The 72,089-nt window shown below is 42.0% G+C and overlaps 1 protein-coding gene across 4 annotated transcripts; it reads right to left on the minus strand.

The window, feature by feature from the left end:
- Positions 1–3,099: 3,099 nt before the first annotated feature.
- PCMTD1 (protein-L-isoaspartate (D-aspartate) O-methyltransferase domain containing 1) lies at positions 3,100–50,691 on the minus strand. Of its 4 annotated transcripts, none has more exons than XM_043880501.1 (6): positions 50,456–50,591; positions 31,811–32,242; positions 19,369–19,471; positions 8,595–8,766; positions 7,013–7,136; positions 3,100–6,076 (listed from the first exon to the last, which is right to left on the minus strand). In XM_043880501.1, exons 2-6 carry the CDS (start codon positions 32,115–32,117, stop codon positions 5,712–5,714), a joined length of 1,071 nt encoding a protein of 356 aa, XP_043736436.1. In that variant the 5' UTR covers positions 32,118–32,242; positions 50,456–50,591; the 3' UTR covers positions 3,100–5,711. The 4 variants fall into 4 exon arrangements, with proteins under 4 accessions (XP_043736436.1, XP_043736435.1, XP_043736437.1 ...); XM_043880500.1 differs by lacking the exon at positions 50,456–50,591 and adding an exon at positions 36,616–36,698; XM_043880502.1 differs by lacking the exon at positions 31,811–32,242 and having other exon boundaries at positions 50,456–50,691.
- Positions 50,692–72,089: the final 21,398 nt, after the last annotated feature.

The following is a 72,089-nucleotide window of genomic DNA, read 5'->3' on the forward strand; positions in this document are numbered from 1 at the left end:
GGTATGTATAAGTTCTTGGTTCTATCTTTAGAGACTGAAATCTTCAAACAACTCTCATCCAAAGTAGAACTTAAAAAAAATAAAAAACAGAAAAACAAAGTAAAACTTGGTCAATTTAGGCGACAGTTCCAGATGACCAGCGTGGGAGACAAAGATGGTGAGTGGAGAACGTTTTGTCAAATTTTGTCTACCTTATGAGTATGAGGGGAAACAAATTCATTCGTCTTCTCTCAGTAATTGTTTGCTGCTGCTAAGTCGCTTCAGTCGTGTCCGACTCTGCGCGACCCCACGGACGGCAGCCCACCAGGCTCCGCCGTCCCTGGGATTCTCCAGGCAAGAACACTGGAGTGGGTTGCCATTATTGTTTAGTCACTATCTATTCTACTGTAGGTGAATACTGCCCTCTTTTGGCAGAATGTTTGTGTTTTTTTTTTTTTTAATATAAAAAAAGAAAAAAAAAAAAAGAAGAAACTCGTCTCCGTGAACAAGAACGATTTATTTTAAAATAACCTTGAACTATGCTTGACATTGTTCATGTGTCTTTTATTATCTGTTATCAATAAGCCACAAAGCCGGCTTCTTCCTTTCAGGCCGATTGCTACCATTCCAACGCTCTTGCTGATGTCTGCAATTTATTAGATAACTTGGACTGGAGGAGCAGGTTTGTTACCGTTTTCAGCTCAAAATACCATAAATATTACATTGTATTCGTAGGGCATTTTTTTCTGGAAGGAAAGACTAAAAACTTTCTAGTTTAAAAGCTTAAGCTGATGTTTAATGAGAAAAAGAGAAAAAAAACCTACTGTTGCATTCCATGAATATAAGGCTAAGAACTGCAGGACCCAGGGAGCTTTCCACAGCTGCGTCGTGGAAAAATGCAGTCAGCAAGGTGGAGGAGTCTTGTTTAGCTGGAGAATTTACTTAACTAAGTGAAAATTCGGGTTTGATCCCTGGGTCAGGAAGATCCCCTGGAGGAGGAAATGGCAACCTACTCTGGTATTCTTGCCTGGAGAATTGCATGGACAGAGCAGCCTGGTGGGCTACAGTCCATAGGGTCACAAGAGTTGGACACAACTGAGCAACTAAGCAAGTCATATTAACTACAGATTTAGGGCAGTAGGGCCACGGGAAGAGGAGAAAAGCCCTTTCCTAAATTAAATGGGGAGTCTTGGCTAGAATCTCCATCCCTATCAAGTTCAGTAATGGCGAACTAAAAATAATCCACCTACCCACCCCCAGCTCCCAGAGAAGGCAAAGAAAACTGCCTATTTCAAAATTTGCTATTGGAAAGGAGGAAGGGAGTTAAGTTTCCCTGAAGATGCAACATGCCCCAGATTCGCTTTGCCATGGATGTTCATGCCACTCTCCCTGAATGGTGTGAAAACCTTAAATCCAGGACTTAAAAGAGGTCAGTGAACCAGCAGCACTCAGAAAGTACAAGAGAAACAGGGCTCATGAAAGCTAGCTGACAGCAGTTTCACTTTCATGAGAAAAAGCCCACTGTAGAGGTCAGATACTGGAATTAGACACAGAATCAACCCTGAATATTTACTGGAAGGACTGATGCTGAAGCTCCAGTCCTGATACTTTGGCCAACTGATGCAAAAAGCCAACTCATTGGAAAAGATCCTGATGCTGGAAAAGATTGAGGGCAGAGCCTGTGAAGTCAGTGAGAAACACATGTAAAGATATAAGGATACAACGAAGGTTGAAAATAAAAAATCTTTAAAAAGAAACTATCAGTAAAAAAATTTACAAAAGACCTGAACAGGAATTTTCAGTTAAGTCCTGTCACTCGGTCATGTCCAGCTCTTTGTGACCCCATGGACTGCAGCACACCAGGCTTCCCTGTCCATCACCAACTCCCGGAGCTTACTCAAACTCATGTCCATCAAGTCAGTGATGCCATCCAACCATCTCACCCTCTGTCATCCCCTTTTCCTCCTGCCTTCAATCTTTTCTAATCAGTCAGTTCTTCACATCAGGTGGCCCAAGTATGGGAACTTCAGCTTCAGCATCAGTCCTTCCAATGAATATTCAGGACTGATTTCCTTTAGGATGGACTGGTTGGATCTCCTTGCAGTCCAAGGGACTCTCCAGAGTCTTCTCCAATACCACAGCTCAAAAGCATCAATTCTTTGGTGCTCAGGTTTCTTTATGGTCCAACTCTCACATCTATACATGACTACTGGAAAAACCATAGCTTTGACTAGATGGACATTTGTTGGCAAAGTAATGAATGTCTCTTTAAATACACTGTCTAGCTTTTGTCATAAGCTTTGTCATGGCTTTTCGTCCAAGGAGCAAGCATCTTTTAATTTCATTTTTTTATGGGAATTTTACCAAAAGGATTTTGGTGAATTCAGATTCTACCAAATTTTAATGGGAATTTTACCAAAAGGAAACCTGAAACCAAGAAGCACTTGAAAAGATGCAAAACCTCTCTAATAAGTGACAAAGCCCAACAGCACTTCAGTGTCAGATGTAGGTGAGGATACGGAATAGCTAGAACATTTAAACACTGCTGGAAGAGACACAAGTCTGCACGATTCTGCACCATCTGGGAAAGGTGGACATCGTCACGGCCTCTGGGCAGTGGTTCCTGCTTCTGGCCAGGTGCTTGAGGACTCTGGCATATACAGGTACAGGCATGCTGAGTGGTCTGGGGGCAGTCCATCAGCAGTACAATGAACAGGTAACCAAGCTGTGACCTAGCATCGCTACAGACAACAGGGACCAGGCTCAGAAAGACAATGTGCAGTGAAAAGTGAGTGCACAGGAATGCATAGGGTGCACTCACATCACTTAGAGATACAAGTGTGTGTAAAACCACAGCAGAAAGCCAGATGCCTGCCCTTACATGTACATTCAATCAGTCCTTAGACTTCACATGCACCTTATAAATATCCCTCATATCTACTCAAATAGTTTATAAAAAATTAACTTCTAAGAACCCCACAGCCTTCAGACATGCCAGCAGTCAAAAGGCAATGAGATGTCCAGACACAGACACCTCTGTGCTGTAATTCAGCATATATCCACAGGTACTGAGCTTCTCTAAACTTGAAAAGGGAAAAAGAAAACACAGGCCACTGACAGTGATGCTTAATTATATGCAAGTGTTTATTTAAAATAGTTTTCCAAGTTTTCCTGTAATTTAACAGCTTTTGCTTCACTTTTATCCTCTCAAACAGCTAGAAACCGATGCTTACATTTTCTGTATTTTAACTATGAATGCTATTTTAATGACATCTTTATTAATACTAGAACCAAGATATATCAACCAACAAGCAGCACAGATTTAAATGACCTTCCTGGTAGTTACAGTGTGGCTGGCAGTTTTTGGACTTTATCAGATGCTGGACAGTATTTCACGCCATCTCCAACCAGCTTAGGGAAGTCTCACTTAGGGAAGTGTTGCTCCCCCCTTCAGGCCTACTTCCTCTCTTCAAAATAAATAAAGCTTATCCTGCTGTAAAACCCCATGAATGCACTGCTTATCACCTTCCAATTACTTCATCATTATTTGCAACCTCTCCACCTATAAAGCATAATTATTCACACTCAAATATAACATGATTCATTAAAAAATAAACACCCAAAATATCCTCAATCACTCTAATATATTCCCATTAATAGATAAAGGGCTTTCACTTAAAATTTCATTTTTTATTTCTACTTCTTCAATAGTAAAGTCACAACTGTAAAACAAATGCATTTAAAAACACAAAAGATACATTTCAACAACCAAAATAGGCAATGATTATGAAAATCTATTGTACATTTTGCCAAGGCCAACAGAATGAAAGCTGATATGAAAAAGTCAATCTTCAAATATATCCTTAACAAAAACTTCCCTCATGAATAGTAAAATCATTTAAGAAAAGGTTATCTTTACATACGTGGACACTTGCTTCAAAATCAACAAAGCTAGGGTGGGGGTACAAGTAATCTCCTAAAACACATTTGTTTCAAAATAAAATGACCATTTCTAATATGATAACTGTATGAAACAATTGTTTTTCCTTGACAGAAATGAGATGGGCACGTAACAGTAACTACAGCTTAGTAGTCATCTAAGAAACCCTGTGGAGACACTATACCCCCAACCCCCAGCTCAGTCACTGGTATAAAACCAACAGCTTTCATGAAATCATCTTTGACGTTACTAAAGGGATCCTGGGATAATTCATGCTCAGAATATTTCCAACACTTGTTTTTACATGTGTAGAGTTTTCAGAACTGAGGTGTTTTTGGAACCATCCATGTGTGAACCTCTGCAGAACATCATAGTCCTTCAACTGCACTGTGACTGCATTTCCTCAAGCATGTCTGATCAACAGTTGTAACAGTGATGCTGGTGGCAGTGACACTCTCAAAATTCTTCCTTCTATAAATACATATAATCCATCAGAACACTAAATAGTAAATAGGCTACACTGTTTACTTTCATAAGCAAGGAATGACTCTTCAGGCCCTAGTAAGCTAAGAATGGCATTTACTACCTGTTTTACCACTGACATTCAAATAATGAATAAAGTATGTGATATTAAGCGAAAAACGAAAATCACTGTTATTTTACCACAAGAAACAACCACAAAATAAAAACACGGGAAGAAGTTAAATGAGCCCAATGCAGGTCCCAAGATTAAACTATGATTCCGGATTTTCAAAGCAAAAGGCATCTACACGTCATTTCTGTGAACGCTCCCGACACCACAGAGGTGAGTTTCAGACCAGGGCAGGCTGTTCTGCCCTACCTTCCCAGGGCAAACCTGCAACCAACCAGAAGCTCCCTCTGCTAAAGTGCACCTGTGGCCAGCCCGCTCCAGCCTAACTCACCCACGAGCCACCGACAGTCACACAGAACTATGCCTCTCCTGAACCAAATACTCTATACAGTGGACGACAGGGAAAACAGTCCTAAATATACCACTACCTTCTAAAACTTCGGAGTAACACAGCCTCATCATGTTTAAATACTGAAAATGTCAAGGGTCCATACAAACTAAGAGCTGCATTAAGCATGTATGTTTTACTCTGATATTCACTTGATGTGCTCTTAAAATCTTGATGAGAGAAGCAAACGTTTTCCCCATGTCTTTTGGCAACAGATTCAAAAGCGAGAGTAGCGGTGCTGTTGAATTCCATGAAACGTGGGTTTTTAAAGCTAAATTATTCAGTATCTGCATTGTTATTGCACTCATACATTGCCCGGAGTAGGTCTACAGCAACTTGGCAGTGGGGACTGCAACGCAAGTAGGGGGTCTGCAAAGCGTCTGCCTTCCTTGCTAGACAGTTCCCATGCAGGAACTGCGCACGACTGCAGTTCAAATCCGATCACGTGCGCTTCATGATTGTGTCTCCCTGAGGGAAGTTAAGTCCAGCCCTCACCACTACTAACTAGTTCTGTCAGGAACCAAACGGGGATCTGCAGACCCAGTCCTGACTACGGCTGAGTTCCACTCCTGAAGCTGCTCTGAGTTAAAACAGCAATTTTTCCAAGATTTAAAGAAAAATATATTTTATAAAAGGGATTCTTTTTAATCACTGAATACATCATTTTTATTACTAAGACAGAAACAAGTTATACTTTTTTCCACTATAAATTCACTCTGATAAAAGAGAATTCTTTCTTTCAACTCCTAACAAATGCTACATTTTCAAGACGCAAGGAATTATCAGTAGGCATCCTTTCTTCTTGCTCTAAGCTACTTCTCCCTGAAGTATGTCAAGTAGGCTTTTAGAGACTCTGGCAGGGGCAGCTTCATGATCTTCTCCCGCAGCAGGTTTTGGGGTGGCTCCTCTGGCTTCAAGGCTTCGCCCGGCTCCTTCTCCTCCTCCTCTTTGTCTTCCTCCATCTTCTCGTCCTCCTCACTGTCGAGAGGCTGGGGGATGAGTTGGTTGCCCACAAAGACGTAAGTGTTAATCCTCTGCTTGACCCGCTTCCTCTTCCTTTTGGGCGGAGCCCTCTGAGGAATCCCCTTGGCCTGCATCTCATCATTTATGAAATTCCTAAGTGTGCGTCGGATGTAAATGCGAGCCAAGTCCTGCAGGTTCCTGACAGCACAGGGGGCTAAAAACACACGGGAAACATAAAAAGTGAAACATTACATACTGTTCACTTTTCAGTGAGCATCAGAAGACAGAGACACGTAAAAACTTTGACTTTCATCAAACACAGACTCAGCGAAGAGCATTGACTTCGTGCAGATCACTCCAGCACCGAGGCCAGCGGACAGGGTGGCAAAGGGGTCGTAGGCACAGACAGCCCAAGGCATGTGCATAAACCCTCTTGGGAAGGACAGGTAACTCACAGCAGGTGGAGCACAGGAGAACTGAGTAGTCAGGGGACTGAGGGACAGGGGCAGGGCTGGTGATAGAAATGGGGGTGACATCACCTCACCATGACCTACTGTCAGCCCACCATGACCTGCTAAGACCAGGGGGGCAGACAGGGGAGGCAAACATGGAGGGGTTGCTGCAGTAGGTGGGCTGGAGAATCACCCAGCAAAGAGCTTCAGAAGTTACAAAGATGCCAAGAAACACCTCCGTCTTCTCAATGGCTCTGCTCCCGACTCCCCCGCACTCCGGGTACTCTTCCAACACCTGCACTGTCTGCCTCTCCTGCCAACACTGCCAATGACCTGTCACAGCAGCCCAAGTTCAGAAGAACCCAATGGTCCCAGAGTGGAAAAGGACTCAGACCTGCTTCAGCCACTTCTAACACTCCCGAGTCCTAAAAGAGCTTCCATACGAGCTACATTTAAATGTTCTTCTGATAATACAGAAACTTTCAGACAATTCTCAGCCCTAATTATTCAAAAATAGTGTTTTCTATACTTTCATCCTCCTGGTTCCTAGTCATAAGAAGATCCAGTGGACCAGACAATACGAGTCCTAACTGCTATAGAATTGTACTGTGAACTGAAGCTCTGAGGCCACAACTACAAGGAAGGTTCTCTCTAGCACACATACACGTCAGCTCTGTTTATCCCACAAGGTTACTTACGGAGGCCCACAGAGTCTGGCTTGCCGTTGTCATTCTTACTTGGCTGCACAAGTGGAGCAAATGACACAGCAAGAATGTTTTTACTTTCCCAAGTGTTCTGTCCAGTTCGCATAATTTGTGTTAACTATTTAGAGGGTTAAAAAAAAAAAAAACAGAATGGCTCAATCAGGGAAGTGTGACCACCTTACACTCACAAGTTTAACAGAAAATAGCAGAGATTGCTCTATAATCACCTGTATTTGAATGCACCCAATTACCTTCATTTAAATATTTACCATAAACTAATACAGGAAGAATCCCAAGTACTGGTTTCACAACATATTCCATGCACCCAAATGGCTCTGCAGGTTATATTCATATGGGGGTCTGATGTCATCAAGGGGTATTATTCTAACACATGCCTGCCACTGACTCCCAAAACACACATCTCACACAGTTGTGTAGTTAAAGTGTTATATTAGTAAAAACACATTTTGATTACTGAACCAATGAGTCAACTTCACAGTCTTCCAGGGTGGAAATAAAATACAGATTCTAATCCCAACTTCATGAACAAATGTAATTAGTCACAAAGGGATTAGAGCTTTCCCACTCAGCAAACACCCATCAGCAGTACATGGCTTGATCAGGACAAATCAGTATCGTCAATTTATATTATAAAAGTCAACCCATTATTATATTTTACATTAGCATAATGTATATAAGAAATATTCAATAAAATACCAATGGGAAACCATATTTTAGATCTTTAAAAATATATCTTTAAAGGAAAACAGGAAAAAGATGATTAATCTGGGAGTCTCAACTCTGGAAGCATTCAAGTTAATGTTTTTCCAAGAACGTATGTTAATGAATGCTTTATATTCTCTTTTTAATAACTGACACACACAGTGTGATGAAGTCCTCCAACCTGCAGTTCACACGCTGTGGAAGTGGAGGACTCTCAGACGCCAAGACAACCACTCTAGGTCCAGTCATCTGGGACAGTCCAGCTCCCACTTACAGACCACAGGGTGTTGTAACATCTCAGACTCAGGTTAGCATGAACATAAAAGCTAGTTTTTGAAATGTATATTCATAAATTTTCAAAGTAAAAGATCCACCCATTTTCTGAATAGATTATTTCACACGTTTATTATACTTAATAATTCCAAATCAAAGGCAGGCAAAGTGAAAAATAGTTTCAAATGAGTCATTGTAGTACTAAAAGATCTAAAAATTTACTGGTTTCTGAAATGGAGTTAAGTAGTTCCAACCACATCCCTTCAGCTAGAAGAGGCCACCACATTCAACAGCAAGGACACTGGTGGGTCGGGGCGGGGGGGGTGGTGTGCGTGGAGGGCAACGCGGCCAACCCCACACACGGGAGAGCTCAGCTTGGCTCGTCTTTCCCTAGGTAGGGGCCTTTTCCACACCTGCTCTGGTTGCGAGCTGTGTGTCCGTTTCAGTGCTTTTCTACACAGATTCCTGTGTGGAGAGCACTTCCTCCTTAACAGTCACAGTGCACCTTTCACTGACGTAACAGCCCCCTTCCTACACTGAGTGTGTCTCCCGCACCATCAAGCACGACAGTGGCCGCTACCTGGTCCTCTATGGGCATGACCAGAATGCCCCCGACTTTCAGCAGAATCTTCATGTAGTTCTCATGGTCTTTCTGGACCCCAGCTCCACAGTAGATTCGATCATACTGATGACTGTCCGATGCTATCTGCAGGCAATTACCAACCACAAATGCAGGCTCACAGAACTCAAACCTGTATGGAGAAATAAAAAGTATTTTAATTCATTTAAACAAAAGATGAGACCTAAAAAATTAACATAATCCAACTCTTTGAAAGTGAAGTTACCAAAATTAATTATAAGGATAAAATATCATAAAATTTGAATTTGAATTATGTATATTTATGAAATCTAACAGTGATCAAATATATTGTTTTATTATCAATGACACAGTATACATTTTTCCAAAACATCAACCTATTTTTCCCCCCCACTGAAACCTTACTTAAGGCTCAGAAGGTGAGTATAGTGAAAAGGCATCACAACACTCTTGTGACTGACAACCTGAAACAGTCTCTAACATACATAGTTAAAACCCCAAAGCACTAATAAAACATGTACGGTAACTTTAAGAAATTAATTCATGAAAATACCCTCTCAATTTTAAGTTGATTGAAATTAATATGACCACACAGCAAAGTCAGGTTATCATCTGAGGATGAAATAATTTGCATTAAAAGGCTCAGCATGCAGTGAAAAATATCTCTGAAATAATTTTTATTTTGTAAAATGTATCCTGCCCTTTGGTAATTAACAGACTTATTACCAGGGATTCCCTGGTGGCTCAGATGGTAAAGAATCCACCTGCAATGCAGGAGACCTGGCTTCCATCCCTGGGTTGGGAAGATCCCCTGGAGGAGGGCATGGCAACCCACTCCAATATCCCTGCCTGGAGAATCCCATGGACAGAGGAGCCTGGCAGGCTGCAGTCCATGGGGTCACAAACAGTTGGACATGACTGAGCAACCAAGCACAGCACAGACTTTTTACACAATGTGTTTCCATTAAATTCACTAAATATACAGACACCCCATGGTCACTGATATTTAAAGAAGAGTTTCCCAGAATGATGCCCAGTCCTCAGCTTCCTGTTCCGGGGTGGGGAGTGGGGTGGGAAACAGCGCAGGCCCTGCCCTCTCCTCTCGACACCCACAGGGGCGGGTGGTCCTAACCCCAGCTCCTTCTACTATGACTGCCCAGTGCCCACACTTTCTGGGGGTCCGCCACCCCCACCGCCACCCTGTGCCCAGCTGCTCAGGACAGGTTCCCACCTCTGAGAGGCCTCATGGGGCCCTTCCTGGCTCTGCCCCATCCCAGAGACACTGCTATAGCCATGGGTGGAATTACAGGCCCCCAGTCATTTAGAGGAAATACTACAAGGTGTCCCCTGCATCTGTGTCATTCCTGTGACTGCACGGCCCCTCCCTCTCTGCTTCTTAAATGCCCAGCATCCCTTCAAGACACAGTTCAAATACGAGCCACACTACACAAAGCACTCTTACCCAACTCTTCAGGAACATCTCAGTCTTTCTACCTGCATAACACTCACGAAAGTATAAACTTATGTATGTAATGGGCAGCGTTTAATTTCTCTCTTATACTCAAGACTACTGGACAACCTAGGACTGTCTAAAATACAGCCAAAACAATCTCTTGGTCTTTAAATAACTAGATATTGTGGATCACACTGTTTAATCATCTCAAAGTTACAGTAAGCATTCTTTGAAAAAAGACTAGTATTTCCAATCTAAAAACCCTATTATAAAAATTTATTCTAATAACTTAATTTTACAATAATTTAAGCCACTCTTAAAATTTTCTAGATGAACATGAGCAAGGAATTTAAGTAAAATTATTTTGAATTATTAAACCTTTTATCATTCAGTCTGTTAAATCAACTTAAAAATATGCTTATAGTTTAAAAGCTTCCTACTAGTTAAAAATATGATAGCTTACAGAACTATTATCTACAAAAACACCATTACAAGTAAACAATTTAGAGTTAAAACTGCTTCTCAAATTAGTGATATTTTTATACACTCTCATCCCAGCAAAATGGACTAAAAAGAACTGAGTGCCTGATTCTAAAATCAAATGTGACTCTGGTCAAGTAGCCTGACACTAGCAATTAGCACAATTCACTCCAAACACTATCTGGGAGCCCCAGTTGCATGTAAAGACTGGATATACAGTGGGAGGCACTAATGCCTAATGCAGTGAAAGAGACAACAATCTCACCAATTAAAGATGAACTTACAAGGATGATAAATGCTCTAGAGGAACACCACTCCCTAAGTATGGCTGAGGATGCAAGGGAACTGACAGGGCTGGAGAGCCTGAGGAAGGCTCCCCAAGAAACGGCGAGCTGGGATCTGAAAGGTGAGACAGGACAATCAGCCCCGCTAGCCACCAGCCTTGTGCAGACAGGAGCCCTGAAATGCAGCTGGTGGCAAATGAGGTGCACAGAAAGGGTAAAGATCACACGAGATCTCAGTATCTCAAATATTTAGCATGTAAAGTATCTCAGGATCTCGTTTAGATACGTGTGTGTGTGAGTGTGTGTGTATCTCAACAGCCACAGAAACTGAAAGCTTTATCAGCTGTGAACAGGAGCTTCAAATACTTTCCTGAGCACAACCTCTCCTCTGGGACATTCTCCTGCTCTCCCTGATAATCTCTTAGAACACTTCTTCTGAACTTTAGTTATATCTCCATCACCTTTTACAGTCTCAAGAAACATTTAGTAAGTGAAAAACCTAAGAAGTGTAATTGTTTTGTCATCTTTTCCACCTACCAACTTTGAACATGAACTCAAACTTGACAAATATGCTAATCACAAGAACCTCAGGACTAGAGATTTGCCCAGAAACAGTTACAGAAAAAAATACGTGCCTGTGGCACCCTCTAAATCAACATGATGGTTCTTGCTTTACTAAATTGGAAACTATAAATAGCTGTAGTTTAATGTTACAAAACACATGATTTTCCCCCCAAAGTGCCAAAAAAAAGCAAAACTTAAAACAGTAAAAAGCCAAAACAAAACCTTGCCTTTAATAAACCAACTGTCCCCCAACTTAAAGGTGCTTTTTAGTGGCCTTTCTGAAGATCTTAAATAAGCCACCCTTATTTATTGTAGGAAACAAAGGCTTTTCCCCTACAAGGCAGATCTGAGCCAAGTATACTATCTTCTTCCATTTAGGAAGTGTTACAAAGAATCATTACAGAGAAAAGTTAGACCTTTACATTTACAAATTATTTCTACTAATGCAAATGGAACATACACTTCTAACATGTATATGGGGTCTTCAAAAGTGTGAAGACCCTTTCATTTAATATACCAAATTCATTTCCTTTACCAGCACACTCAAATTTGAAAGTTTAACTGAACTGAGGCAACATTCCAAAAGGAGTAGTAGGACTAGACTATTTCTAGATACAAAATAGTAAAGTTTCAAGGACATAATCAGGGAGAAAGGTGTGGCATTTTAAAATATAAACACTAAAACACAATGACTTAATAGTTACAAGAAACAGCCTAGCAGAGACAGTGTTTCATCTGGGGACTGTTGATTACATCCACAGCTGTGGCTTCACCTTCTCCACCAATACTAAGCGAGTCCTTCATGATAGTAAAGGAAACAAAACAACTCTCCAACTGCCTATACTTACAACATTATTTTTTAATACATACATGGGTTAAAGATGATCCTTCCTATAAGGACTTGGAGATGACTGTTAGCATTTCTGACTAGGTAGAGACGAAGATCTTACTTAGACACTTTATATTCTGATATTGAAATTATGGCTTGTTTTTATAACAGCATTTCATGTAAATAAATTCATACAAATTCTACTGCTAACAATACTTTTCCAAAAGTCGATGATTAAAATTCTTCAGGCAAATGTTTACGGATATGCTCATATATGTATAAAGAATAACTGACTGATGTGAGGCAAGAATGACAGCTACCAGGTGGTCAGGGTAAATTACAACTGCTATTAATTTTTCCAGCATAAAGAGGAAAATAAAAGTTTCCTCCTTTTAGCTTTAACTAGATTCTGAAAGCTGCACCTTCTCTAAGTCTCCACAAACCTCTGTAGGCAAAGGACACATTTTATACCATAAACACAATTCTGTATAATCCAGAAGTCTGCATTAATGAACTAACCAGAGGTTTTCACTATTTGTAGATTTGCACATAAAATCTAGGTTTGAAAACAGTGAAAGAGAAAATCTAAATTCCACTTTTCACATCAACTACACATAAATGGAACCCAAGAAAGGAAAATAAAACAACAAAAATTTTTTTAAAATGGCAAGAGGCCTACCAAAAGGATATTTTCTATGGTTCTAATTTTAATCCTAAAAGTATTGATCTTGTGTTCTCTCCTAGTTTTCATACTTTATTTAGGGCAGCTCATTAAAATTTTTTGCCTGTTAGTAACATGAAACTTAGCAATCATTTTTATTCTTTGAAGAAATTTTCCAAAACATAATTTCCAGGTACAGATGTCTTACACTCCTGAATTCCACCACGTTATACTTCCTAACCATGTAAATTATCTGTATACAAAAAAGTAGTTCTGAACTGTAATAACTACAAATTCAATCACTTTAGACTTATAATCATTTATTGATTTAAACCTGAAAACCTAATGGCTTTTTAGACTTACGTAGAAAGGGGAGAGTATCTGACATACGCTTACTAAAACAAAACATACAAACAATATTTGTGGGAAAACCGAGAGCACAAGTATCTTGGTTTACGACATGAGCGCTTGGCCAAAAGGGCACCGACTCCATCACTTACCTCGGCAGGGGTCTCCTTTACAGGTGCACGCTGGGTTATCTTCATCTCCAGATGCACAGACGCTCCATTCACAGCAGGGACCTTGCCAACGTGCCCACATAATTCTCTGATAAGCTGCTAGGAGATCAGGGTGACCTAGCCTTGCCCTGCAGCTTCCCTCTTAGACGGGTATTCTAGGTCTAGGAGCTGACTGAGAGTAGAAAAAACAACATTCCCCTTCAATACACTGTTGAAATCGGGGCTGAAAATTTGCACACCTAGATTATCACGTGCCACAGGATGCTGTCATCAACATTTTAGACTATCGTTCCAGCGCAATAAAGGATTTCAGGGACACAGGAAAGACTCCTACAGTGTTCTCATACCTCACCCAAAACAACCTGCCAAATGAATCACATATACTTCTTTTTCTTAAAACACTTTGTCAAAATGTTCACTTTGAACTGTGACAGCCATGACAACTTCATTGAAACAAGACAAACTTCACAACCTTCCACTGGGAAGAATACTCAGGGAAATAATCATCTCTTCTTTGCCAAATACAGTTAAATCATTCAAAAACTCTTGTAACCAAGAATTAAGCTACTGAATTTTACAAAATTTAAAAAACAAAGACTTTACCTTTATAAGAGGTTTCCCTTCCAACTTCACCAAACTCACCTCAGAATAATTTAAACATTATTTAAAGCAAAGTGTTAAGAGTAAATACACAGATTTTTTCACTGAACAGAGCTTTAGGAAACTCCATAGGACCAAAAACAATCTCTAAACATTTTATAAGAAGTGTGACTGGTACCTGATATGAAAGCGAGCCCTCATATTTCAACAGTAATTTCTTATAAAATAACTTGGGCTACAAACTTTTATTTCTGTCAGTGTTTTATTCTTGGAATAATTTCTTCTTTGCCCAATAATGTGTCAGAAGCTACCAAACCTCCCCCCACACCATTTCTAACTGATGTTAAAATACATAACTGAGAGCTTAGAGGACTAATTTTAAGCATTTCTCTGTCCCACCAACTGAATGTCTGTCATGATTAAAACCTATATTTAAAACCTATATCTATCATAAAACTACCATCTGAACATGACTGATATACCCAAATGTTCAACTGTCTTAGAAAGAGTTCAAAATAATGTTGACTATGTATCTACAGATAACAAAACTTCTTCAAGTATGCCACAATTCTCTTCAAGATGAAGTGGGACTGCTCCAGTGATAAAGGTGACAGAACACAGTATCATTTCATTTTCTCCAATCCAACATGAATTATGTGAAAAAGGAGCCTATAATCAAAAATAAAATTAGGACACTACACCCAGCCACACAGCCATTAAATCTTCTAAAATGCAAATGACTACGCTAATCCTGAATTTAATTTAGAATTTATACCTTGACTACACCTGAAGAAGGCACGGCCTCTCCAGCTCATCTCTGACCCCGAGTCATCCACCCCAGAGGCAAGTCTCAATGAACAGGGCAGGTGTGCTCTGTGATAAAAAGGTTATCATGCATTTAACCAGACTAAGAGCACTTCCTAAATTCTAACCTAGGAAAAAATAAATGATGGAAAAAAATAAATAAACAAATGATGGAAATAAAGGTGCCGCTTCAACTGAACTCTGTTATCTGGGGCTAAGCTGTAATTCATTGGCAATCTTACTGCTGGGAAGAACATTAGAATAAATCAGTTTTTACATCATTATAGCTAAATCAGAACTAAACAACAAGGACAGGCCTGGCTGAAGTTTCAGCCTGTCTGATCCTGTCCTCCCATCTGGGAAACATGGACACCAACACTGCCTCTAGAACTGTGGGTACAGCTCAGAATGGTGCAGACGACACACATTAGCTGCTATCATTTTCATCATCATTTCATTACTGTCTTCAGTACCCACATTGTGACTCATTTACACAACAAACTACAGGAAACAATGGTCCTCCATGCAAACAGAATGAAAATCTTCAATAAAGCAGACAACGCTGCACTCATGTGGCTTCTGGCAGGAGAGCATTTCCAAAACAAGGTACAGTGTCCTTGGAGGGGAGAGGACACAGGACCTACTGTCTCACAGGCAACAGCTCACCCCAAAGCATGCCCTCCAAGCAGTCAGGTCAGCTGCATGCACATGTACACATATTACACAAACACATACATGTAGTTGTGAATAAATGCTATGCCAATTATCAACTCACAAAGCACTTACAGGGTATAATCCAGGCTCCTTTTATCTGACCTCCTCTTCCAAGTAAACACAGCTGGAGAGACTGTTTTGCTTATGGTACATGCACAAAACTGATTCAGATGATCTGGGCTTCCCCCATGAAAGCCAGATACCCAAGGGCCTTTAAACCTGGGGCTGGAAGACTTGTTTACAACAGAATGGGCTAAAGTAAAGACGTCCTGGAGAACATGTGTGAAGAGCAGAACAGGTTAGCACACTGCAAACAACAGGCCATACACAACCTGCTTGCTCTGGTAATGAAGTGACTAGAACCCCCTGCCTACCCCTGCTCGGAGTGTCTGAGGAAGGCTGTGCACTGCCACAAAGACCACTTAGCCCACGAAGCCAGAAATATTTACTATCTGCTCCTTCACTGAAAACGCTTGCCAGTGTTTTAGAGAACCTGTGAAATCAAGTGTCAGTTCATAAGGGAAGGTCAGTGAGTCTGGGAATACCAGAGGCAGAGCATAAGCAGAAACCACACAGGAGAATCTGCCTTCTCTCCTGCCTCCAAGCACAGTAAACTCAGAGTAGCCTCACCAAATCTTCGCATTTGCTGATACAGAACTAAGACACAGAAACAAAGTTTACAAGTATTAACATTGTATTAAGGATATTTTTTTCTGAAAGAAGAAGTAGTACTTTCAAGACTCAGGAGCCAAGGCTCCTTTATAAAGCATACACAAAAACATACACCTGCATTTTTTTCATCTGTATCTCACATGATACAGTCTAACGTTGAGTATTGACTCTATCCTCACCTACTATATTTGGGAGTTTATTATGATCTCCAATAGATACATACAAGAAAACTTCAAAGATACAGTTTAAATCATAAGTGATATGATAATACTTTTGAAAAAGGAACTGGTAAGATCCAAACCAAGAGGATAAATAAGACTGGATAAATATTAGGTTTTAGCTTTCTACTGTCTTCCTGTTACACACAATCAAGGTAGCCTGGTCCTAAGTACTAAGGGATACATAAATAGCAATTTTGTTTCCTGAGTTACTTTATATTTTATTAATTAAAACAAGTATTTTGATGACCTGTATACAACTAAATATAGTAAAATTGCTTAGGAATAGAATTTTAAAAATCACTTTGCATGGCAAGTTTTTCAAATTTAAAAATTGAAAGTAAATAGAAATATTCTCCACAAACACCAAGAAAAACTGCAAAGAAATCATCAAAACATAAAGACAGGAAGAAAACTGCTACATCTTTATCATTTCTATCACCAAAATTAAAATGATAAATGATCCCAAAAGGAGTCCATTAAATGACCTTAAGTAGCTTTGACTACTTAACTTCCAACCAAGTCAAGACTTTATGCAAAACGAAGCATTTGCCAGTACCTGCTACCTTGGTAAGCAAGATACCTTTATAATCTGAAGTACACAACTACTATTTCAGAAGCTACCTGAAAACCAAAACAGGTAACATTTCCAGAACCGTTTTTTTTTTTTTTTAAGAATAGTCTGTTAACAGAAGAATCTGTTTTAAAAATAAGTTGCAACATTTCAGAAACAACCATATAATAAAGTTTGATTATTTTAACTAAAATAAGACCATTAAAAGTTATGAAGAAACATTTAGATCAGTCGTATCACCATATTTGAGATGATTCACCATTTTAAGAATAACAAACCTGTATAACACAGTCTAACAACACTCAAGAAATACAAGCCAAGGACATTTGATATCTCATAATTACATGAAAACAATTTTAGAAAAATTTTTTTAACTTGAGACACTTAAATACAATAGCCCTCAAACTTAACTGTGTTCTAGATTATTCAACATTTAAATTACATCGACACAGAGCCAGTGCTCTGGGACAACCCAGAGGGACAGGTGGGGAGGAAAGCGAGAGGGGGGTTCAGGGCTGGGGGGACACATGTATACCTGTGACCAATTCATAATGATGTATGGCAAAAAACATCAGGATCTTATAAAGCAATTATTCTCCAACTGAAATAAATTAATTTAAAACAAAAGCAAGACTTTAAAGAATGACATATTTTACTGTTTGCCAGGACCATGCCCTTGTCAGCAAGACTTGTCTCCATAGATACTGTAGAGGTGCTTCCATGATTCAAAGTTCTTCCTTGAGCTTGTTCTGCCTGATTAATGACCCAAAAGTGAATTATCTGTGCCTTTATGTGTTAATACCTGAAATCTATTATTATCTAATATATTAAGATAAACCTTAAACATTTGCTTTTACTAATATTACTTTCATATTTTCTAAGTTTAATTGTATTCAAATGGTCTTATGTGTAATTAAGTTTCAACATCAAAACACTTAGAATAGAAATTCAATAAATTCCACAGAATTCCACAGTTCTAATAAACAATATGAAAATATCCATGCCCACATTTTAAGCACTTACCATATCACTAATTATAAGATAGAAATGATGAAGACACAAAGGGTACCACAATTGAATCTCAATTTCTTACAAAATAACTTGGACTAAAATCTATTTTATTTCTGCCAAACAGTATGTTATTCTTGGAAATGGAAACAGAACATGGTAAGCACTTGAAAAATGATTCAAAAATGTGAATTAAAGGTTAACTATTTATTAAGACAGAATAAGATAAAAGGACAGTGTTCAGAAAACAGGTGCCGAAAATTCCAGTGACTTGCTCAAACTCATTGGACTGATTACAGAACAAACCCAAACCCCAGCATGTGCACTCTCCCGGCTCGCTGGTCTCAGGTCTGGACACACCTCCCGCACACTCCAGCCCTCCCTCTGTACTGAGCACAGGCTTCTGTTCCTCAGCCCACCAAGTGCCACTGCCAGGGTGTGGGAGGCAGAGGAGGGAGGAGAATGGGGGAGACATGCCAGGAGATGCCTGAACTCAGAAAACAACCTCCAGCTCAGATCCGGGCCCACTCGTAGATCTCTCACCTCTGTGGCCATGGCCATGGCCAGATCAGAGCCGAGTGAGGAAGGCTCACACCCAATAAGCTGGGTTGGAACTCTGGACCAAAGCTCTTGTCATGTCAAGGGACTAAGTTCTAAGCTCAATTCTCATCCTTTGTTAGCCTTTCTCTCTTTGAAAATATGACTAGGTGAGAGAGAAATGCCATCTAAATTTTTCAGTTTCACAATACTATCCACATTACTATCACTGCTGGCTGAATGTTAGGGACATGACATACCAGACTTCCCTACAAGGACCAATGCCTGTGCAGTATTTTTCCTAAGGGAAAGTAGCTCAGAACAATGGTTGTATAAACAGATTTCTCAAAACACAGCCCTCACAGGATATAGTGATATATTTCTATGATAATTTTATTTAGCTATATTATTAAGTAATTTTATGTTTTTAAGAAAAAGTCCTCCATATGCTATGAAGTATCACTCTTATTAAATTACTATCCCCAAAGGTATAAACACAGTTGCCAAAGATTCTATGGCCAGGAACATCTTTACCTTCTATCTTGAGAAAAAGTACCTGTGTGACATTTAATGAATGGAACAATACCCTACTAATAAAGTGACAACAGCATATAATTAAAACATAAAAGTTATTTACTTGTAGTCTACTATATGTTTACAGAGAATAAGAATTAGAACACAGTTTTCTAACTTACTTTCCTCTTGCATTTTATACATGCTGATTTTTGCTGCACTCAGTCAAGCCAGGATCAATAAACTAACAGTAGTGAGGAACACAGATGTCACTCATATCTACTTATCAAGTGCTTTCAGAGCAAAACCACAGATACGAATACTTACTTATCAAAGCTATCACTATTTTTGATGAAGCTCTCCAGCTTTTCCTTGGCATATTCCACCACATCTGAATGAAGTTCAATCCCATGATTTATTCCAAAAGGACCTGCAATTGTAGCAGCAGCATTTATAAACAATATTAAGAATGCCTTTACAGAGCTCTTTTAATTTCTGTTCATTTATCTCTCACAGGAGCATTTAAAGAGAACTCAAAATGTATCTACTAGCCACAGATTTATAAAGCTATATGGAAATCTATTTACATTGCTTTAAAAAAAGGAAGTCATAAAGAGTTCTCTCAGGAGTGTAGTTTATCTGTCAGGACAATACTGCCAAAGAAATAATCACATTTCCATATGAAGTTTAAGTCATTTGCCATTATGTTTTCCATTTCACCATCATAATTTACCATTATTTACCACTTGCTAAAAAACTTGGTTAACTCTCAAATGTCTGAATCCATGGGCTGACACAGGTGAGCACCCCATTGCCCAGTGAGTACTAAATTCTTCCAGGGCTGAGATCACACCCTCTGTCCCTGGAGCTCCCAGTGTCCAGGGGAGTGTGGTCACTGGGCAAAGCTGGTTGATGCTCCTGTTCCAGTGCACTTCTCACTTGGTATTTCTTCCTGCACACAGCCAAGGATGGGTGACCATCCAGGAATGAGGAGCAGAAGACAGTCCCAGGATGGCTCCTTCCCCAACCCTGGTCCTGGCCGAGAACATGACCACCTGGATTCCTGTTTCCTAAGGCGGCTGTGCCTCCTGCCCGCCCTGCAACCCCCAACAGTGACATACCATCTCACCTAGTCACCTGGCTCCTCCTAGACTTCTGACACTGAGCCAACCAGGTTTTCCACTCTACTTTTTCCAAATTTTAGTTATATTTTTATCTTACTTCACAATTGGTCTCCCAGTGGGGCGGGTCGGGGGGAGAGGGGAACGGTTGCGCATGGGTGTGTTATTTTTTGCTTATCTGGTTCATATCTTTGGAATTACCTGAATGTGCCCCTACTGAATGCCATTAAAAACACAACATATATGGGAGTGCTATAGACCTCAAAGGACTTTAAAATAACCAAGAAACCACATTTACATTTAAATAAACATTTTTGAATGTACAAAGGGGGTATGAAAATATCAGCTTGTAATCTAGGAATTACCTAATTACAAAAATTAAACCAAAATTTAATGGTTTAATTTAATTAAGATGGTTTGGATACCATCTTCAAGTTGAAAGCAGATAAACCTACTATATTTCTATTGATTTGCTTAAAAAAAAAAACTGATGCTACTTGAAAAATGTATTTAGATAAAAAGATTAAATAAAAAGGTACTTGATCCATCATACCACAAAAGAGAGCATTAAATTCCTTTGCAATGCTTTTATACCTTTTTAAAGTTATTCTGATCAATGTAATCTTAAATGTTTCACTTCTCGGTTTTTGTTTCATCAAACCATAAGCCTTTATCTGCAAATCAGAGCATCCATTCAATATTATTTAAGATCTCTTATAATTCCTTATTATTAACAAATAAGACAAAAATTAGACTTTTTTAAAAAGAAATGAAAATGGCAAAAAAAAAAATTAAACAGAGAAGTACATACAGTGACATCACTTTTTAATTTAGTATTGAATCTTGAATAGTGTGAAAACTTGGACTTCCTTAAGGAAACAAAAGAGGCTAAGAAACCCTGAATAGTTTTGATTTGTTGTTCGGTTGCTCAGTTGTGTCCAACTCTTTGCGACCCATGGACTATATAGAACACCAGGCTTCCCTGTCCTTCACCATCTCCCAGAGTTTGCTCAAATCCATGTCCATTGAGTCAATGATGAATAATGATTATGAATAGTTTTCCTCATTTAAAAACCTCAAATTACACTATAATTATTTAACATTATATATATATATTATATATATAGTATTTAACATTATATATATATATAGTAAGGAAAATATTGCTCTAGGAAATCTTAATTTTTCTTTTACCCTTTTAAAGTAATCCACTGAATGTAAAACATTAAGAGACACTTATATTTTCATTAAGAATCTAGTTGTATGGATGAGAGATCACGGTCAGTTATTTCTGGGGTTGAAGTTTCCAATAGAACTGAATGAATAAGCACTATAAGAAAGGTGTCAAGAATGTAGAAATCTAGGCTGCTATTCAGTATTTCAAACTGCTTTACTAGCAGAGGGAGTCAACTTGAGTGCTCTGGATCAAAAGGGACCACATATGCTGTCACTTAAGACAGCTCTGGTCTCATTTTCCTTTTCTTGTTTTCTGCTCATATAATATCTAAAAGCAAAGTGGCAAGTTTTAGAAATAAGGCTTAAAGTTTGCTAAGAAAATTTAAGACTTTTTCACATCAGCTTGACACAAAATAAAGACAACTTCATTAACATACAATGGATTTGACAGATAAATGTACATACTATCATTAATTCTGATACAAACACCACTGATGATTTAATGGATGGACTTGTTTAATTTTAAAATAACATGGAGGTATATCTTTATTATCACTAAGGAATTAAACAGTAATTGATATACTGAAAAGAATGCACTAATAGAAGGCAGAACTTATATGGCAATGTCACCAACGTCTCATTTATTTAGAATGTGATATACAAGTAGAACACATCGAGGATATGATAGAAGTGTATGTGATGCTTTTTATTACAGTTCATTTGACACCTGTATTGAACAGAACAGAAAAATAGAACACAGGAAACTGAAAAATATGCAGCTGCTTCCAAGGAAGGGGACAAAGAGGTCTGGGTGGGAAGAGACATTTCCATCATTACACCCTGTTGTCTAAAGTGTGTCAACACAGGCATGCACAACTTTTTCAACCAAAAAATGATGTGCTAGTCAGAGATTTTTTTTTTTTAAGTACACGATTTTCAAAGAAATGGATAAATAATACAAAATAATTCTAACACAAAGGTATAAGCTGTCACTGGAGAAAATGAAAAAGGCATGCAAAAGCAAAGCCTAAGACTTCCTAACATCATCTAACAGACACAGCATGAATCTGACTGCACTGAACAGATTCCAACATTATTCTGTGCCAATGGGAAGAGATCTTTCTAGAAATAATAAAAGTTTAATTTGTCATACAATTTTTTTTAACTTTAAAAACCTTGTCATACAATTTTTTTAAAAAAAAATCAAAGTACTAACAGTTGACCACTATCTTTAATAGCTAAATACTGAAAGAGAAACTTACACAGAAGTCAATGTTTATTAAGACAAATACAGTTATTAGAAGAACCTAGATACCCTATATTAGAAATTATTTTTAAGGCTGGCGAAAGTTCAGTAACAAATACAATAAAATGTCAATATAATAATCTCTAGAGAATGTTTTTCTTTTGTGGTACTTGAATTAGCTTATTTATCACCTTCCAGTTAGTCAATAATCAGAACTGATACATAAAGGTCGCCGATTATTATGTCTAGGTATCAGGTGTCTCAGGTGTCTCAGGTGTCTATCAACATCTCCATTTCTCAGCTATATATCCCTTACTCCACTCCTCTCTGAAGTACCAGAAAGGTGACCGAGTGTGGCGTGCAGGTGGAAGGCTGTCCATGGTAGGTGCGGGAACCTGAGAGCTGCATGAGCCAAGGACGCCTGTGCCCTCCATCCTGTGTGGAGAGCTAATCTGGGGAACAGCCATAGCAAGACCACTTCACAGCACTTGGTACAGTGGAGCCCTAAAGATGCACTCAGTCACTGGGCGGGGGGTGGGGCAGCAGTGGGTGCAGGGGAGACAGAGGGCTCAAGGCCAGTGCCTGTTTCCAACTCTGGCCCCTACAGCTGCACAGTCAGACCAGTCACGTTCCCCATGAGGTCCTTCCTACCGTGTGAAATGGGTCTGTGGGAAATCATCTAAATGATGTCAGAGCCTTTCATACCATAAAATACAAGACAGCTACAAATCACCAGAAATTCAAGTGTGCTCTTTCTGCAAATACACAACTGGTTAATCATAGCACCAACACCACAGCCTGTTTATAAGTGGTTCTCTACCCTGACTGCACGTTAGAATAACCTGGAGATTTTTAAATTAAATTTAAAAGTAGATTAAATTTATTCTGATTTAAGCTGTGAACTGAGGGAGGGAGTCCCTCAAGGAGAGGCCCAGGCACCGCAGGTGACCCTAACGGGCAGCTCTACTGACCACACTATCCACACTCCCCTCATTGCTGCAGTGCCCAACCTAAATGTGTGTTTAAATCTCTTTGGACTATCAGATCTGTGCTTTCTTGGGTAAAATGACATAGAGAGATAACCACCACAAAAAAAAAAAAAAGAGAGAGAGAGATAACAACCACAAATAGAAGCATCAGGATAAAACTAAGTATTTACCACAAGAGGGAGTAGCTGAACCAGTTATTTGGTTTCTAGGAAACTAGTGCAAAGTTTCTCAGCAAGAATTAAAACATACAGTCATCCTTTGGTATATGGGGGTCGGGGGAGAATGGGCGGGGCTGACTCTAGGACCAGACCCTACAAATACCAAAATCTATGGACTGTGGACACACAAGTCCCTTGTATAAATGGGAGAAGTATTTGCATATATGACCTGCACATCTGTATATCCTCCCCTAACTGTCTCAACTACTCAATACCCAATACAATGTAAATACAGTTGTAAATACAATGTAAATGCTATGTATACAGTTGCCAGCATGTAATAAATTCAAGTTTTGCTTGGCAGATGAATCCTCAAACCCTGGATACAGAAGGTCAACTATATACAGGAAAACACCCTTAAATAAACTGCAGTGATACTTCATTTACTAATTCCAGGCATCTTTGGGAAGATTCAGGAGTAACTTTATAAGGATTCAGAGACAGCAGTAACAGGCAGAGAGCAGATATGAGGTCTCTTTCTGAGAACACCCTGCCAGTGTGGTGCAAAGAGACAAAGCAATACAAAGGGGGATAAAGGAATGGGGAAGAAGATGAATCAGCCAAAGATTAAGGAACCAATAACCAAATTAAGAGAAACTTACTAAGATACACCTATTTTCCTATGGTTTCTCCATTTGATTACATGACGCTAAAAAAGCACATTAACAAAAGCACTGTCAAACGTTTACTCAATCTTGCCACACTAAAGCTTCAAATTCTTTGGCTAGCAGGGCACACCTAAGACTAGAAACCTGCTCTCTAGGTTTGGGAAAGGCCTTGTGAGGCCAAGTTTTGCAATTAATGAGGAAGTTGCAGTCCCGTGGGCTTCCCTCAGCTTATGGATAGAAGTGCTGGTTTCCCAGGTGGCTCAGCAGTAAAGAACCCACCTGCCACTGCAGGGTCAGGATCCTGGGTCAATCCCTGGGTCAGGAAGATCCCCTGGGGGAGAAAATGGCAACCCACTCCAATATTCTTTCCTGGGAAATACCATGGACAGAGGAGCCTGGTGGGCTATAGTCCGTGGGATCACAAAAGAGCTGGACAAGACTTAGTGACTAAACACCACTCAAATCTTAGAAATATGTTTAACAAAATCTGAAAAGGTTGGTTTAAACAGTTATGGACCACGGGCCCAAGGCCCAAAGTAAAATGCATTCCTAAAATGTCAAACTATCAAGAAAAGACATCACAACCAGCTGCTTTAGATACCTCCACCCAGTGGGCTGATAATACCCAAGTCTAATGTGGCTGAGTAATTTACAACTGCAACTCACATGTCTACACTGGAACATTACATCAAAGCAAAGTCAGTAAACTGAGAAGGTATGCTCAACTATAACACAACAGAACATGGTTTAAAAGGTAATGTAAACAGCGTTCGATATCAGTCCACTTTCCCTGGAAGCCATTTTATCAGCTCTTTCACTGCACTGTGAAAGATACTCCAGGGCCAATGCATGTGATCAAGTCACAAGTAACCAAAACACATCAATACTCAGCAACTATTTCCTGACCTAAATGAAGAACAGCCAAAAAAACTGACCCAATGCTCCTGCTGCTGGTTCAGAAATAACACACATGGTATGTGGGATGCCTTCTGCACAGCTGTATGTTCAACAGCTCACACAAAGGCACACATAGCAAATACTCTTTGAAGAAAAATAAAAGTACATAAAGGGAGCTATGGTCCCAAATTTAGAAAGGTTTACAAGTAAGACTGAGGTCAGTGATATATACAAAGCATAAAAATGTGTATTTTTCATGTCTTTCTAAGTATATTGGCAAAAAACCATGTGTCACATCTACTTCATCACAGAATGAGGCATTGTACAGAAGTGCATCTTACACAGAAAAGTATATTCCATTCAAAATAAATTTCTTATTAATTTTAGCAGTTTGCTAGAAATCTTCTAAGATGCAATACATATTTTCCTTCATGTACCTAGGAAAATTCTTCTGATTTCAAGTCAACTATTATCCCTATAAACATTAAATTGAGTCTGTGCAGGAGTGGAGGTATTCCCAGGGCTCCATACGTTGCTCTTCAAATGGGGAGGGCAACCAGACAAAGTGGAGGAGAGGCAGGTAAGGCAAGTCTTTAAAAGTATGCCTTCTGATTCTTTTTGATTATTTAACTCTGTGAATGTATTGCCTATTCCACCAAATATAATTAAAGAGAAGAAAGAGTGGTGTTCAGGTTTCTGCCTTGAGTCACCAAAATGGATACACAGGTGGCAGAAGCCAACCTCAACTGCTCTGGTGTGGCTAGGGTGAGGAAGGGTCACTCGAGGTGGAAACAGGTTGAACTTTCAGAATCTCGTGCACACTGAAGAAGAGATATGCAGTAAGCACAGCAAATTAAGTATCCAGTTTGTTCGTCAGCTTGGAAGATGCAGTGTCCAGAGCTCCGCAGACAGACCTGGTGCTGGAAACCTGTGAATCCTCTGCACGTGGAAGGAACCTGAAGACAGAAGAGGCGCCACCCTTCACCACAGGCTGAAGGCAAAGAAGCTTCCACAACAGGCTAAAGTAAGTGTCTATAAAGGAAACGCAAACAGGAGTGAAATCCATCAGATGAATCTTTGCAGGCAGAAGGCATGGGACGGTGGACAGGCTGATGCTGCAGGAGCCGCCCACACAGGGTGTGAAGGCCGGTGCAGGCGCAGCCCTGCGACACAGGTGAGCTGCTCACATGGGCGCTAGTCCAGCACATCTCAGCCCGGGAAAGACTGAGGAGAGAGCCGAGGCCACGGATGCCCGCTCCAGAGTAGTGACTCAGTAGAAGCTGGAGATTCACAAATTATTTCACACAGACACACAAACTCAGAAAGGTTTAGTCATTTTCTGAAGCATCCAGTCAGTACTCATTATTTGTGGTACCTTATGTTCTATAAAGTCCAAAAACACAATAAGCAGATGCCGCACCACCCAGTGGCTTCAGGGGAGTAGTGTGCATATACTACACATATATACCTACCTCAGACAGACAGCAATGTTCAGTCCTAAGAACTCACCCTAGAAGAGTCTGTTTTCTTTTATGAAAGAAATGAGCTCCAAAAGAAACTGGCCCAGCACCAGAGCTGTCTGCACCACGCTGTGACTGCATCCTCTGGCCACTGCCCTGAGGCACGGGCAGGACTGCCCCCCTGACCCGGCCCAGGGGGACCATGTCCACAGAACTACTCACTCTGTCCCCCTCCCCAAACACATGCACCAATAACGAATACTGATGTGAGGGTTACAGACACATTTCAGCAAGGAAGCAAATTCACAAATACAGCTCAACTGTTCTCAGTTGACAGATAATGCAAATTGGGGAGTTAAGCCTGAAGGTAAAAACTCAAGACGCCTCACGATGCCATGAGATCCACCTGACACTCTTCACAGCACTGAAGGAACTGCCTTTCAACCTCTAAGGAAATATACTCAAATTACTGTAAAAATTTACAAAATTTCTAAAACTTGTATCGTGCGTGTGTCTGCATGCTCAGTCATGCCCATCTCTCTGCAATCTCATGGACTATAGCACACCAGGCTCCTCCGTCCATGGGATTTCCCACAGGCAGAATACTAGAATGGGTTGCTATTTCCTCCTCCAGGGTATGTTCCCAAACCAGGGATTAAACCCGAGTCTCCTGCAGCTCCTGCACTGGCAGATGGATTCTTTATCACTGAGCCACCTGGGAAGTCCCTGATACAGGGTATATGGACAGAAAAAAGATGCATAGAAGCCTAACTAGGACTAAGAAGAAACGGTTTAAATAGTAAGGAGCTTTACTGATTTCAGAAAATCTTAGCAGCCTAAAGGAAAGGGTTCTTTTCAAAACAGATTTACTCAAGAGCCCAAAATAAAGCACATACCAAGAATAGTCTTTGTAATTCCTTTAACAAAAAAAGTAGGATAAAAAGATAGAGGGAAAACTGAAGTTTGGCTTAATGCAGAGAAGAGAATCTGCCTTAGAGAGAACCATGGAAACCTGCAGAACTGTGTTCTGTCCAGAAAAAAAGGGATAGGGGAAAGGAGGCCCCTCTGGATCTCCCTCACTCTCAGGCCTCAAGGGAGGCATGAGTTTTCTAAAGGGGTGCTTAAAAGGAAATGAAGAGAGATTTGAAAATCATACTTCTGAAAAAGGGCTTGTACTTAAAAGAACACTTACAACTCATTAATAATAAGGATGCCAACAATGTAATTTAAAAATGGAGAAAAGAGGTGAACAGACATTTCACCAAAGAAGATAGAGGAATGACCAAAAGTCACAGGAACATATGCTCTACATCATTAGTCATCAGACAGGTATAAGTTAAAACCACAAGATACCATGTTATGCCCACTAAGATGCTATTTAAAATAAAACAAAACACCACCAGTGAAGATATGGAGAAACTGGAACCTCATACATTGTTGGTGGGAATAGAAAATGGTGCAGCCACTCCAGAGAAGTTTGGCAAGTTCTTAAAGAGTTAAACACAAACTTACCATAAACAGTCCAGCAATCTCACTCCTAGGAATCCACCTGAGAGAAATGAAAATGGACATCTCCACCAAGACTTATACATGAATGTTCACATCAGCATCATTCAAAACAGGCATCAAGTGGTCAAAGGACAAACAAATGCAGTCTACCCACACAACGGAATGTTACTCAGCCACCAAGAGGAAGGGAGCAATGATACATGTTACAGCACAGGTGAATCCTGAAAATCTAATGCTCAGGTAAAGAAATCATACAGAGAGATCACATGCCACATGATTCCACTGACATGAAATGCACAGAAAAGGAAAATCCAGAGACAGAAAAGAGGCAAGCAGCTGCGAGGGGCTGGGGGAGGGAATCCACGGGGTGATGGAAGGGCTCTCAAAATGGATTACCTTCATCAATGAAGGACTACATTCTCTGTGACAGTTCTTCATAGGAAGACTCTTAGAATATGAATGTATCTTCAACTGGAAACTAAACAAGTTAATCTGAAATGAGGTATAATTTAGAACTTGGAATCATCCATCTTCTCTGTGTGGGGCAAAAATAAATTCCATTTATGAATAACTACTTCAAGTGTACTTTAATCATGAGAAATCTCCTGAAGTGAGAATAAACCTAACTCCTCTCACCGAACAAGAGCTCTCCAGACTGCAAGGTGGAGATTCCTCAAGAGGCCTCCTCCGCAGACTCCCCCTCTCCCCGCTTCAGCCTGGACCCCCAGATGACACCAGCACATCCCTGGATGAGAGCCTCTGTTGCCGGGGAGCACCTGTCACCCTCGTCTTGTGACTGAAGTGCAGGGCTGAGCGCCAGGGTGCTAGCAGAACTTAGTAAGACAAGGTCATGGGAAACACTGGGGCCCAGCCTGAGGCACCACACTCAAATAATTACAAGGCACATGTAAGCACCCTCCTCTAGAGTGAGTGCTAAGTGATTTCTGTAGATGTGTCCCCTCCTTGATTTAATTAAATGCTCAGGAAACACAAACCAAACAAGGGGAGCAGGGGAAAAATGATTAGCTTCTCAGAAGCTGGCGAAATCCAAGATTTATTAACTGTAATCACAGTTTTACAGGCTCTGTTCTTTCTTTCCTTTTTAAAAGTTTTTATCTTTCTCATCAAACACTTTCCCCATCAAAAGGAGAGAAATTATATCTTGATCTTGACTGCAGGAACACACACAGACAAATCCCCCAACAATATAAAGTAAGGGTAGTCATGCCTGTGACTGAATACGTGTGACTCCCTGGAGCCTGGGAGCAGATGTCCTCCCTGTGGATTGCCACACAAGGGTCTGTGTTTCCACACTGGCTTCAGGTTGGAGGAGGAAACACTCCAGACACAATAAATTTAACGCACATACATGGAATCTAGAAAAACGGTACTGATGAACCTATCTGCAGGACAGGAATGATATGCAAACATAGAGAATGGACTTGTGGACATAGCAGGAGAAGGTGGGACAAACTAAGAAAAGCAGCACTGACATACACACACTACCATGTGTAAAACAGACAGCTAGTGGGAAGCTGCTGAGTAACACTGGGCCCAGCCTGGCGCTCTGACAACCTAGAGGGGTGGGATGAGGTGTGGAAAGCTCAAGAGGGAGGGGATATACGTGCAATTATGGCTGATTCATGCTGTTGTACTGCAAAAACCAAAAGAACGTTGTAAAGCAATTTCCCTCCAATTAAAAAAAAAGACAATAAAGTTGGCAGCTGGCCCACAAAGGCAGTTAGCCCCAGGAAGCCCATTTCTTAGGGACCAGGACTAAGGAATGGATTGAGTGAGCAAGACTGCCGATTCCTTCTCTCCCCGCCAGGCCTTTGGCTAAAACTCCGGCCTGCAGCAGGAGCCAGCTAACCAGCTGGAGGAGCAGAACACTCATCTGAAGCTGGACTCCAGCCCTAGTGGCCAGAGCTGGTAAAGCAGCACACTGGCTCAAGGACAGCAAGCCCACTTTGGGAAGAAGCTCTCTACCACTCCCCTCTGCTCCTTGGATTTGGAGACCCTCTCAAACCCTGGATCCCCTTTCTAGAGGCTCTCATGATACAACAGTTGGATTTCTGGGATTCCCAACCTGATGAAAATGCTATCTCAGAATCAGAGAGATCACCAAACATAAATGCAAGTTGCTTAACTTCTCTCTGGGCAAAACTGAATAATGTCACCTTTCTGACCAGTTACTACGTATCAGGAACTGACTCATTAGTGGGATAAACAGGCTTCAGGTGAAACAACTGCAGGCTCCACAACTGGGAGAGAAAGCATGGAGACAGCCAGCACACAGCAATGGGATTTCAGGCTTGAAAACGACTGAAGCCATACGATGTGGCACATAATTTACTGTCCAAACTGGGACACTTTGGCAAAGAAAAGGACATTACTAATACTGACGCTAGGATAATCGAAAAAAATCAGGACTGCTTAGTCACAGGGGGATCACAGTCATTTTCTCTGAAGTCCTCCAATGATTCCCCAGCGCTCCAGAGTGAACTGTAAGCCACAGCCTCGTCCTTGTAACCTGGGAAGACACCCCAGCCACAGGACACATTACATGGGATAAGAACCGCTCACTTCCTGTCTCTCCACCCCCGCCCGTCTAGTCTGCAAAGCCCAGGGCAAGTCTGTGTCACAGGGGCCTTGGTGTTGCACCTTGATGCCTGTCACGTGGTGGTGCCCAGCAAACACCAAGGGGCGCGGTGACAGCCGAGGTCCATCCTCCGCCTGACGTCACCGTGTCTTTCAGCAGTCTCTCCCCTGGCATGCTTTGTCCACCCACAGGCTCAACCTCACAGCTCTCAGCTCCTAGCTGTGGGACCACAGGCAAGTCAGTGGACGGGACTCAGTTTAAACACACAGGAACCATGACAATACACACCTCTCAGGGTTACTGGGAACACTAAACAAGTTACCAGACCATGTCAAGTGCTTTCAGCAATGCCAAGCCCTCATCGTGAGCACGAGAAAGCTTCGTGAAGGCAGCGCTATCTGTCCCTTTTGATTACTGCCGTACCCTTGCTTTAGAAATAACGCTTGGCAGACACGTAATGACCCACACTCTTCCCCCTCTTCCCCGCCCTGCGTCCTGCGCTTTGCCCCAGCAGTGCCCCATCTCCCACCCCCCACAGGCTTCTGGACCCCTAACCAGCACAGCACCACCCCCTTCAGCAAAGGACACCAGGGCCCACCAAACTCTCCCAGCCGCTGTCAGGATGCTTGACCCCAAGTAGGCTACGAGATGCTCCTGAGCCTCCCAGCTGCCAACTGCTCAGTTGTACAGTACAGATGGTGGTTGGGGGATCAAAAACAGTTCCAAGAACTTTTCACGTCTAGCACTGAAGGCAAAGTTAACTATGGGGGGTCAGGGCTGAAAATAAGAAAAGATGACTACTCTGACCTTAAGGAAGGAAGGTAACTACTTTGAGAATATACATTCAAACATATGCTGTATACAAAGTTATAAACCCTGTAAATCAGAAACAGCAGTACAAACCCAGCTTACTTTTTAAAAAAGAATTTTACAAAAATAAAATTACCTAAAATTAAGCCCACCATTGTACTTAAATATCCGGTTCCACTTCCCAGGTTAAGAAAAGACAATCCTGGTTGAAGTTTCAAGGCTTCCATAACTTCAGAATAAATGCAAGGTGCTGACAAGTGTATGTTGCCATGCTTCCAGGCTAAGTCTTTGTACGCATTGTCTCGGTAGCCTTCCAAATAGTAATCTCCGCGATCAATCGCTCTGAAGGCTTGCTCCACTCTTTCAGTGCGGATATACTGGGCTTCTTTTAAGTTATCAATTAAGTCATCATTATCTTCCCCAGCACTCACAGCTCCTCCCATGATAGTATTCAAATCAAACCATAAATTTTAAACTGTAATAAAATTAGCAGAAATGGCTTCCAATAATGTAGTGTGGTTTTGTTTTCCTTTTAATATTGCACTTGATTTCCAAAAATAAATTAATCCTGAAAGGGAAGAATAAAAATAAACAGGTTTAAATGAATGCTCAAAAGTAAAGTAACTCTAGTTTATTAAATATATAATAGTCATTATAACTAACGACCACTTCTCAAGGACATAGTCTCTTCCAGGCACAGAGTTAAGCTCCTTAAAGATAGTATTTATTCTTAAAACCACCACAAAGGGCAGCTTAAGTGTGATCTCATCTCTCCAGAGAGGAAACCTGGGACACAGAAGAGTTAAGTCACCTCATCTTGTGAAGCAAAGTATAGCAGCCATGGGTCACACAGGGCTGCCTAGACATAGGCTGATTTAAACTCAATACACCTAAAACTCCAGCCAGTCACACCAGCCACACTCCAAGTGCTGAACAGACCCATGTGACCAGTGGCTGCCACAGTGGACAACGCTGCTCTGGAAGGTGATGCTGCTGGGGTGAGGTCCCTGGTGGTCTAGACTTCAGAGACCATGCTCGTCATCACTGAGTCATGTGGACTTCTACAGTGTGGAAAGCCTAGATAAATATGCATGTGTTACTTCATTTAAAATTCCTAAACAATCCACTAACAATTCCTAAATACACCACATAAATTCAAAATGTTAACATAAAGAATAATATATTACCTAATCACTGAATACAAAATGGAACTTAAAAACAGACTCACATATTTAAAATGTGTGTGTATATAAATCAATATATATACATACATACATTTACACCTATTGTTTGGTAAATTCTGTCATGATGAGACCACAAATTTTGTTAACAACTTTTAATAGTTTAAGCACTAGAACATAAGTTATACGCACACACATACAACAAACTTCTTTAACAAACTCAGCATATTTGAAAGGAAACATAAGTACAAACTGTTAAAATAAGAATTTCGATGCTGAATACACAATTTAAGCTTTATTCAATAAGTTAGTAAGCAAACTCGTGTGTCAATTAAATTCTGAATTAATAAATCAGCCAAGGGGGAAAGTGAGAAATGAAATAGCCATGGCCAAAAACAAGTGTCCTGATGCCCACTCCGGCCAGGAACTGGAGGAAAAGCAGCGGGAGGAGCAGGGCCCTTCGCCGCCAGGCTGCCCCACTGCCTGAGCCCCTCTTGTCTTCTCCTGCTTCCCCCGCTCTGAGACTGATGACAAACTCCCCTCTCTCTACTGAAAAATGAACAAACTGGAAGTTCTGCATACAATTTCAGAAGGCTCCTGAGTTCCCAGAGGCCCCTGAGTCCACTGCAGCTTAGGAACATCTACTACAGGTGACAGTAAGTAAGTTAAGTCGCTCAGTCATGTCCGACTCGTTGCAACCCCATGGATGGTAGCCTACCAGGCTCCTCTATCCATGAGATTTTCCAGGCAAGAGTACTGGAGTGGGTTGCCATTTCCTTCTCCAGGGCATCTTACCGAGCCAGGGATCGAACCCGGGTCTCCAGCATTGCAGGCAGAAGCTTTACCATCTGAGCCACCAGAAAAGCCCTTACAGGTGACAGTTAGTCAAGTATTAACACGGGAAATTACATCTCCATTTAGAAAGTGCAGGGCATCTGTGTTTCAAATCCACCGCTACAGGCCTGAGACACAGGCCTCAGAAGGCTGGCGAAAACACCACTCTGTCAGCCAGACACACCATACACTGTGGAAGCCGACTTCCCTGACTCCTTTCCATCTAGTCTGGTAGGAAAGACAAACAGATCTGAACAGAAAGCTCAAAGGGTAATGCAGGAGGAAGTCGGGAAAGGCTTCCCAGAATATAAGGTACAACCTGCTATGATGAATGTTTCTTTAACACAAATCAAAGTTACTTAGTTGCTCAGTCATGTCCAACTCTTTGCAACTCTGTGGACTGTCTCATGGACTGCAGCCCGCCAGGCTCCTCCTTTCATGGAATTCTCCGGGCAAGAATACTGAAGTAGGTTGCCATTTCCTTCTCCCGGGGATCTTCCTGACCCAAGGATTGAACCCAGGTCTCCTGCATTGCGGGCAGATTCTTTACCGTTTGAGCCACCAGAGAATCCCAACACAAAATGAGCTCACATTCAACATACAGAGTAATGACGTGGAGATAAAGATGAAGGTGTGGTGGTCACAATATATGTGCATGTTCTGAAGTGACAGGAAGGGACAAGCTTCCACACTTTAGAGGCACACCTCAGCAGCTTATGAAAACTTTAAACAAAAAGCTGAGAACAGAGTACCTTCCTGTAAGACAATGAGACAGGGTCTTCAAGTGATCTGGGGGACTGTGCACACAGATGAAAACACACTAAGACATTTTCCATGAATTAAAACAGACTAATGAAGGCTATAACCAGGTTATTTTTTTTTTATTTTAATAAATAAAAATGACGTCTGTCTCCAAGTAAAATGATATCCAGGGCCTGAATGTCAAAGCAGGTCAAATGTCAAAATGTCAAAGCAGGGTTAAAGCAGGACCATGAACACTGGGGGTTACGACTGTGGAGGACTGATTGACTAAAGCCAGGTCCAGACCCCAGCAGAGACAGCTGCCCTAGAAATTTTATTGAGATTGTTGTTTCTGCTGGTACAGCTGATTGCACAGGCTTTCAATGTTACACCCAAAGCTAAGCTTCCCACAAGCCCAGCTGCTTTGCAGAACAGAAGGTGTTTTCAGAGGTTACAGTAGAAAACCCAGGAAAGACTTCTCAGGCCCTTGAAAGCTCTCAGAAGACCTCAAAGACCCCAGACCACATGTGGAAAACAACTGGCATAAACAATTCCAAAATCAGATGAGCACAGAAGTTACACGAGGGTGCTACTGGGCACCCAGCCCAAACACAGGTGGGATGGAAGAATCAGAAGAGTTGCCTGGAGAAGCACAGACAGCAGAAGGAAAGAAAGGTGTCTGGGGATGTAGAAGAGATGGGGGCCACATGCCCACTCAAGGCACAGCACCGCAGAGCTAAGCCTGGGTAAGAAAGCAGTGCTGCTGAAGCCAGAAGAACCCAGGGTCTAGGCAAGCCGGCAGGCCCTGGGACACAGAGCCTGGGCCTCAGACTGCCAGGGAAGGCTCAGAGACAGACAGGGCACACTAAGGGACTAAAACAGGATATTAAGGGAAAACCAACACCCACCAGAAAACAAAGGGACTTTTAGAATGCGAACTCATTATTTGGTCTGTGGAAGACAATATTTACTATTTACATAGTAGTACCAGTGCAAACGTAATTGCTGATATTCATCTGAATAGTCCTTTAACCACCCTGGGCGAATAAGAGGAAAGACTTCGAGGGGCATGGGAGCTAAGCCTCCACCTGTAATGGAGAGTAAAAGCTGTCCACGCTGCACAATGTCTCTGTGCACCGTGGAGGCAGTGTTCCCTGTGGCGGCTTCATGCCGTCCCCTTCCCTCTGGCGTCAGTCTCCTGGCTGAGGACAGGTGGAGCCGGGAGCCGCTGAGCTGTCGTCAAGGCCTGCAGCGTCACTCAACCTTCTCAACTGTGTGCATGCGTTATGTGAACAAAACTGACCAGGTAAAGATAAAGAGAGCGGTATTGATTTATTTAGACCAGATGACGTACAACAGAGACACATGGACAGTAACTTCCTAAGGAATAAAAATACGCTAAATAAAAGTATACAGCAGAAAAATCAAGGAACCGGAAAAGGTCATAATATAAATAATTTACACCACAGAGCTTCAAAGATGCCATTTTATCATATAACATTTTTCTGAAAAAAAAGTGAAATATGAATCCATTACATATAAATAATATGCATAATTATTATAAATTCCATTTTATAATATTCACTGATTTGATTATAATAGTAGTATACAAATTCACAGAACACTTGAAAACCAAGTAAAATAAATATTACTGATAATCCTAACCTTCAAAGAGCCACTATTATTTACTTTGTAAGCATCAATATTCTTGTTTCTTAACACAATGTTGATACTATACTGTATATATATTTCAGACTTTCACTTGATATGTCTTCATTATTTATTCATGCCATCAAAAATACTTGCAAAATCCAAGGCCATGATATCCCACCAGACAGATGCATCAAGTAACCAATCCCCTGACTACGGAACAAGAGATTGTAAATTGATTATTATCAATGTACGTATGAGGAGTTTGCAAGTTAAATCTGTAGTGAATATTTTGATAATTCAACCATAATCCCCTAACTTGAAATACAGTTCATTTTTATAAGTAAAGCAAACAGTAGTTTAAAAACCAATTACAGCACTAAGTCATGGGATGTGTTTGCCATTTGTCTGAAGTAATTCCATCTCAAACATGCAAAGTGCCAAACACAAGTCAAGAGACCAAGGTCCAGCCTTGACCCCAGTGACAACTTTGCTGTATGGCTCTGGGCATCCCTCCAGGACGTCATTTCCTCACCTGTGAAGTGAAGAGGCTAAATTCTCTGATTCCTAAGGTTCCCCAGGGCTCTGACTTCTCTGCTAGTTGGGCATCGGTTAAACCTGCATTTGAACACAACTGAGTTTTAGTTATCTAGGAATGAGTATGCTTGTCTCAGCATTTCTGTTACTTCAATCACAATTTTTTCTGCTCCCCTCCTGCCATTTTCTGTAACACAGAAAAAAAGTTTTAAGGGTATTCAAGTCTACATTAAACATAAAAGCAAGATAAGGGCTCTGAGAACAAGAAGAAAGGATGAAGGCAGAAAAGGACAAAATGCAGACTAAAGGACTGAACAGGTTAAGGAAGAGGCAGCCTTTACTCCTCGAGCACAGTCTCACCCCGCAGCCTTTTCTCTCCGGGACGTGTCTGGTGTGGAAGAACAGCGGGCATCTTCACAGCAACTCACCTGACGTGACTGCTAAGTGCTCCAAAAGGTGCTTGCTATTCTTTCAAAATCAGATCTGTGACTGGAATGCATTTGGTTGAGGGGAAGAACCACTGGCGGCACAGTTTAATATTATGTTGTCTTTCAGGCAGCTCAGGGATGTTTTACAGAAGGTTAAAGACAAGTCAAAGGAGGTGGGAAGCAAGCAGATGGCAGACAGATGTCGTGAAGGGGGAAGAGAACAGACTGAACACTGACTCCTCCCTCCCCTCCTGGCCCAGTGGCAAGCAGCCAATGGCAGCTCCTGTGTGCGCCTCTCTCTGCAGAGGTGGGGACAGAGCGCACCCAGCTTTGGGGGAAGAAGATGAGTGACCCACACAAAGCAGAACACACTATCTGAGGGCATGAACAAAGGACCTTTCTTTTTTGGGCCCTCAAGGACCTTGTCATTGGAGCCATGGACCAAGGCTGCTTCGAGTACAGAGGCAACCGCACAGGGGAAAACCTTCCTCAATGACGACAAATACGTATCAGGGAATATAAAAAAAAGAATTATGAAAGAAAGAAAAAGAATAGGATAAGCTAAGGTTCAGTACTCCATGCCAAACACTGCTGAGAATATCCACTTAACTCTACATCAATGGTAATATAAACCTTACCCTTGTTTCAGCAATGGTAACATACACATGGGCAATTTCCTATGCACCTACCGAGCGCTGGAGTCTGTATCTTCAGCATACCTATGAAGAGGCACCAACTTTATTTTACTGAGGAGGACAGAGCTCAGACCACAAGACAAGCTCACAGCTGGCAGGGGCTGAGCCACAACTCAAATCCGGTCTGTCAAGCCGTGAACCTTTCTGAAACACAACAGCTGGCCCACAGGCTCTCGACCTCTCACTCAGGAGAACTTCCCATTCTCTCAGCTGAAAAGATGTTCAATTCAGCTCTCCTTCCCTCTCCTTAACCTCTCATTTCCTCCTCTTCCTGCCTTTTGGACTCTTGGTTCCAAAGAAAGATTGTATCAGAGGGAAACAAAGCATCTGATGTCATTTACTGACCATGCATCTCAGGCCAGTTGTTTAACCTATGGTCTTCAGTTTCCCTGTCTATAAAATGGGAAAAATAACCACATCATCAAGTTATGAAGAGTAAATAGTGAGCTACATATAAAATTCTTAACATACACACCATGAGGGTATATCTTATGAGCTGGATGGAACTGGAGGAATCAATGTGAACACATGATATGAGTTTACATTACTTAATGTGTACACACACACACACACACACACACACACACACCCCCCTCTCGTTTATGAAGGCCTAGAACATTGACAATGACTGCTTTCCACTCCGTCGACCTCCCCATCTGCACTGAGGGCCCTGAGGGTCCAGGCCCCGTCATCAGCAAGGACTCTGGCATCTGAGCTGCAGGTCCTCGGCTGCCAGACCTAACCATCATCCTGGGCACCCTCACAACTGTTCAAACTCCAAAGCCCCAACAACTGCACTGTCGGAGTCTCTGAGGAGCTGCTCCCACTGCCCCTCCAGGTCCTCATCTCATTTTCCAAGCACGTCTTGTATCGAATCACTGACCCTTCTACCACTGCACTTAACCTTCAGGCCTTGAGGTCCTATAAAAGGTCAGACCGCACGTATTTTAAGATTTACAGGCCACGGTTTCCATCACAGCTTCTGAACTGTGCTTCCAGAGCAAAGCAGCCACAACCAGCTTCTAAGTCAAACACGGTGGCTGTGTTCCAGAAGGTTTATTTATGGACACTTGAAACCTGATTACATACAATTTTCACATCATAAAATATTACTCTTTTTCTAGTTTTTTTCCCAACCATTTGAAAATGTAAATGCCATTCTTAGTTTGCAGGCTACACATAAGTGCTGGCCCAGTTTAACCCATGGGTCAGTTTGCTGACACGTATCAGGACCACTCTCTTCCCAAATCAAACAGGCCCCACGAATAATGCTTCCTTCTCATGCTCTCCTGTTCCTCTCAGCTCCTCACCCTAATCTTCTGCCTAACACCTCCTGAGGACTCCCAACCTTGGATAGTCCAGTCATCTCCTGGCAGGCTCCCACAGCTCAGCAGGGGTCCCTGCACCCAGTTCCCTCAGCAGCCCCCATGAGCATCTGGTGGAAAGCAGCCTCTGGTGAAACACCTCTCTGTGAACATCTCTGCCTGGCACCCCAGAGAGCAGATTTCTGGCAGCTTCCATCAAGGAAGCACCACAGCAACTTCTCTGCTGTCTGCCTGCTTTCTTTAGGCTTATGGTCCTTTCCTCTGTCTTCCAAGCAGCCCCGTCAGGCTGAGTGCTCACTGTCCCTCCTCCTTCCACTTTTAAGGAACCCTGTGATTACACTGGGCCCATCAGAATAATACAGGATACTCTCCCCATCTTAAAGTCAGCTAATCGGCAACCTTAATTCCCCTTGGCCATACAGGATGACATTGTGACAGGGCCCAGGAACTAACACACGAACATCTTGGGGAAGGAGGCAATACCTGTCTGCCATACCACCCAAACTCTATAGTAGAACGCTGCTCCATGGGGAATTAAATCTGGATACTTGGAGACTGAATCCATTACCACCTCTCCTATTACTCACCCAAGATACAGGAAAAGAAACAAGAGATCACAGTATAATCAGTGGCAAGAGATCTGCTCATGTTCCTTGACAGAACTTGGAATTCACTTAAGTATAAGGCATGGTCATGTGAAGACAATCTAAAGGCCCCTGAAACAATAACAACTATACCACACACTAACTGCAAGAGGACTTTAAAGGTGACCCTGAAATTCAACTTGATGTACTAACTGTAAACACTACAACAAATAAAACCATTAACACTTTGCTTTGGTTATTCTTAAGCCATGTTATCATTTTTTTTCTTATAAAAGACAATGTATGTCCAGCCCTAAACCTTGAGCAGTATCACAAAAAAATTTTAGCATTCCTAATATAGTATACCATTGGGAGAAACTGCACTCAAGCTTAAAACCACTTAGGGCACCAATCTGCTTCATTCCTGACCTTGCTTTTAGGACAGTGGGAAGGGAAGCCACTACACAGATTCTGAGTGCTGACAGAAAGTGAGGGCAGCATGAGTAAGACCCCATATGTGAGAGTCGGCACCTTTTCCCAGTTGCTGGTACTTTTCAGGATATTTGCAGCAGATTCAAAACTGTCCAAACTTGAATGCAGTATGACCCAGGCTGGCCTCAAGAGGGAGCACACTTTTAACAACACACTAAAAACACACTGCCCTGCAGGTGGTGCTCTGTGTGTTGTCACTAAAAATGAATGGAAAGATGCGTGAGCAAAAGGGATATTAAGACAATTAGGAGCAGGACTTGATTTTAATAACATTCTGCACAACAGAGTGATTAATGGATATAAAAGGAAGCAACCAGACACTGGACTTTATAAATAAGCTTTGGACTAAGTGAGAAAAAGGCCCAGAATCAAACATATTTATGAAGGTCTAAACTCCTGGCCTTTACCTGAACACTGACTATGAACCTCACTCTCAACTATACTCTGTTTTAAGAATCAAATAAAATGTACATATTCAAATTTAATAAAATTCATTTTCTCTAACACCATAGACAGCCAAAAGAACTAATGCTACAGATAACTGAAAGATAGTTCTTTAAAGAGTGAAATAAATTGATGAAAGTCTTCCTACAGTGTGACAGTTCCACAATCTTAGAAAATATCCAGTATAAGTCAACATTTCTTTATGGTCCCAAATCATTACCAAAAACATCAGTGACAACAGTATGTTAGGAACACCTCAGGGACTAACGCATGCAGGACACACGCTCCACAGTTTAGAATTCTGTCTTTCCCTTTCGCTGTAGGAATTTCTTGTTTTTTGTTGACCAGATGACTCAAATTTGCTATTTCACACATGACCATGTGACCTGATGTGGCTCCAGGACAACCGCTCTCCTGGCTCCCTGGCTCCTCCAAGGCTCTCTCTCCTTTCACCTCTGATTCCACCCACACAACACTGATGTGAGACTGCTCCCACGCCTGGCCTTTCATTTAAATGGACACTACGCTATGTGAGGTCCCATAATCTCTGAATAGCGTATGACTCCTGTTACTGTTTAGCTGCTAAGTCATGTCCGACTCTTTGGGACCCCATGACTGTAGCCCACCAGACTCCTCTGTCCATGGAATTTCCCAGGCAAGAATACTAGCCTGGGCTGCCATTTCCTACTCCAGGGGATCTTCCCAACCCAGGGATTGAACCCATGTCTCTTGCACTGGCAGGCGGATTCTTTACCACTGAGCCACCGCGTGAGGTCCCATAATCTTTGAAATGTAGTATGTCACTCCTAAAACATTATTATCTTTATCATTAGTGCAACTGTCATTAGCTGAGCACTTACTGTATATTAAGTTTTGGCATTTTTATGTACATTAACTCAAAACTCTGTGTAACAGTATTACTTACAAGGAAAAGGGTTACCTAACTTGCTTAGGAGAAGGCTTTGAGTTCAAGGTCTATTCTTGTATCAAGTCCTTTGTCCTTGAAGACTGCAGATCATTTCACAGGAAAGAAAACAAGACTCAGGACAAGGAAGTAACTCTGAGTCTCAATTCCTGCATCTATAAAAATGAGACTAGTGATACTCACCAGACAAGATCCTCTTTGACAAGGCTGTTGGAAAGATTAAATAAATAGTTACATGAAAGTGTGAAAATGTTAAAGCATCAAAATATTAGCATCTCCTATCGCACAGCTCCCAGATAGGGTTTCCAGGTGGCTCAGCGGTAAAGAAACTGCCTGCAAGGCAGGAGACCAGGTTCAATCCCTGGGTCAGGAATATCCCCTGAAGAAGGAAATGGCAACCCACTCCAGTATTTTTGCCTGGAGAATCCCATGGACAGAGGAGCCTGATGGGCTACAGTCCAAGGGATTGCAAAGAGTCAGACACGACTTGAGTGCGCACGCAGAGCTCGGGGGAGCATCAGCCACACACCTGTGAGACTTCCTGAGGCAGCACAGGAAATGGTGTCTGTGAAAACAGGGCATTCGGGCATGCGTCCGTGTCAAGTGTGGACCACACACATATAAAATGTACCATGGAGGCACGATAAAACCAGGTGTTATTAAAATAAAGTGACAACTGAATAATTCCTTAACAAGAAGAAAGCCTGCAGAAAGCTTTTTTGCCATCAACAGTGAGGTAACTGAGCTAGTTTAGGACCATGCTGACTTCCCTCCCTTTCCTTCAGAACCAAACCAATTTCAGGAACAGTTACAATATAGATATTTATATCAATTACTGTAGAAAAGCCTAAATTTTCTTCTTCCATTTCTAATTTCTGCGGTTCAAAAAAGAATAAAGGTTCAAAATCACTCTACTTGCAGGAAAAGTCAAGTCCCTTAAACCATTAAAATGGTTTAGCAGTATTTAAAGTAATTCTTTTACAATGTATTATTTTACAATATATGTTCAATCACTACAGACCACTGCCAGGCTTTTTCTTAAAAGTAAAATTGTAGTAACTACCTTCACGTATTCCAAAACTTGCTCTTATATTTGAGTATTGAGATGACTGACTCTGAATTTAAAAATCTACTCTAGTCATCAAGAGACTACAATGCAAACAGGAGACTAATGAATGGGATAAAATACACCCGCCTTCTAAACACTGTCTGACTAAGAAAGGTTCACTTGTGTGGGGGTTTTTTTGGTGTTTTTTTTTTTGAGCTATGGCATTTCTAAATATTCCTAAGGCACTTAAGATCCAGTATTTTAAAGACAGATTACAAAAATACAATGATTTGTTATCAGAGTAAGATCTCTGAACTATTAACCCAGGAGCAGCAACAGAGGAGCGTACTGACACCCACTGACACATGGGGCTCCCTCACAACAGCTACACCACTCGGCACTTGACCACATATGTGTACAAACAACCTGACGGCTGAGCCGAGACCCTACCACAGTCCTGGTTACCTGGCAGAGCATGCAGGTCAGAGAAGATTCAAGTGATCACAATTTCCAAACTTCTATCACCAAATAAATATATGTCTTATTTGACAGCAGGATTTATAAAGCTGGGCTTTTCTAGCTGGTGTTCTCATTAATACAGAAATCTCTGAGAATTAACTAAAGGAGACACCATCCCAATGACTGCATTCCCAATGATCTATTTGCTTTTTATCCTTATCTTCTAGTCTTTCTACAGTGAATTCTTACAGCTATTATATGTGGCAGGGGTCCATGGATGAACAAAAATAAATGACCTTTTATTATCATGTTCAATAACCCTGTTCAGTAAGCCATGCTTACTACACCACCACGGATGACGCACAGCACTTCCTGGCCCAGTTAGGAGTAACCTGGTAGGACAGCTGCACCACGTCAGCAGCTGACACGCACTGTACACCGCCACTCTGCACTCAGAGCACCCCTGGTCTGAAGGAATCAAGGGGCACTCACTGTTTAGCTGGTACCCACCATCGCTCACTTGTTAATCCATACAATTCTGACCTTCATTAGTCTTACCATTACTTGCTATTCAGTAGGATTCTGACTGACACGTCTAAGATGCATGAATGTTACTTTTGTTTATACATAAACTCTGAAAGGACTCACACCACACTGTTAAAAAGCCATCATTATTACCCAAGCAACCCATGAGGAACAGATGTGGATGGCAAGAGGTTTGCTGAAGGAGGAATTTGTTTAACTTCATTTATTTCAGTACTTTAAATCTTATCTCTGAACACACAATATTACAGTAAAAAAGTTAATGACCTCATAAAATATATTGTGTTGTTGGCCATGACACTTCCTTCCAGACAACACCCAGATATCTTATTCCATTCCCTGAAAAGGTTTCCTAAGTTAGATATACTACTATAAGCCACAGTCCCAGAGATGACTTTCCAGATATCAAGAATCATTTCTGAGCACAGAACTTGTAAACACAGGCAGAGTTGGCCTCGCCCAGAGCAGACAATTAGTCCCAGGAGCTGCTGCCATTCATCACTGCCATCCCCCCTCTTCCTATTAGGCTGTCAATAGCTCCCAGCATCCTCACATGGTCCCCTCCTTCTCTCCATTCACTCACCCATCAGCAGCCTCAAAAGGTATCCATCTGATTCTCTACCAAGAAACAGCCATTTTAGCTTTCAAATTTTATTTTTCTCTAGAAAGATCTTCCAGTTTTTATTTCTCTTCCTTCAAACAGTTGCCTCAATGGATGTGTGTAACAGTAAAGAATGGGAAACAATCTAAATGTCCATCAGTAGGGAATATGGTTAAATAAATGACTATATAATCTATATATGTAGTGATATACAGCTGATCCCTTGAGGCTGCAAAAAAATTTTAAAGAATGAAGAAATTCTTTATCTACTGTTATGGAATATCAGAGAAACACTGAGTGAAAAATGCAAGTGAAACTATTTGCAATATATTATACCTCACCATAACTTGAAAGAAAAATATTTATTCAAATATACTTGTAAACAAACGAACTGCTTCTTCTGTATCATTCCAAAGATAAGTGACTACCTCTCAGTGGGGAAAATGGGAGGTGGAGGAGGAGTAACTTTCAGTCTATAAACTTTTTATAACACTTATACCTTGACCCATGTGACTATATGTTTTTAAAATCAATTAACTATTATAAACTTGCTTAAAACTTTTATCTTCAGAGAAGTATTTATGATTATTTTAATCCTTTATAAAGTTGAGAGCTGGAAGACTGACAAACTGATTAGTCTGAGAATCGATAACACTTTTATTAAATACTTTTTTTTACAAACTTATATAAACACTTTTATTAAACTCCAGTGCCATCACCGAGATAGCCTACATTCTCAGCTTCTACCAGAAAGGATTATATTTTTATATAACAAAGCAAAAACATATTACTTAATAAAATACTTACATTAATATAGTACTTACAGTAATGTAATACTTAAACTGTAATACAAGATGCAAAGGCAGTATGTTGTTGTTTAGTCGCTTAGTCGTGTACGACTATTTGTGACTCCATGGACTGTAGCCCACCAGGCTCCTCTGTCCATGGACTTCTCCAGGCAAGAATACCAGTGGGTTGCCATTTCCTTCTCCAAAAGGCAATATAGAGAAATATAAAATTTTAACCTCTGCATGGTAACCATTAACCATGAGAAAATCAAGGTTAGACATGTGCATGTAAAAAAAAAACTTATAAGTAGTTTTACAAATAAATTACTTATCATAATTACCTAGAAATGAGTCTGAAAATTTAACTCATTTGATAGCCTACAACAAGGAAATCCGGTTTTGTTACATACACAAAATTAAAAATTCCATTAAACTACTGTGTCATCCACCAACTAAAATAAAAAACTACTTAAATTACCATTAATGGGGCAGGTGACCAGAGATCATTTTCATCCACACACATCTCCTAAGTGTCTACAACACATTGCTTTCTAACATTTTATAATCCAATTACAACTGTTAGAGTACTCAAAATTCAGAGTAGAAGGTTCTCATCAAGAGCTTAACAACTATATGAATGAGAAAAGACCTCGCTAGCAGACAGGGAAGAGGAGCCCGAGGGAAATATAGCCCATCAGCTAGCCTTTCTGCACAGGGACCTCCTTGAAAAGCAGACATGGGAAAGGGAATAAATCCTGAACGAAAATGTGTAAGAAACCAAAAGCCTGAATAAAACAAGAAACAAATGTGCGAAGGAGTGCTGGGGTCAGGTAAGGCACTTTTGAAAGGCAAAGGTGAAGAACAGGGACCGTATCCCAGAGCTGATCAAGAGCCACTCCGTGGAGGTGCAGAACTCTGCAAGAACACAGAACTGGAAGACAGGCTTCGGATTCAAACTCCAGATCTTCCACCTATTAGCAACTTCTTCAGGTTCATGAAGTCTCAAATTCTTTCCCTGTAAAGTGGCACAATAGTACCTAAGACAAAAAGCTATCATGAGGACCAAACGAGACAAAGCATGCCAGCACAGTGACTGTCAGAAGAAACAGTAAATTTGGAGCTCTGCTTTGTTCCCATGCAGGGAAAAAAATGATCAGGGCTGCACAGTTAATTTGACAGCAGTATGCATGATGGATGGCACAAACTTAAGAGATTATGGTTGTCCCCTGTTAAGGACAGCTGAAGCAAAGGGATTAGAACTGTTTCACCGCTGCAAATATGCAAGACAGGAGAACCAGGAACAATATGCAATAAAATGACAAATCATTTCTAAAAAAAGGAAAGCGAGGAATCAAAGATGTCCTTTGAGTCCAGATGACTAAGAAAATGTGATGATTAATATAAACAAGTAAATGGAGAAAAAAAGAATTAAATTTGCAAACAAAACACTTCAGTTCTGAATGTATTTGATTCAAGAAACAAAATGACAGCCACTTAAAAGTTTTTCAAGAAAACCAAGTTAAAGGCAAGTCTGAAGCTTTGGAAAGAAAATGAAGCTATGCAGAACTCGGGCCTCACAAAGAAGGAAAGAACAGCGGGAACAAGGGGCCTGTGGTGGCCAAAAGGGAAAAAACAGCTCCCAAAGGGAGATGAGGAGGCCCTCTCAGGTGACCTGTACCTCAGGGAGGTGAGAAAACAAAGGTCACAGGGCTCAGGAATCCGAGATGCTGGCCAGGAGAAGAGGGAAGACAAGGGCCTCAGGGTACTTCACGGCCCACAATTCTCAGATGCTCACTGCACTTGAGATTACACACTCAACTGACTCATGCTAATGTGGTCATTACGGGTTTACAAGAGCCTGCAGGTTACCACATAGTGTTAATTATTTCATCTCAACCCCCAGACATATTTTTTTTCAGTATCTCTAAGCTCAGAGAACTGTAACTTTCACATTCTTATTTCCCTTGATCTCCATCCACATAGCTGACTCCCCTCTGTCTACGCTGAGGGCCAACTCTCAGATTTTCTCCCCTCTAATTCCGGCTTCAAGATCTTGCATCTGAACTAGCTTCTCCTTAGAAACAAAGTTGTCAGGGAACAGGTCCTTTCAGCAAGTCCAGAGTTGTTTTAATACTTAGCTTTTAAATCCCATCTAGATTTTAAACTCTGGTGATGCTGATGCTACTGCTACCATTCATAGGATGTAAAAGTTTATTGATTTCTGGCTACTCATGAATGCATTCCCCTCACAGAAACAATTTTTTAGGCTAAACTGGCAAACTTTTTATTCCTACCCACCAGTCATAAGAACTCTCTTACTAATTTCTGAGAATATGCACACACAGTATTGGACTCCCCATCCTACAATGGCTGGGAGTACCAGCGTATCCTAAAGACATCTTGCTGGTGCTGCATTGTTGTTTATATCCCACAACTATAAACCCATTTACATCCAGCATGAGTCGTCCAAGAGACAAGCGATGGCAGATTAGCCACTTAAATGTGCATATAATTACATCCTTTAACAACTGCCAGGAATAAAAGCTCAAATATTTTCCTATACATGGGTTTCTTCTCAAATACATATATATTACAACTGATCACACTTTAACTTCAGTATTTGCCATATTTCTTTAAACCACAGTTTTCACATGTGCTGGAAAACCAAAACAGATTAATAACCATAACATTATGACATAGATGCTATTAAATTGCTGGTCACGATGCAGTTTTAGAAGACCAAAATAAATATGGAAATCAATCTTTTTAGGGCCCTCTTTGTATTCTTTCCATCATATTAGTTTACAAAGAGTGTAACTGGGTTCATAAAAAATGCTAAACGAAATGAGACTAGTCTTTAAGGAACAGAATAAAAGTATCTGTAAGAGCTACAATTTACTATGATGCCCAAATGAGCATGGTATCTAGTGGAGTAACCAAAGACTAAAGTAACACAATTCCCATCTTCCCGGTTAATGGCATCACTCCAAGGTATTCAATATTTTAATAACACACCATCAGAAACCCCATCTAAAAAGATATCACTAGAGATTCACACTAATTATCCTTTAGATTATTTTTCAATGCACACAATTATATTCATGTCTCTACTCTTAAGGAACATTTCCAAGCCAAAAAGGAGGAGGAAACTCAGACATCAGTGATTTTGTAAGGTAATTTTCACTAATGGGGGGCAGCACGGCAGAGCAAACCACAGGCTCTTGGCAGCATGTGTGGAGCAAGAAGCATGCCCAAGTCTAATTTAGCCACTACCAGTAAAAAGGTAACAGGGTTTTGAGCAGTTGGCTTTGAGAGCCTCTCTTTAAAAATCCATAGACTGAACAGCATGCCACCTAGGTTGTGAGAAATACAGGAAAGAGTGCTTCTATTATCAGCCACAATAATTAAAAATGCCACGGATGTTTCTGATTCCTTCTGAACATAGTTCCCCAAATAATAAAATGCTACACAGCTGGGCCTAAGATCGCAAGCTACATATGCTGAGAATCAAGTGGTTCCTTGTGATTCCCAAAGTTGTCCTCCCTGGAAGGCAAGATGAACATGCTACACATTTCCAATAAGCACAGGGCAGTGATTAAATCACCAAAGCCTCCAGCGTCTGCACACACAACTATAAAACTTAACAGCAACTTCCTAGCTTTCTATCTTACTGAATGGTAAGCAGCTAGGGTCACCCTTCCACTTAAGAGCTTACCTCTTAAACGGGCCTGAAACACGAACCTGTGGGCCGCCGGCCTTCTATCCTATCTCCTCCTTTTATACACAGTCCAGTTCTCCTTTGAGGGACAGAATTTGCTTTCAACTGGCCCTATGGAATTTAAGTTTACTCTGAAAAGTACACTTAAAAAAACCAAAAAATAAACTATTTCAGTAACCTGCTTTGTGAAGTCATCCAAGCCTCCTGCAAGCTGCCATTAAGTTCTATGTAAACATATTACTCAATTTTCTAATATGTAAGTATCCTCAACTGGCCTCAGACACTCTAGAAGTTTTATTATGTTTCAAAGTATCACTTTGTAGACTTTAGTAAAAGCTAAGTAAAAGCTAAGATTATAGAAATAATAATGTTCAGCAATTAAATTTACATATACAGCTCTGTAATTTATTGAAAGAATGAGGTATGTAAAAAAAAAAAGGAGAAATAATTGTGATATTGTTGACCAATAAAAACTATGTGCTATGTATGATCCCATTTTGGTTTTTGTTTTTGTTTGCTTGAAGTACAGTCGATTTACAGTAAGTTTAATATGCAAAGAAGAATCCTTAAAAGCTAAACACCACACTTTAAGACTGGTTACACCCTGGGTATTAAGGGAGGGAGGAGAAATGGGTGGGAGTGAGGGGGGTGAGGGGAGGGAGGAAACTTCTGTACCTGTACGGTTAGGCTGCTAAATTTTTTTCTTCAAAGAGCATGTAATACTTCAGTAATAAAGGTAAATTAAAAACTAGGAGGAAAAAAAACTATTGGCACAAACTATACCTCCTCCATACCCAAATGATTCTAATAAGTAACATAAAAAACACAGTTAGGCTCTCTAAATGTTAAAGACGACAGATGAAAGCACAGTATTGGGGTGGGGGATAGCCGTGGACTCGTACAATCCTCCCCGCCTTGCTGCTCCATTCCAGGGCCATTTCGACGCCGGCGCTGGAAACCCCCTAGGGACCAGCCCGCACTTCACAGGAGTAATCGCCCAACCCCAAAACCGAAAGTGGGAACAGGCGGCGCCGCTTCAGCCCCAACACCCCTCCCCTCCGGCCCCAGCGGGCAGGTCCGCCTCCTCCAAGACAATAACAAAGTCAGGGGGGCGGGGAAGTGCCCAGCGGCGGGCGCGACCCCGGCCCCCGCGACCCTCCCCACTCCATAGACCCCGGGCCCCCTCGACGCCCTTCGGCAGCCCGGCCACGACGCCTGGCCCCCGCGACCCTTCCGACTCCTTAGACCCCGGGGCCCCAGTCTCCCTCCACCCCCCTGGTCCCCCCGACCTCTTCAGCCGCCGGGCCCCGACCCCCGGCCTCCGACCCCAGCTCCCGCGACCCTCCCGATTGCTTAGACTCTCGGCCCCCTTGACGCCCCTCGGCAGCCCGGCCCCGAGCCCCGGCCCCCACGACCCTTCCGACTCCTCAGACCCCCGGCCTCCAGTCTCCCTCCACCCGCCGGCTCCCTCGACCACCTCAGTGGCTCGGACCCGACCCCCGGCCCCCAACCCCGGCCCTCACGACCCTTCCGATTCCTTGGACCCCCGGCCCTCAGGCCCCCTCGACCTCAGCGGCCTGGCCCAGAACCCCTACCCAGACCCCCGATCCCCCTTCTCGACTCCCCAGCCCTGACCCACCCAACCCCCAACCTCCCTCACGCCCCTCAGCCTCCGGGCCCGCGACCACCCTCCGGGACTCACCCCTGCAGCCTCCATCTCCCCTTCCGGCCCCTCGGACTCGACCCTTGGGCCCCGCCCCCGCCCTCAGCCCTCGACGGAGGCCTTACCTGTGGCGACGCGGTCGGTGGGCCCGCCGCAGCCGGTGCTGGTGAGGCGCTGGGTCTCGGTTGGCTCCTCAGCAGCCAGCGCCGCCGCCAAAACAACACGTCCGCCGCAGGAGCAGCCGCCGCCGCCGCCGCCACCGCCGCCGGGGGGAGGGGCGGGGCCGGGACGCAGGTGGGGGAAGCCCGAGAGCCGCGGCCTCGGAGCCGGCGGCGACCGGGCATGCGCGGACGGCGGCGGGCGCGAGTACGCCGATGTCAACAAGGCCCGGGGACGCTCCATCCGGCTCCGCCCCTCGGGTCGCCCCGCCCCCAGGCCAAAACCACGCGAGGTCTCGAGGGTCCCGGGACGCGGCGTCAGAGAGAGGGAGCCCGCCAGAGCGGCTTCTGTGTTGCCACTGGTCCCTAGCCCTCCTTGGCGGGTCCCAGAGCCGAGACCCGAGCGCTAGCTGAAGCTGCTCCGCGGTGCCCGCCGCTGTGTGGGTGCCTGTACGTCAGTCAGGGCGGGCGGTGCCGGGAGCGGAGGCGGGACCGAGGGCTGCCCGGCGGAAGGGCTCTGTCCCAGCTGCGGGCCTTGCGAACGTGCGGACAGTGTCCGCGGGCCTCCTCCGCTGTGCGCCTTCCCTGCTGTAGGTCTCCGGGTGAGCAGCTAGTTGGGGCTCCCGGGATGCCGCCCTGACCGTGTACGGAAGCGTTTAAGTCAGATACTGTTGGCGGAGAACCTGCGAGAACGAGGAGCGAGAGCGCAAGCGAGCAGAGCAGTTGCTGTCCCGTTTGCTATATTTGCAGCGGACGGAGCATGAATGCAGGCCCAGCGGCCACCCTCCTGGGTCTCTTGCAGGATCGCTCCATCTGCGGCGCCCGGCTTCAGGTCCCAGCTGTGACGGGCCCACGTAGCAGTCTCGCAGGGTTCCCTTTCTGCCATACCAAGCAGGAATTTCAGCACCCGAAAATCTCCTCCCATGGGCTAGATAACTAAAAATGGTCAGGTTAGGAAAACTGCTGAAATCATGAAACACCTGCCAGAGCATTTTCTCTGATTTTTCTATTTCTTTCTGTGTTTACTTTCTGCAGTCTACTATAGGAATTTCTCAGAGTAATTGACCTCTTTTTTTTTTTTTTCTCTTATTTCGCAACTGCTTGAAAGCTGACCACAGGTCGTTTGTAACAAGACTGCTAGTAAGTGAGGATTAACACAGGACCCAGTGCTGTTCTTGTGGGTGAGGTGTTCGACAGCAGACAGCAGATCGGGGGGAGAGCGCAAGGTCTTCCCAGGGTTCTCCATCTTCAGACCATGTCTGAGTATGCCTCCAGTTAGCACTTTTCGTGATTTCCCTCTGGTGAGTGTGCGTTCCTACTGCTGTGTGATCCCCAAAGTCTGGGCCCAGGCCCACTTCGTTCTCTGCTGCTCTTCAGCGCCCAGTGCAGGGTCTCCTGCAAGACTGGTGCTCTGCGTTTGTTGAATGGCTAATAGAATTTTAAACTATCCCATCATCTGAAATTATTTAGAAATTTATTTGGACTTTACTAATCTAGATTCCCACAAGACAGTTTATTCCTAGAGTTCTTGGCTTGTAGTTGCAGCAGGTCTGGCCCTGGAAACAAGAAAGTAACACTTGCTCCCTTGCCTTCATAAATTAATTCTTCACACCAGGTTGCTTCAGTTTTAACTTTAAGCACAAAATAACCAGAGTGAATACACTGCGAATACAGAACCCTGGGTAGGCAGGAGCCTTGTGATATCAAAAAATTTCTAATTGCACACATGAGGCCGTTGACTGGGGGGAGCACCACATGAGCATTGTGAGTTAAGTTTTATTCGAGGAAATGAGAGCTATAGCCCAGGAGACAGCATTTCATTTAGCTCTGAAGAACTACTCCAAAGTGGTAGGGGTGGAGGTCCGTGTTGCATGTAATTTTAGTGAAGGTGGGGTACATAGGCATTTTGGCAGACTTGCTGCTAATCGCAAGGAGCAGATGTCATCACTGATGCTTTTAGTACTTTTCTAGCTATGGGGAGATACAGGAATTGGGCTTATAAAATCTTCTGAAAATATCTGTCTGAAGACCAGTTCTATGGGTTCTTCCCAGAGCACAAGTTTCCTCATTCTTGATCTCCACCCTGAACTCCTTTCAGGGGATGTTGAAGGTCAGCAGCTGCAAGGGCTCATGATTTAATCTTTGTAGAAGTGGATAGATGGCAAGTGCCAATTTGTACTTGGCAAAGCATTCAACAAATGCTTATTAAACGAAATCAAATTCAGAATACAAACTACTGTAACCATTCTAGAAGTTCACATTTCCCAAAGTCATGACAAGAGTTGTTGCCTGTTTTCTTCAGCCTGGGAATTGGAGGTCTTTGTGGGTTGCCCAGATTAACCTTAAATCACCTAGTCATTTGCAAACACCTCTGTTGCATAACGGGCCTTGGTTATGATTTATAATGAGTGCCAAGTCTGGTCTGAGGCCTGGAAGAATTTCCTTCTATCTTTGATTTGACCTGCAATATCTGGGGGAAATCCAGAAGTAAATCCTACTAAATATGGAACTGTTTTGTTCTGCAATTTTATTTCCTTGTACTATTTTCAGTACAGTTACAAGTCCATTGCCTTCTCCCCACCCCCCACAAAAAAAAACAATAAAAATAAATACTTCCTCTCTAATAAAAGAGAATTAGTTTAACTGTACTTATTTTACTCTGAAAAACAAGGGCAACACAGTGGCATTTCCATACTGATTTAGTTCGTTGGGAAGATGGCAATATTTTCTAGAGCAGAACTAAATTTAAATGTGAAGAAAGCATCTAACCCTACATTCCTGAGAAATGATATCTATATAATTTACAAATTGAGGAACTATAACACATCTTCAGAGCTGACAGAGGTGAAAGGGGAACTTTGAACTTGGTGACAGTCTTTACAGCCATCGGCACTTACTACAAGGCATCTCCTTGGTGTTATGTCCCACCATAGTCACTAAAGACTACTTAACTCCACATCCTAAGAAACATCATAGTCAAAATTAGGGATTTCTCTATGACAATCTAGGTGGCTATCCTCTAATAAAAAAGTGAAATAGACTTTGTTTAAATTAGTGGTTCTCAAACTGTGGTCTGGGCCCAGAGACATCAAATCTTAAGGGCACTTCCCAGAAGTGCAAATTCAAGGGGCCCCACCCCAAGCTAAGAAGTCATCTGGGCGATTCTGGTCAATGCTGAAAGCTTGAAAATACACTTTTTCAGTACTTTTTCCCCCCTAAGTTACATATAATTTGTAGATATGAAACTGGGTGGAAATAGACTTGCTTTGGTGAAAACTCTCCATTCCTGGTATTCCCAATGTTTGTAAATCACATGGCTAAGGAAATTGTACCTACTGTTCATGGACCTTCCCAAGGGTTTCTTCCTTCATGAGGCTTTCTCAGTCATTTGAGCCATGATCTGATGTTTTGTTGCTCTTGTTCACATTCAAAGATGCTATTCGTGACTGAGGGTGTGAAAGGAAAGACTTCTCCCACAATCCTTTCCAGACAGGAAAGTCACCCGGAATTGTGCACCACTGCTGCTTCTGGGGGCCCCAACCTTTAGTGACTGTTTTTTATTTTTCATTTTTCCCTCTGAACTACCCACGCAGAATGCCAAGCTGATCTTCAGACTCCATTAGTTTCCCAGCATTTCAAAGCTAGTCTGTATTTTCTGAAACTTCTTACTGTTTTGTTTTTAAAAAAAAAAAAAACTGACAAAGTTTATGTAAAGTTACTTTATGATCGTGTTAAAAAAAAAAAAAAAAAAAACCTGGAACAGTAAGGAATTTAATTCTTTTGAGACCAAACAACAAATGTAAAAACACATACCTTGCTCTGTCCACCCCCCTGCCTACACCGGAAGTATTTATAGCAAAATACTTAAAAAGCAGAAAAGTTGCTTTTAGCTTCTCAAATTCAGTAACCATTGAAATCCAAGTAATAAAGGAATTGTATGTGCAATTAAAAAGAAAATACCTTCCCAAAGTCACTTCCAACATTTCTGCTCTATTTAATATTAAGAATGAAACCTGTTGGTGCAGACTATCCAAATAGAAATGAATTTTAATTAGAAATTTAATCTCTTATATTAAGCCACAACATGTGTTTGTGCTACATTGCTTTTATATGTAGATGCCTTTCATTCTATCTGACAATACATAAAAATACCAAAGACATTTAAATGATTGTTTTAGGCCTCCTTGCTCACATTTTCAGGAATTTACTTGAAAATAACTTATCTGATAATGGACTACTGATTCCTACATCAACACTTTTTCTCTTTTCCGTTGGTTTGGAAGTCTTTATGCTCAAAGAAAGCTATGCAGCTAGCCCCTTGACCACCCAAACTGAGAAGTCTTCGGATTACTTATCTTGTTGCATATGCCTACCTCTCTAATTGTATACTATGTAATATTAAATTGGCCAGATGGTTTTTAAAGTGATGTATCCATTTTATTAATAAGTAAATTGATAGATTCAGTGAAAATAAGAATAAGAAAAAAAGGACAATTGAAAGCCAAGTTAAGGAGCAAATTTCATTTCTAAAATCACTTAAGATATTGCTGTATTTATGCTCATATGTTTTTATGTCATGGATCTAAGATGTTGATGAATAAAATAGTTTATTACCATAAACACTTAAATAGATGAAATAACTATTTTGAAGTGATGACATAAATTGCTTTATCTTAAACAATTGATAATTATTTAATGACTGTATAGTTATCTTTGCCTCCTTTTTCACTTTCCTTGGAACCTGTCTTCCTCCACATATCAGATTTTGGCCCCTCTCTAATAGATTAAATTACAGAAGTTAGAATCATTTCCTTATGACAAATACTTACATTTTATCTTAGTTTCAAAATTTGCAAAACAGGCTGCTTTCTGGAACTCAAGTATCATTATGTGGTTAATAAGTTTAGGGAAGAAATTGCCATAATAAGCTAACTTTATATTGTAGGTTTATATATTTTAAGTTACTAACATAATATAGTGAAGATATTTTTGTTGACAAAAATAACACTTTAGATACTCTATTTCCATGAAAACTTTCAGCTCTTTTTCCTCTCATTCTTTCTCCAAGGAGACAAGTTTTCACCATCTTTTCTACTGTGGGCAGTCAGGCACTAATAAATAGAAACAGGAAGTTATTCCATTTTTAGAGCTCATTAAACGTTAAGAGAAGAGAAATCTAACCCTCATCCTTTTTTTGTTAAACTTTTTATTTTGCACTGAAGTATAGCCAATTATGACTTCCCTGGTGCCTCAGACAGTAAAGAATCTCCCTGGCTAACACTTCATGCTTCCAATGCAGGGGGCACTGGTTCAATCCCTGGTCAGGAAACTAAGATCCCAGAAGCTGTACAGCCAAGAAAAGTTAAAAACAACATCAGTCAAGAGCCGCATAATAACATTTAAAAAAAAATCCAAAATTGAGAGAATTTTGCACTGCAAAGATAATGAGAATGGTTATTTTAGGACTAAGGGTAACATAGAGTAACACTGAAATATTAACATGTTGTTCATGGTGTGCTTCTGAAGAACAGAGCTTATCTCATCTGAACGTAGGGTACAAAGGGGTAAGGGGACTAAGTCTGGCTGCAGCTGGATTTGGTTCATTAGATTCTCGCAGTCACAAAGAGCCAAGTTTATTTTCTTTATGTGCCATTGACCCCAGAGCCTCCCATCAGAGCTAAAAAGTCTACTGTGTGTCACTGTTGCTTTGAGAGTTTATTATCATCCGAGAGTTTGCCTCAGTGAGTCACAGTATAAAACAAAGTGTGTGTGTGTGTGTGTGTGTGTGTGTGTGTGTGTATTTGAGCCTTGGCATCTGAATTCTGAAAAGAAAAGGATAAATTCCCTGGTCAATAAGCCTATCTTTACTGACCAAAACTGAACCATAGCAATGAGTAGTCTAGGCACTGAAGTGGTAACTAGTATTTATAGATTCTTCCTGCTCTAAATAGGTTGATAATCTTGAACACAGTAATTAGGAGGAATTGACTAGAACCAACTGGCCTTTGAACAGAGTGTTTTTAAAAATCTCATTAGATGGAATAGTTTGCTAAAAATAATACTGAAAATATGGGTTATGTCAACAAATCCATTATTAGGGCAGAACAGAGAATTTAAGTGAAAAATCCTAAAACAAAGCCTGGGCCTAAATAATCATCAAGCACCTATTCCATTTAGCAAAAATGCTAGATAAATCAGAACATGATTTAAATTCTATGCTTTTTCAAGGAGATACTTACAGAGTTTGGTCCACCCCAAACACTCTGGACGAGTATTCAGTGTAGCCCAATCTGGAGGTCACGGTTAGGTGACGGAGGCAGTCCAAAAGCACAGGTGCTTGGATCACATGGCCCCCACTGCCCCCTGCCAGGATGAGACATAAACCAGTACATGACACAAGCAGCACCTCAGCTCTTCTCCTCCACCTGGTCCCTCACACTGCCCGAGACTGGGAGAACCCAGAGTGGACGCCTCCCTGGCCTTGTCCACACCTTCCACCACTGTGTGATGTTTTAACCTGATATTCCCTCTGCTTCTCCATGATATGTCCTGTTGGCCCCAGAACTAGCACTGTGTTTGAAAAAACTTACTATAAAGGGATTCACATCGAGATGCTTCACATACAAAAATCAACTTGGTTTCCTTCCAGGAGTATTTTTACCAAGACAACTGTTGAAAAAAGCTAGAATCCTTACAAAGGAATTAACTAACAGAGTTCTAGTCACAGAGGACTTCAATCTCAGTAGTAAGCCCCTACAGAAGGTTACAGGAGGAGGGCTTTCTGTTTTCTGAGCTTCTTTCAATGTCTGCTTAAATGGCTGAAAGATGAAATACATCTCTGATACTGGTTTGTATTTTTATTCTGCATCTTTTCCTTTTCCCTTGATCTGTTTAAGCAGGTAGCCAAGTCACATGGCTCCTCACTTTGTTGCAGAGATGAAGTTGTTGGCAGGACAGAAAGATGATTTTGTTTGCATAATAGTTACACCCCAAGGCTTCCCCAGATGGGAATGAAACAGATGACCTGGGTCCAGTGAGCAGCAAAACAAAACAAAAGCTTTTTTACCAAGCAGGGGACAAGACCTCGGAGGAAATGGATGCACAGTATAGCTAGAGAGGCTGGTCTTTTACGCTTGACATGTCCAGCTTCACTACGTTTTCTCATGCCTGTAGGGTAGAATGGACTCAGTAGAACCTCAAGGAGTGAAGGGTCCACACCAGCAGGGACAATGGGCATCTTGGCAGAAAGCACTGTGAGATGACGGCCCCCGACCAGGAGAGCCACCTCGAGGATTTGACCTCACCAAGAACCCAGAATGTTTCATCTATATGGACATGTGCATGCGTGCTAAGTTGCTTCAGTTGTGTCCAACTCTTTGTGGCCCCATGGACTGTAGCCTGCTAGGTCCTCTGTCCATGGGATTCTCCAGGCAAGAATACTGGAATGGGTTGCCATGCCCTCCTCCAGGGGATCTTCCCTAACCAGGGATCAAACCCTCATTTCCTGTGGCTCCTGCATTGCAGGCAGATTCTTCACCGATGAGCCACCGAGGAAGTCCCTTTATGGACACAGGAGATCTGAATGTGTAGTTCAAATTGAAATTTCTCAGTAGTTCCAGAGATTTTCAGCTCACACTCAAAATTCACTTGACTAGGAAAGAATATTTGTTTTAACTTAGGCTCTAAAATTGCACAATCTGCTGCGGTTTGAACTACATTCCAGCATACCACTGGAAAATGTTACTGGGCAGCTGTCTGGTGGTCAGACATTCTCAGGCCACAGGCTGAAGATGACCATACATCCTGGTCTGTTTGTGGCCGTCCCAGGTGATGACTGTCCTCCCATCATGGTTATTAGTAGAGAACCCTTTCATGGTCAAGTGTGCAGATTTGGAGGAGACACTGCGTGGCTCCCTGATACAAAACCCTCTCTACTACTCTTAAGCTGCACAGGGGAGACGGCCGCTCTCACAACACGACACTGCACTGGCTCCCAGAACACAAGTCTATCAGGTGAACTCCAGGCCGCTGTCCTCAGTGGGCTGGCTCAGCACTCCAGACCCCACCATATCAACATGTGCTCTGCACGACCCTTACCATGGCGAGAGAGAGCTCTTCAGCTGTCTCATGCCAGCAGATGAATAATCCAACTTGCTGGCCAGAATTACTCTCACAGCTCAAGCTACTGGCAAAGGTTGTGGATGGGGGGCAGTAATTTTCCAAGAAGAAAAGAGCAGAATATGAGTGTGAAAAGTCTCCCTGCTAGATATTCAAGCCAGAAGCCCAGGAATCCTGTTTACTGCTGTGTTATGAAGCTGAGAAATGTGCTCTCGAATGGGAAGGTGAGTTCTTAGCCACTTCCTTCACGCTAAACCACAATTCTAGTAACAGCTGCTCTTATGAGGATCCCAGGCCCAGTTCTCAGAGACAAGATAAGAGGGTTTAAGTTTTTGTTTGCCACTGAACAGGTTAAAGAAGCAGCAGCAGACAAGAAAAAAAAAAATTGAAAATATGACTCAAGATCCTTTCAGTCTGAGAACGGAACAATAAAAGTCATGAAACAAAACAAAACAAAACAAGTCATGAAACAGAAATGCATCCAGCGTAAATGTATATGTATTGCCCCCAACTTAGCTAATGAAGAAGTGAAAGTGTTAGACAGTCACGTTCAACTCTTTGTGACCCCATGGACTGTAGCCTGCCAGGCTCCTCTATCCATGGAATTTCCCAGGCAAGAATACTGGAGTGGGTTGCTATTTCCTTCTCCAAGGGATCTTCCCGACCCAGGGATTAAACCCTAGTCTCCCACATTGCAGGCAGATTCTTCACCATCTGAGCCACCAAGGAAGCCCAGAGCTCCCTCAGCCTCCTGCCTGCCATGTGAGGACACAAAGAAGCCGGCAGTCTGAACCCAGAACTGCGCTTCATTCGTTGTGAGCATCGGAGCGTGGCAGCCGCCCTGAAGTTCATCATCAGATCCTCCTCACCCAGGGGTTCATCTATAACGGTCTCTGGAAAGGCTTTTATAATTTGCATTTTTCAATTGTATCAAAGTCACGCGTGTCATGGTGAATAAGAGCCAAATCTTGCTATAGAACTGAAAACATCAACAGTTCCTTCACCCATCCTTCCTTATCCCTGACCCACTGTCCTCACCACTCCTTTAAAAATGCTTAGGGCGCTCATTTCTTTTTCTAAAACCACACATAAACCGCTGTTCATTGATGATCACATGCAGACGCTGTTATCCTCTCCTGACAGCAGACATGGAGATGGTTCACTTACCTCACTGCTGCTCCCATGCGTTTACTCTTTTGCATTTATGTCTCCTACCACCATTTCCGTCTTTAGGACCATCTGTGTCAGCCCTCGTCTCCTGTTGCAGCCTCGTACTCCCTTCCACTGACCCTTCACCCCTTCCCTTCCCAGTTTACAACCTCTGCGACCTCTCAAGTTTATCATTTTTTTTTATATTTGTAATACAATTATAATGATAGTGAAATTAGAAGCGTTCTTCCACCTGGGACTTTATAAACATAGATTCAAAAAAGGACTTAATGAGAAGAATGACTAGAGAATGAGGATTGTGTAGTTTACAGTTCAAGCATGCATAATTTCTTGCCACAAATTTTGCATACCATAGATTAATGGGCTTGAATTGGCTCTTCTAAGTGAGCTTTGAATATCTCTTTATTTAGAATTGTGGAGAGCTTTAGCCAGCTGGGTCAGTCTGTTGCAGGATTTCCTGGTCTCGTTCTGTGGGTCCAGTGGACCTGCTTCCTGGTTTTATTCCATACTTGCTGATCCTCCAGGGGTGACTTAAGCTGTTCTCAGGCATTTCACCTCCAGTCACTCCAGGTTTCATTTTCTATGAATAAATTCCTTTAACCTCTAAGAATGTCTTGCACGGCAGGCAAAATACCTGATTCAGGTTTTACATAATCCAGAAAGTCTTCTTTTACTAATTATGGGTATCTGCTCCCCGAATCTTAATAATCATAATTATTGTGGACACACAGACCATAACACATTTGTGCAGCTTACAGTTTACTGTCTCATTTGCCATCTCTTATTTCTCATCCAAATGTCCACTTCTCAGAGCCGGGTTCCCTCTAGGCCTGTGCTAGTCACTCTCTACCCTATGACCCTGTTTTATTTTCACTGTAGCTCTCATCCCCATGGGAAATCGAGCCGTTTATGCATTTATGAAACTCACCCTTCTAGAAGGTGCGTGCATGCGTGCTAAGTCACTTAGTCATGGCCGACTCTTTTCAACCCTATTGACCATAGTCCACTGGGCTCCTCTGTCAATGTGATTTTCCAGGCATTAGTATTGGGATAGGGGTGTCTTGCCAGGGGATCTTGGCAGGGGGGATTTTACCACTAGCGCCTCTTGGGAAACCGCTATAGAAGGTGAGCTCTGTGCACACAGGCACTTTTTTGGCCTTCTATCTTTCTGTGTCCGGAATCCAGGCAGTGCCTGCAGCAGGCTGGCTCAGTGAGGGTGGCTGGTGTTCACCACCATCCACTCTCCTGCCTCCTGGTGCAGAACAAGTTATGTTTTCCAGCAGCACAAGCTGAAGCTTGGCAGGCTCCATCCCTGGGGATTCTGATTTAGAAGATCTCAATGGGCCTCCTGGGTTTGCATTTCTAACAAGCTCACAGCATCATTCAGTGGAAACAGTGTTCCAAGGCCGACCATATGCCCTTCTTTGTGCCAGTACATCTGTGGCTGCAAGAACTGAGAGACCCTGTTGTTTTGTTTTACTGTTTAACTACTTAACACTTCTGTAATTTCCTCCAAAGGAATGTAACCCACAGCATCTCTTCTCCAGAAACACAGGAAACAAGTGTACCAGGACTCAGTCAGAGGCTGTTTGAGAGATCAGTTTACCTCAAACATCTCGAATCCACCTTCCCGTTTGTCCCAGGATGGAGCCCCTGAACCTCACCTTCCTCTTGTCTGAGAACGAGGACTTGCCCACCTGGGGCCCCTGGCAAGCTATTTGAGAGGGCCTTTGCCTGTCTTCTTGAGATGGCACTTGTACTGTCTTGGGGTCTTAATCCCAGTTCTAAGCAAGCCTGGTTTAAATGGAGCATGGTGAGCTGGCTCACCACCCAGCCTGTGCCAGGACCGATTCACTGTAGGCCTGTGCCCTCTGCTTTAGCCAGAGGGGCTTAAGGCGATGGTGTGAGAAAAACAGGCCACTAGAAAGTAAGATGTGTGTCTCAGAAAGAATGGTGATGAACCCAGAGTTCTGCATCTTCCCATCAGAGAAAAGAACTAAAATCATTAACTTAAGATACCTGTGTGACTGTCAGTAACCTTTTACTGCGATGTAGACTTGCCTGTATGTATTCCCCAGCTGAAAGAATGAATAAGCTCACCTCCCACTCCCACTCTTTGGACCAGAGAGCTTCCTTCTCAGAGATCCTGAGAGGTTGCCTCTCAGGCTACAGTTCTCAATGTGTGTGTGTGTGTGTGTGTGTGTGTGTGTGTTAGTTGCTCGATTGGGTCTGACTCTTTGTGACCTCATTGGCTGTAGGCCACCAGGCTCCTCTGTCCATGGGATTCTCCAAGCAAGAACACTGGAATGGGTTGTCATTCCCTTCTCCAGGGGATCTTCCCAACCCAGGAGTCAGACCCAGGTCTCCTGCGCTGCTGGCAGATTCTTTACCATCTGAGCCACCAAGGAAGCCCACAGTTCTCAATAAGACCTTGAATAAAACATCTCACAGCTCTTATGTTGAGCATTTTTCTTTGAGCTGACGCATGTGAGTTACTTCTGCAATCAAGGCTCATCAAAAGCTCTTTAGGATCTCATTCTGTAGGGATCCCTGGGTGCCTACTCTGGTCTGAGAAAACACCTCTATAAATAGGAGTTGACTCTGGGACTCGAATTAAGTTGGGAAGAAATGAGTAGACAGAGAAGAAGTATTTCACATTTTGCAGACAGAATTAGATGAATAATATGAAATAATGTCTTTTTCACAGAACTTTCAATTTAACACTGAACCACGGGTCTTGTAAGCCTTGCTAAGACCCCATGATATTAATCAATACAACTTTCACTATTATCTGGGCTTTGCAGAGAACTCAAAATAGTAAACTATAAAACACACGTCAAGGACTGTCAGATCCTAAAAGCGGTGCTCGAACATTTCCCCAAGGACTGACCAGATGCTGTGAAGTGAGTTCTCCCAACACTAACAAGTCACCCACCCCAGGCAGCATGAAGGATGCTGAGGAATTCTGGGGGGGGGGGGGGGGGGGGGGGGGGGTTGAAGAGGCAAGAGGGAGAATTTGGGGGAAGAGCTGGTGTTTGCTGGGACCACTTCCCCAAAGGAGGGGCTCTGAGCTGCATAGGGAGCTGTGTTCCTCTGGGACTCTGGGGGCTCATGGGACTGCTAGATTAGTCAGTTCAGCAAACGTGCACAGGCGTCACAGTGGCTGACGTGAGTGTTGGCTCTGCTTCCTGCAGCAGCTTGAGCTTGGGTGTGATCCTCAGTGTCTCTGCGCCTTTGCTTCCTCATCTGTAGAGTGGGGTCACAGAGGACCCATGTCCCAAAACAGTCATGAGGATTTAATGATGCTTGTGAAGAAACAGCGCCTGACACGTGATGGTGCTGCATGTGTTAGGAATTCACTAATTCATCCTTGAGTGCCAGGATTGTGTCTGTCGTTGGGGAAGCAGCAGATAACTGAAGGACACAGCTCTTTGTGATTCTGATAGTTGTCAACTGTGATCTGAGCATCTCTGATGTCAAGATGCTTCATTTTTAAACATCTTTCCAACTCTGACATTCTATTAAAAATGGAAATATTTATATGTTGACAAAGCATGTATCAATTCAATGTTACTTTCCCACTGTATGATGGTTAATCGTAAATGTCAAGTGCCTGGATCATTGTTCCTACATATTTGGCCACATACCAGTCTAGATGTTGCTGTGAAGGTATTTTTAAGATGGTATGAACATTTAAGTCAGTAGGCTTTGAGGAAAGCAGAGAACCCTCCACAAGGTAGGTTGGCTTTATCCAATCAGCTGAAGGCCTTAAGAGAAAAATACAACTCAGATAACTCTGATGCAGATGGTTGAGGATCAGAGTTTTGAGAAATAGGGTCTAGTCCCTTATTAAATTTCAAACTCGGAACTTTTAAAATATATCACAGTTTAATTGAATAAAGTACCTGAAGTTTTTCATTCTTTGCCATTTTAGATGAGATGAGAAAAAAGAACTTAGTAACAGTGATGCTAGATTTTTATAAAATGCAGCACATTTTTACAAAATGTGCAAAATGTTCTTTGAATAGGAGCAGATTCCTTTATTTAGTATTTCTCACCTACTCCTTAATTTCACATTAGAGTCCTGAATTCTTCATCTGTTTTGTAATTGACTGAGAAGCTTCAAACAACTGAGGTGCGTGCATTCCAGTTGTCAGTCTTTTGCAATGAGTACAATTTTGTACATTGGGATTTTGTTCATTGCTTTGCAATCAGCATGAAAGACAGTCCAACAATGTTTTAAATTGTTATATCAAAAATAAGAAAAAAAATTCATGATGGATCATGCTTTTAAGATAAATGTTTTTAGCCATAAGTTACATAATAGTACATGAAAGAGTGTTTTGCGCTTTTGTTGAATCGATAAATGTGGGTGTGTTTGTGGGTAAATTTACCTGAAGTTCAACCTCTAACTTTGTCCTTATGTAATAATTAGAAAATAACTCATATGAAACACTTTTAAAAAGTACCGCAAATAAATGTCACATCTCACAGAAATCATGACTTTCCCAAAGATGAAAATGACAGGAAACAGGACTGTTGAATTCTAGGAAGTCATTGTCTATACCAAGGACAATGGTCTTTTAAATTTCGACATTCCTTCTAAGTCGTGCCTTTTCAGATAAGCCCATGGGCCAGTAAGTGGTTACACACAGGGACTTTGGGTTCTGGTAATGGATTGTGAAAGCTCTGGCCTTTTCAAAATGCTCAAAGTCACCATGTGTTATAGCCCAGCACCCTCCTTGTGTCTTTGTTGAAAACCAGAAGGAATGTACTAATGAAAAAGTCAGTATTTCTTTCCTTGAAATATTTTTTCCTAAAGTAAAGAAATGCCTTTTAGTAAAAAAGAAAAGAAAATCATCTTTCTGTCTTCCACTAAATCATAACAGGCCTTTACAGTTTCTTTTGTTCTAGTAAGCTGAGACCATCCTTCCCTTGTTAGAAGGATTAATTCAAGAAAATAACAGATGGTAAGGAGTGTGTGTGAAAGCAACCACAGCGTCACACTATGTGGTAGAGAGAAATTGTGACCCCCTCTTGTTTAACACAGTCTGAGAGACTTCCCTGCAGCTGAGTGGTTAAGACTCTGAGCTTCCAATGCAAGGCAAGCTGGTTGGATCCCTGGTCAGGGAACTAAGATCCCACATGTGGAGTGGCAATAAAGAAAAAAAGAAAGATCATCATAGATCATTCACATTAAAATGTATATGAATTAGGTAAAAAATAAAATAATCTGAGGAGAGAGAGAAGATGCTCAGAGGCAGCGGCAAGTGGGGGTGACAGAGGTGCTTTTAAAGGAAACAGCATGAAGGCCCAGACTCTGTGAGCGCCTCCAGACTGTGGGTGATTTTATTCAGGAGTTCTGGCCACTAAGTTCGGTGGTCACACATGTTGCCTAATTAGTTCTGCCTTCTTAAGTCACTTTTTATTAAGCTTTAAAAAGATGGGGAAAAGAATGATTTACACTAAGAGAAATGAATGCTGATAACCCACGAATTAGAACAGCCTCCTTGCTGAGAATATATCTGTGAAACATTTTATATTCTCATTCATGGATCAAAATATGAAGTTACCTATAAAATGTACTGATTGCATTCTGCTTTTTCTTTTTGTAAATTTTAGCAGCATGTCATTACTTGGGGGAATGAGGAAATAGATAAGAACAGAAAAAGCTTGACCTCCAGTTCTGTACTGAATGTTTATTCCAGTTTCTGGATTATGCAAATATTTAACCAGAGAGAAACTATCCTAGAAATACAGATTTATTGGTGTAGTTTATTTTATTTGCAATGATATTAATAGCTTCTATTGGATATACTTTGTGATTGAGAATTCCAAAAGGAAAACTTATAAAAATACATATTTTTAAATTTCAAACCTCTAGTGTGTGTGTGTGTGTGTGTGTGTGTGTGTGTGTGTATGTGTATGTGTGTGAGATGTGGTAGAAGGAGCTAGGTGAAGGAACCATGAAACCCATTTTCCCCCATTATCTAACGTTCTTTATTTTTTAATTTATTTTATTCAGGTATAGTTGACTTACAATGCTGTTAATTTCTTCTATATAGCCAAGCGAGTCAATTACATACATATATATATATTTTTTCATACTCTTTTTCCTTATGGTTTGTCATAAGATATTGAATGTGGGTCCCTGTGCTATAGAGTAGGACCTTGTTGTTTATCCACTCTGTATATAAAAACTGTCTGCTCATCCTGAATGCCCAGAGCCTCCCTCCCCCACACCCCCTCCCCCTTGGCAACCACAGGTCTTTTCTCTATGTCTATGAATCTGTTTCTGTTTCATAGATAGGTTCATTTGTGTCATATTTTAGGTTCCACATATAAGTGATATCATCATGATATTTGTGTTTCCCTGTCTGACTTCATTTAGTATGATGGTTTCTATATACATCCATGTTGCTACAAATGGCATTATTTTATTTTATTTTTTGTGGCCGAAAACTCTCCTCTTCTTTATCTTTTATTCTTTAATTAAATAGTACATCACCCTATATGGGAGACAGCGAAAGAGACACAGATGTAAAGAACAGTCTTTTGGACTCTGTGGGAGAAGGCGAGGGTGGGATGATTTGAGAGAATAACATTGAAACATGTATATTATATGTGAAATAGATCGCCAGTCCAGGTTCGATGCATGAGACAGGGTGTTCAGGGCTGGTGCACTGGGATGACCCTGAGGGATGGGATGGGGAGGGAGGTGGGAGGGAGGTTCAGGATGGGGAACACATGTACACCCACGGCTGATTCATGTGAATGTATGGCAAAAACCACCACAATATTGTAAAGTAATTAGCCTCCAATTAAAATTAATAAAAAATTAAAAAAAATAGTACATCCAAAAAAAAAAAATAGTACATCAAGAAAGCAAGTTATCTGATTACAGAATGGATTGGTCACAGAAAGCTAAACCTATTACTTAATTAAATATAACCAGTAAACACAGCTCCTTAACCAGGATGGACTGCTGGCTGGGAGCAGATGGTCCTTGTTCTTTTACTAACATCACAGGGACTGACCCAAACCACAGTGGCTGCCATGGACTGGAGCTCCTAAAGGAGGCTTCAGTCTCAGGGATTCAGCTCGGTCCTCCCCGGCACTGTTTCTGCCTGTGAAGGAAATGAAAGTTTTTGAAAACCTAAGATGTAGATTGCTTCCCGAAAGATGGCTTAATTGCCGCATTGTTTATAAATGTGGAAATGGAATCCTCTCTAATAAATTAAATACAACAAATCCACTGGAGATTGAAAAAAGAAGAAATGAGGCTAAATTGCAATGGGAGACATTTGGTTTAAATAGAAGAAAGACTTTTTTAACAGAAAAAGTGTCTGGACATAGCAAACAGGTCCCTGAATAGGGCATAAGAAATCTTTCTCCCACAGCATCTGTAATAATGTGGCAGAAAGCCATGTTTTGAAATGGCTAAAGTATTTTAAAAGTTAAAGAAAGGAATTCTTTTCCAGGAAATGGACAGTCTTCTGTTCAAATAATTGTGAGTGTCAAAACTTTTTAGAACTCATTGTTATCTTCCGTATTGCATGTGTGTGTGTGTGTGTGTTAAGTCGCTTCAGTCATGTTGGACTTTTTGTGACCCCATGGGCTGTATGTAGCCCACCAGGCTCCTCTGTCCTTAGGATACACCAGGCAAGAATACTGAAGTGGGTAGCCATGCCCTCCTTCAAGGGATCCTGGTGACCCAGGGATCAAACGGTGTCTCCTGCATTGCAGGCAGATTCTTTACCCACTGAGTCACCTGGGAAGCCCCTTTCATATTGCATAAGACCTCATTTTCATTCTTTCTTGGTCGCTATTTGTTATTACAATATTCAAAAGAGAATTATATTAGGTCTTTTCTTTTTACTTTGTATGATTTTTTTTAATTGTGGTAAAATACATAGAATATAAAATTTACCATTTTAACCGTGTTTAAAAGTACAGTTCAGTAGCACTAAGTATATTTTACACTGTTGGGCAACTATTCCCGCCATTATTTCCAGAACATTCTCATCTTCACAAACTGAACCTCTGTCCCCGTGAAATGCTAACTCCACCTCCCCAGTCCCTGGTCATTTACTTTCTGTCTCTATGAATTTGACTACTCTTTGTATCTCACACAAGTGAGACACAATATTTGTCTTTTTGTGACAGATGCTTCACTCAGCATAACACTCTCAGGTTCAGCTATGTCTTTGCCTGTCTCAGAACCCTCTTCCTTTCCAAGGCTGATGTTCCACTGTAAGTACATGTTGCCTTTCGTGTGCCCATTTATCCCTAATGATCATTAGGTTGCCTTCCATCTCTTGGCCACTGTGATTAATGCTATTGTGAACTTGGGTGTTCTAACTAATGTCTGAGTTCCTGCTTTCAATTCTTTTAGGGTACTTTCTCAGAAGTGGAATTTCTGGATCACATAGTAATTCTATGTTTAATTTTGTCTAATGGGGGCTTCCCTGGTGGTACAGTGGATGGGAATCTGCCTGCCAATGCAGGGGACACGGGTTCAACCCCTGGTCAGGAGAGATCCCGCATGCCATGGGGCCACTAATGCCTGTGCACCACAGCTACTGAAGCCTGAAAGCCCTAGAACCTGTGCTCCACACCAAGAAAAGCCCATGCACCACAATGAGAGAGTAGCCCTCCTCTCACCGCAACCAGAGAAAGCCCTCTTACAGCAACAAAGACTCAGCACAACCAAAATAAATTAATTAATAAAGAATTTTGTCTGAGGAATTGGCATACAGGTTTCTACTTGTCTTCATCTTTTTGTAGTCCCACCACCGATGCACAACCGTTCCAGTCTCTCCACATCTTGGCCTACACTTGCAGCTTTCTATTTTTATTTTTTCATGAGATCCATCCTAATGAAAAGTAATCTCTCCTTGTGGCTTTGATTTTCATCTACTTAATAGGTAGTGGTATTGAGCATCTTTTCTTGTGCTTATTGGCCACCTGTATGTCTTCTTGGGAGAAATATCTATTCAAGAATTTTGCCCTTTAAAAACTAAGCTGATGGGTTTTTGTTGTTGCTGTTGTTGTTGAGTTTTAGTTCTTTATATCTTCTAGATATTAATCCCTCATCAGATATATGATCTGCAAATATTGGGTGTGGGCCATGGTTGAAGTCAAAGTTTTAAAAATTCCAGTGAAAATATTCTAATGGGAGTCAGATCACAAATACTCAGCTGGTGTCCCAGACATCGGCCGCTGCTCCACCCTGTGTCACTTGTTTGCTTTGGCTCTTCACTGAGAGCGGGGTTCCCCAGCTGTGTCTCCAAGTGGAACGATTTAATTCATCGCAGCCAGGCTGGCACCACCGAAGGTTCCCAGCACCCGTCTGAGACTTGTTTTCAAGACCCTTGCATGAACTTGAACCAGTCATTCACACTCTCCGGGCCTTATTTTTCCATCTCCAAACTCTCCTTTCATTCTCACCTCCTCAGTGAAGTTATGCAACCAGCACACCTGGTTCTTGTTCTTGATACTGAGGATGCTATTTCTAGAACTCACTAGGGCAGAAAATCCAGTTCATCATAGAGAATATCCTCTCGACGTGCAGTGGCTTGTAGACTGAGTTACATTCAGAATCATTAACCGTATACTTTCTCCTTCTCTCTCCAACCTCATGTTTTATTTTTTATGATCTTAAAATATTATGTAGCACCATTAATATATTTTGAAACCAAAATTTTTACATTCTTTCATGTACGGTCACTCAGGATACTAATTTTATTAGCAAATTAATTGCATTCAATGTTAATATTGTACAAGTTATTAACATTTTATTGCCAGTAATTTCCAAAGACCATTTAAATTAATAAGCACTTGGTATCCAGCATTACAACACCCATGTTTGGATGGTGATTTCTCCTTGCATAAATCACGTTTCAGTGCCCACCAGGCCCGTCTGAAAGTACTAGATGCTTCACGTTATGGTGCAGCTTCAGACACAGCATGTTCGGATGGGAGTCCATGGAGCTCACTGCATTAGGAGTGTGTTGACCAGCCTTAGCGATGATTATGGTGAGTGCATCACCACTGATATTCCTGTCGTGCTGCCTGGTAGCAACACTGGGGTCATACATCCTTACCACACACAGCTCTGGGCTCCCCTGTTGCTAGCTCTCTTCCACTAAGGTCTCTGACAAGCTTTCCATAAATTTTTCTTGCTATTTAGAGCTAAAGGGCTTCCTAGGAGGCTCAGTGGTAAAGAATCCATCTGTCAGTGCAGGTGACCTGGGTTCGATCTCTGAGTGGGGAAGATCCTCTAGAAAAGGAAGTGGCAACCCACTCCAGTATTCTTGCCTGGAGAATCCCATGGACAGAGACGCCTGGTGGGCTACAGTCCATGGGATCACCAGAGTCAGACACAACTGACCGACTGAGCACCCATTTAGAGCAAAGTGGATGTTGAAACACTCTGATGGTTCTTAAAGGGCTTCTTTAGAAGGTAAGAGAGGCTTTTGCCCAGGAGATTTGTTTGGTTAAAGGGCTAAAATGCTCCAAAGGCCCCGCAGCTGTTAGCACCTGCCTGCACATCACCCTGGATCTTTGGTCCTTCCTCCCAATGAGTGTTATACTGGAGGGAAAAACCACACTCCACATGGCTCCTGGCCCCTCAGTGCTGCTGAAACAACCCAAGTAGCAGCCTAACATTTCGTTTCATGTTCTACTTGAGTGGGCTGGCTAAGGGACAACTTCAAAGCTTTCCTGTAGACTCTGTGTCCAAGGTTACTTGTTTATGTACTAGTTTATTAGTTTCTTTCCTTAGTGTGCATCGACTGTAGGATGTATCAGTCAGAGATGAGACTTTAAAGTATTTCCACAAGGGGACAGCATTTTTGTATACTATATGGATAATGTAAATTATATTCTTCCTGTTTTCACTTTCCCATTTCAATTAGCTCATTGAAAAAGCCAAATCCCCTTTAAAGAACTCTAAAGCTAAATGTTTACACTGTCAGCGCTTTGGGACACTGATGGCCTTGGGTCTGCCCACCTCCAGAGGGAGGTTCCAGCTGAGACAGAAGAGATAGCTACCAGGTTTTGCCTCTTGGTGGGTCAGAGGACACCTCCCCCACCTCTCCTTTCCATGCAGACCTCAAGTAAAGCATTGACTTCCTGAGACACCAGCATCGTGGATCAGACGACACACCCAGCCCTACCTCTACATGAGTTTTGGCCAAGGCTCATATATGTTAACAAAGATCTTCCTTTATGTCAGCTATCAGGTACATAAAGTTCGCTTTTTAACCAGGGTGGGGTAAACACAGACTAGATAAAAGGAGGTGATTGTTTAATGAAACAGGAAATTGATAGAGATAAGGTTAAACGGGTGAATGGGACTTCAAGCAGGTCTGGGTTTCAGACCCCCTCTTTTCATTGTGATATGTACTCTGAGATCCGGTTCTGGTTACCTTCCATCTTCTCCGCGCCTCTTCTCCCTCCTGCCCCCTCCTCCTCCCCCAGTATAACACCAGGGTCTCAGAATCAAGCATTCTACCTTTCACAGGGCAGGAGGATCAGTCACTAAAACCCTGCAGAATGTGTTTGTTGAGACATTAACTTTGGTCCTCATTTTGTGGGCCACTTTCCTATTTGTTGGCCTGGTGGCTCAGACGGTAAAGAATTTTCCTGCAATGTGGGAGACGTGGGTTTGATCCCTGGATTGGGAAGATCCCCTGGAGGAGGAAATAGCAAGCCACTCCAGTATTCTTGCCTGGAGAATCCCCTGGACAAAAGAGCCTGGCGGGCTAAAGTCCACAGGGTCACAGAGTCAGACACAACTACCCCTTTTGCCCTAAATGAGACTGGGAATGTCATTCTTACCAATAAACACATCTCTGAGTGGGACACTGAGTGGCAGGCAGCAGGGGGAGGAGGGGACCTGAGTTGTGCTGGGACACCCTGCACTTGGGCCAAAGGTCCGGCATGGGAGTCAAAGCCCTTCAGACACTGTGCACTGGAGCCTCGGCCAGGAGACACCAGAAGTTCATTCCTGCCCGGATAGGCCAGCAGCCTGGACAGGGTACCCCCTGCCTCCCACCCTTGGGGTCTGAGTGCACAGTCCAGCCCCAGGGAGCGGGCTGTGTGCTCAGCGGGGACTTTCTGAGTCTGCCATCCCTAAGAGCATTGTGACAGTGCATGCCTCCATATGGGCAGGTCTCCTTTGACAAATCCCCAACACCTTCTGCCCAGAAACCGAGCTCATGCTGCTCTTGTCAACAGAGGCTTCCCCGGGCTTCCACCTTGAGTGACTTAATACCTGCACCTGTCAGAGACTTCATCAGTGAACATT

Source organism: Cervus elaphus, chromosome 21, assembly GCF_910594005.1.
Source record: "Cervus elaphus chromosome 21, mCerEla1.1, whole genome shotgun sequence".
Lineage (NCBI taxonomy): Eukaryota > Metazoa > Chordata > Mammalia > Artiodactyla > Cervidae > Cervus > Cervus elaphus.

Excerpts from the sequence above, each read along its gene's own strand:
- PCMTD1 (XM_043880501.1), bottom strand. The coding sequence starts at position 32,117 with ATGGGAGGAGCTGTGAGTGCTGGGGAAGATAATGATGACTTAATTGAT. Across the intron at positions 19,472-31,810 it reads AATGGTGGGCTTAATTTTAG|GTCCTTTTGGAATAAATCAT; the intron begins GTAATTTTATTT and ends CTACAATTGCAG. Across the intron at positions 7,137-8,594 it reads TCATGCCCATAGAGGACCAG|TTAACACAAATTATGCGAAC; the intron begins GTAGCGGCCACT and ends CCCTCTAAATAG.